This window comes from Tetrao urogallus, assembly GCF_951394365.1.
Source record: "Tetrao urogallus genome assembly, chromosome: Z".
In the NCBI taxonomy this organism is placed as follows: Eukaryota; Metazoa; Chordata; class Aves; order Galliformes; family Phasianidae; genus Tetrao; species Tetrao urogallus.
Genome location: NC_136816.1, coordinates 22,598,318 through 22,670,406, shown reverse-complemented (window position 1 = coordinate 22,670,406; position 72,089 = coordinate 22,598,318). Strand labels below are relative to the sequence as shown.

Genomic DNA, 72,089 nt, shown 5'->3' with positions numbered 1-72,089 from the left:
TTTGATTGAGTCAACAGTGTGCCCTGGTACCCAGGAAGGCCAACCACTTCCTATGGTACATCAAACATGGCATTGCTAGCAGGTCAAGGGAAAGTGACTGTCCTGCTCTACACTGCAGTGGTGCAGCCTCAGCTTGAGTACTGTGTGCAGTTTGAGCGTCGCAGTACAAAAAGAGCATAAACGTATTACAGACTGTCCAAAGGATGGCTATGAAGATGGCAAAGGGCCTGGAGGACAAGTGTGTGAGGAGTGGCTGAGGTCCTCTAGATTATTCATCCTGGAGCAGAGGATGCTGAGGAAGTGAAGGGGCAGCATTGAGCTCTGCTCTCTGGTAACAAGGACCAGAGGGATCCAAGGAAACTACATGGAGCTGCATCTGAGGACAGTCAGGGGGTGTTAGGGAAAGATCTTTTGCCAGAGGGCAGTGGGCATGGAACAGGCTCCCCAGGGCAGCGGACTTGGCCCCAGGCTGCCAGAGCTCAAGGAGCAACTGCACAACACTCTCAAGACATGTGTGTTCCTATGTGGAGCCAGGCATTGGATTCAGTGATCTTTATGTGTCCCTTCCAACTCTGGATACTCCATGATTCTATGATTCTATTATCTTTAGATTTATTCCTGTAAAGTTCATTTCTACAAGAAAGAAGTTATTCACTGTGCTCCATGCTCATATGTTGAAGGGAACAAGCTGCATGTAGGCCATAGCCCATGCAAACTTGAAAAATGTGTCTGGCAACTGCCAAGGGAAGCACTAGTTGGCAGGGGCTGGGTTTGCAGATGAGACTGTTTTAATAGTGTAAGGATACAGGTAGCTGTGTTCCAGTGTCCCGGAACATTCTTTGCACCCTTTAGCTTACAAACATAGATATAGCTAGCATGGATAGCCATGCACTGCCCCTCACCCCCACGTGAGCATGGCTTGACTGTGAGGGACAAACCTCAAGCACTGGGCATTGTGCAGGCCTCACAGATAAACCATGACCTTAAGTCTGGCTCAGTGATGGTGGACATCATAATGAGGTTCAACATGGCAAAGTGCAAGGTTTTGCATTTGGGCCGGAAGAACCCCAGGCACCTGTACAGGCTGGGAGGAGTGGTCCTTGAGAGCAGCTCGGCAGAGAAGGACCTGGGGGTCCTGATGGACGAGAGACTTAACATGAGCCAGCAGTGCACTCTGGCAGCTCGAAAGGCAAATGGGATCCTGGGCTCCATCAGAAGAGGGGTGGCCAGCAGGGACAGGGAGGTGATTGTCCCTCTCTACTCGGCTCTTGTGAGGCCCCATCTGGAGTACTGTGTCCAGGTGTGGAGCCCTCAGTACAAGAAAGACATGGAGATTTTGGAAAGGGTCCAGAGGAGGGCAACTAAGATGATCAGGGGGCTGGAGCACCTCCCCTATGAGGACAGGCTGAGGGAGTTGGGCTTGTTCAGCCTGGAGAAGAGAAGGCTGCGGGGCGACCTCATTGTAGCCTATCAATACCTGAAGGGAACCTACACCCAGGAGGGGAGTAAACTCTTCAAAAGGGCTGACAATAGCAGGACTAGGGGAAATGGATCCAAGTTGAAGGAGGGAAGATTTAGGTTGGACGTGAGGGGGAAGTTCTTTACAAGGAGAGTGGTTAGGCCCTGGAATGGGCTGCCCAGGGAGGTTGTGTATGCCCCGTCCTTGGACGTGTTCAAGGCCAGGTTGGACGGGGTCCTGGGCAACCTGATCTAAATGTGTATGTTTGGTGGCCCTGCTAGGCAGGGGGGTTGGAACTACATGATCCTTGAGGTCCCTTCCAACCCGGGTGATTCTGTGATTCTGTGATTCTGTGATTCTGTGACATGCTGGCTTCTCAAATGCCTGCTCTGAAACTAAAACTGCATTTTTCCCCTTATGTAAGAATGAGAAGAATAGTAAAAACTACAGATATCCTTCTGTGCTGCTTGGACAGAAAGTATGAACAGCCAGTGGGACATAGCCTAGTCATGCAATTAATATTATCCAGGTCTTTCTGGAACAGATGTTCAACCCTGTCAACAGTAAGTAAAGGCAGTTTAATTAAAAAACAAACAAACAACAACAAAAAGAACTAAAAAGAAAAATGTGTTCATTATATATGATCTACTGCATACCATAAGGAACACTACAAACAATACAGTAGTTACGCTAAATGCCATAAGAATCACATCAGTCATTTCCAAAAAAAGCAGGAAATAAAATACAACCACTAAAACTTTGATAACACTGAGTAGAGAAAGGTTTCTTTATGGTTGTACTATTTTTTTTACTTTCTGAAGCTTCCCCACTCCAGCCATTCTCCCATAACCTCAAGATTTCAAGAATTCAGTCTTTTACCGAATGGAGTTTTGTAAGCTGTTTTGACAGCTGGCTAGAGGAGCAACAGTACAGGGAAGGTAACGTTCCTCTTTCTTCTTCAGGGGGTTGCATGCAAGAGCAAGAGGACTCTCAGTTCCCTGCCCTGACTCTGGAAGACACCTTGTCTTTCTTCCTTCTGCAGGAAAGAGTGGAGAAGCAAGTTCAGAGCCCAGTCTGCACTGCAGCTGTCCCCCCAGGAAGCACAGCTCAGTTTCAAAACCTATCAGTCACACACATCAGAACAGAAAATGCAGGTCTACAGAAATTTAGAGATCGTATTTCACACTATCCCTTTAGAAAGAGAGACCTCTATCTCACTTTCAATCATAAAATAAAATGTCATATATTGAACCCTGTGTCAAAGATCCAAAAACAAAGGAAGTAGCAGGAAGCTATCCAGAATCGCTGCTAAAAAAAAAAATGTCAAAAGCACAGTTTACCTGGCACCACCATGGCCACCCATTTCCTACACCAATTGTTTCACCATCTTCATTACCACTACCCAGAGGACAGCAGGATTCAACAGATGGCTAAAAGCAAATGGATTATATTTCAGGTTAGAATAAAAATTTATATGTAACCTAGTGCAAATATTCCTTCTTAAGTACGTATGGTTGTATTTTAGAGAAAGCAAAAGGAAGTGAACATGTACCTTCAAGCAAAAGAAGAAGAAAGAGAATCTCAGATACATAATCTCCAAAGACAAGCCTCAACTATTCGGCTAGCCACAAAACTCACCAAAAATCTTTCAACTTTGAGGAAAGTTCTTGAAAAATTGTCTGAGTTGTATTGCAAGACTTGCCAACCAGTATGGAGCAATGAGCTGAGGTGTTTGTTCCATCACATCAGACTTTTCAAAAAGATTTCACTTTTCATACTGAAGGCAGTTTTCAGACATAATTTTACATGCTTGCATTAAAAAATAACAAATAAATGAAAGCATCCTCACCTATTACTTTTTCATTTTTCCATGTTACGGTCTTACCAGTAAGTATTCCCTAAGTACATAGCCAGTGCTGTGGTGAATACAAAGTTTTACGTATACCAAATGAATTTTTTTCTGGAACATAAAACATTATAGAGCAGGTGGGACAAATAACTCCAGCTGTCATTTAACCACTTAAGACTAATTAATTGCCTTTATCTGACAGCTGGATCCAGTAAAACTAGTAGCAATCTGGCAGCTGCTGTAGCTAGGAACTGACTAACTTCACTGTGATACAAGCTGATCTCCTCCTTTGAAGAGATGGAGGGTGAGGGGAATAAAGGCCAAGTCTACACCAAGCGTCAGAACTTCTGCCAGCAGCACTCTGACAGCAAGGGAAGTGATTTATTGTGACTTTCCTATAATAAGAGAAGACCTGGTTTCAACACAGTGAGATGCTGCCTGAAGAGTGGCTGGCTGTGGTAGTTTTTTTCCCCCTTTTAAACTATACGCACAATGTAGCTGTAAGCATATACCCCGTAAAAGTAGTCTGTGAATTCAGGCAAACCATTTCAAGTGCACACTGTAACAAAATAAAACAAACAGCATTTTCAGTCTGTGAATTCACTGAATGAGTTTTAATTCAGATCTTCGGTTCAGATTAATTCAGGCCTTCGGTAAACGTAAGCCAACATCACTACAGTGATCTTTATGCAATTGCAATTTAAACTGCAGAAATGACAGAAAAAGTAAAATAGCCTAAAACTATTTGTTAGGCTCCAAGTGAAGCACCACTTTTAAGTAGGCATTTCTTCCCAGAAAATATTTGCTTTCCTTTCCTGACACTGCAAATTAAGCATCTTTACAGTATGATTTGCAAGGCATTTAAAAACTGCTCTTTCGTGCCGTGAAAGTCTCAGTCCAATTCCCTCTTCTGATTCAGAAGAACTGTCAGTCAGAATGGAGGTGGTCACATTAGCAAGGAAGGTGTTGACAAAAAATGGACTGAAGCACTGTAGTGCTGAGAAGTCCTCAGTCCAAATGCTTGGATCATAATAGCTAACCTTTAAAAGGTCTCTTCTCCCTGCAGTCAGAGAGTTTCCATCTCTTTCCAGATTTGAATCCCTCAAACGGGAAGAAAAGGTGCAGGGGGAGAGTGAAGAAGAAAAATGCTGCTCTGTTGATTTGCAGAGTGCAGCAGGTTATATGGAAAAGAAACATATTTGAGAAAAACAAATGCAACTCTCCCTTGGTTTTGTGAAGTATGAGAACTATGTGAGTAATGAAGAAAATGTAAAAATAACAGTGTACTAAAACTATTTATTTTTTTGTTTCCATAATCTCAGTTTTTCACTGGGGAATTTGATCTTGCTTGGTCAGCTAATAAAAACACCTGTTTTTTCTGCTCTTCCAACAAGACCTTGAGCTTTACAGCATTTCTGTTTGAATACAACAGGGAAAGTGCTGTTTGATTTAACTGATGAACATCTCTCCCCAGCTGTGATTAGAATGTGAATGTTTGGTATATCCTCCACCCAGTGTTTGTCTGGGATAGACAATAATGCAGGCAAACAATTTAGTAGACAATCTGTTTACTTAACAATTTGTTTCCCTTTACTCTTTGGGGTTGTCTGAAAACAAGTTAGTTGAGCTCAAACTACCAATCTATATTTTAAGGGTCTGCAGAAGTTTTATGCAGAAAATACATCTGGTTTGGATTCTCAGTCTCTGTGCCCCAAAAAAACATTTCTGAAAGCTCTGCTCCAATATCTGAGCTACTTTACTCAGATGCTTCTTCAGCTGACTTTTGCTGAACAACTTTGGGTGAATAGCAGTGTTATGTAAGAAAAAAGCAAGATGTGTTACCAATAACTTTTATTCAGGGACTGTGCAATGTCCCATGTTACAGGTTTTTAAAACTGCATGTTAGCAAAGCAAGGCCTATACCATAAGACTGTTGACCTGAACCTGCAGACCTACTTGTGTATACTCTGAGAACAGTGGGTCTGTGTAGGAAAGCCACTTCTGGAACACTTGCACCTTTACTCTTTTCTGCTCTCTTCCACAGCATTCACATTCCGTGAACACTGCTTTGAATGTTTGTGTCCTGTCCTGCTGGTTTATTTGGCCAAACCACTAAATACTTGACAAGAAGTGCCTTCTCAACAGCTGCCATCGCTTGAGCCAAGGAAATTGATTGTTAGAGATCAGTGAAATCTGAGAAAGTCTATGCAGGTCTAATATAGACACAGCAATTTTCATCTATTAAAAAAAAAAAAAAAAAGAAGAAGAAAAAAAAAAGAAAGAAGGGAAAAAAGAAAAAAAAGGAAGAGGAAGAAAAAAAAAAAAAGAAATCCCTTGGCAAAGACAGCAAGAGAGCAGGGAGATGTGCTGCTCCTACTTTCAACATGGCACACTGCAGTACTGCTGCCAGCAACTGGACAGGAAACCCCCCCAGAATTTAATGCATTTCTTCCTTTCACATTCAGTTATAGGCAGCACAATTCTTTTCATAGATGGAATCTCCCAGGCCCATAGATAGGGAAAGAAGAGCACACAGGACTTCAGAGATGAGTCTGGCATAGGGATGTCTCTGAGATTCAGTTCCACTTGACAAAACAGTAAAACCAGTGCACACCTGCATCTGCTTATCTCAAGTGCATTTTGTCTCTGATGTTATCTTTCATTAGGTTTCTTGCAATGGTACTTCCTGCTCTTCCTCAGCAATCACAGAACCACAGAATCACAGAACATCAGGAATTGGAAGGGCCTTTGAAGATCATCTAGTTCGATCCCCCTGCTGGAGCAGAAACACCTAGATCAGGTCACACAGGAACATGCCCAGGTGGGTTTTGAATGTCTTCAGAGAAGGATGAAAGGTGAGATGGGCACCATAAGTGAAAGTAGAGAGAGACCCCACAGCCTCTCTGGGCAGCCTGTTCAGTGTTCTGTCACCCTCACTGTAAAGAAGTTTTTTTTCATATTTATGTGGAACCTCCTGTGTTCCAGCTTGCATCCATTGCCCCTTGTCCTATCACTGGATGTTGTCATGGTTTTGTGAGTTTTGGTTTTCAGTATATCACATCATAACATCATGTAGTGCACTGGATTAAAGTGTTAATGCTCCAATTACAGGTACCTGTCCCTGTACACTGCAGAAGTCATGGGATCTAGCCCCTTCTAGTTGGGCGGTTTCTTACTGCTTTGCAGTGGGGGTTGGAGGGTGCTTTCCTAACCGTACTAAGCTTTTCAGGTTTGACTCAGTCTCAGGAACTCTCTTTCTCTTCTACTTATTAGTCTCAACTTCAATTAGGTTGTATTATATTTTGTTATCTTGCATTCCGATACCATAGTTAGTAAAATAAGTTTTCCTCCATAGATCATTGCTGCTGTTTTTTTTCCCTTCCCTGAGCCCATCTCCTATCTCCCCTTTCCCTTTTCTTGTCCATTTTGTGGGGCAGGGGGGAAGAGGGAGCAGGGGCCTACTGCCCACCTGTCACAGGCATGGATTGATCTAGTTAACTCCATGACAGTTTTTGGTGGAGGATGTGGGCATTAGCTGATTTTTAGCTTTTAGAATGAATCTCTCACTCTGCTCTCGGAGAGAGCTTCTTTAGGGAACTTTATCAGCAGTTCAGGTTTCTGTGCAGAGAAACTTCACCTTGAAAGCCCAGGCGTACAGCCAGTATTCTGAGGTATTTGTAAACTTTGAGCACTGCTTAGTCTGGATAGCACTTTTTCATTTTTTTTTCCTTCCTCCTCTCCTCAGCCTCCATACATTAACCCCTTAACCCCTTTGTGGCAGCTACTAGTGATGAACCTACTCTTTATCTTGGGGGCACTGTTTAAGGGATTAAAAGCCATTATGTTCCTCGCAACCTACTGGCCAATCATCAACATCATGATTTCTTGTTGTGGAATTCTGCTCATATATAACCAAACAAGGGCACTGATGGAGACACCTGTATGGTACTTAATGCAATGTGGTATGATTTGAATTTTGACGCTTACATCCCAGATGGAATAGCTAATATTACAAACAATTGCATCCCAAATTGAATAGCTAATTTTACAAACAATACTGTGTTCAGACTGGTTTCCAGGCTTTCTGCTTGTTTGTCACACAGTTTTCGAATGCCAAATTAATGCTCATTTGTGGGCATACTTCTCTGCGTGCTATCAGTCTCCCTGAATGTATTCCTATCCATTCATGTTATGTGGAAGGAGTCTCCTTCAAAACCACAGAGTGCTGACTGGCAGGGAGAGGTTTAGGAAAAATCTTAGAAGCATGGGGATCCACAATGTCATGGGATTTCACTCTTGAACACCCATGGGATCCTGAGAAACTAAGCCAGTATTTGAGTCAAGGACAGTGCGGCTTACGTAGATCTAAGAACATACAACATATTTGGGGCTTGGCATGTGCTTACCGTGCCCTGTATAATACTATTCTGGAGAGAGAGAGTTTCCATGTTGAGGTTCAAGCCAAAGGGGAAAATCTCCAAGTCAAATTTGATCACAGGAGACACCTGTAACAATGTCAGTTGCCCCAGTGGAAGGCAAGAAATGGAAATGAGTGTCCTCGCATCTAGAACAGAAAAAGGAAGAAGCGGAGGAGGAGGTAGAGGGAGATCTAGGCAAGGGGCCCTCGTTTCCTGGTTGCTTTGCTGTTGGGACAGCAGGGTCAGTAGCTTGTCTCTAGTTGGTGATGAAGCTTGCCAACAAGGAGGCATTGCCAGAGATCCAGCTATTGATAGTGGGATTAGCAGATGTTTGGATGGGGCTGCCATCCCTTGGGAACAAGTGTTAGTAGCCGTGAAGGAAAGGCATCCCTTCAAAGATGACTTGAAGCCTCCGATGAAAAAGTGGGATACAGTTGAAAAGGGTATTCAGTATTTGAGAGAAATAGCTGTGGTGGAAATGTATGACCCTAATTTTGTTCCTAACCACCCCTGCCAAGACTGCGACCCTGCAAGAGTAAGGACAACACCTGATATATGGCAGAAACTCGCAACAACAGCACCAGAAAGATACAGTGGTACACTAGCAGCGATGTTTGACAGATATGAGGACAACAGAGAAAACCATTAGTTTTTGAATTGATTCTTACACTCCAAAACTATGAACAACAGCTGCCCCCAACTCACTCTTCCATGATTAATCGTGACAAACCTGTAGTAATATCAGACACGCTTGACAAAGATCAAGATAATCAAGAGTCTAATAAAGGAGCTGATCAAACTAATGCGAATCCAACTAATTAAAGATGATGAACCCTCCTTCTCACATGCACCATCAAAGATCTGTTATTAAAGGCAAATTCTTTCTGGCTCCATAAGGAATACTACATCACGAATTGCCTTGTGGCTTTGCCTACGTGACATGGAGAAGACACGAGGAAGTGGCATGACCAAGCTACTCCTGTACTATAAGCATGGGTGAGAGAATTACAAAACAGATTAATCACTACTGCAGTTGCTCCAGTTACCACAGGTAGTGAATACAGGGGCCCTGCCCTCAGCTGGGGGGGGAAAAGGATAATAGAGTTTATTGACTTTGTGGATTTGATGGCTTGGCACATCAGAACCACATATATGTGGCACTGATGGACACCAGTGCACAGTGCACTCTAACATCCATGAGTCACAAAGGGACAGAAGTAGTTTATATTTCTGCAGTGACTGGGGGTGCCCAAGAGTTCACTGTGTTGGAGGCCAAAATAAGCCTCACTGGTAAAGACTGGCAAAAGCATTCTATTGGGACTGGTGCAGGGGATCCTTGGATACTTGGTATTGGTTACCTCAGAAGCGGGTATTTTACGTTCTTGTAAGAAAGATACATGATCTTTTTGGGGCATAGTGTGCTTTTGGAGAATGTTCTGAACTACAGCCTCATTGTAAGACCTCTTCATCAGGTGATGCAGAAGAATAATAACTTTATGTGGGGTCCTGAGCAGCAGCAGGCTCTGGAGCAAATTAAACAGGAGGTAGGCGGAGCCGTGCCCTGGGGCCACTAAGGATGGCACATGATGTAAAAAGCATTCTCTAGATTGCTGCTGGAGAGAGTCACCAGGAGATACCTGAGGCCGACATCTTGTATTCTGGAGTCAAGCACATAGATGGTCTGAAGTGTATTATACTATGACTGGAGGGGGTTTGAGCTCCCAAAGTAACCAGTAGGTACTGAGACACAGCTCCTTTTAGCACACTGGCTGCCGATGCTAAAATCGTCACTAAAATCATCATTAAATCATCATCAGTGACATCATGCCACCGATGCCACTTGGAGTAAGTGGCTTGCATTGATTACACAGTACTTTGTGGAGTTAGCTACATGAGCGTGAAGGAGACACGAAGAAGTGACATTAAAAAACCATTTCTGCACCAGGAGCCCAGTTCCCTCAACCTTTCCTCATAGGAGAGGTGCTCCAGCCCTCTGATCATCTTAGTGGCCCTCCTCTGGACCCAATCCAAGAGCTCCACAATCCTTCCTGTACTGGGGGCCCTTCGTCTGGACACAGTGCTGCAGATGAAGCCTACAAGATCTGAGTAGAGGGGGACAATCACCTCCCTCTCCCTGCTGTCCGCCACTTTTTTAATGCAGCCCAGAACACAGCTGGCCTCCCAGGCTGCAAGTGCACACTGCTGGTTCATGTCCAGCTTCTCATCCACAGGACCCCCTGTTTTGATGGCAGATCACCATCTTTAGGAAGACATTGTTTTTAACACCTGGTCTTTGGACTGCTCTTGTCCAAAAGTTTTTGCTAGCAACCTTGTTGTGCTACTGACATTTGCTAATGAGGAAGAAAACTCAGAGTGCCGTTATGATAGGAATAGTCCTTCCAGACAGAATGGATCATTTCACAAAGTAATGCATGAAGAAAAAGTCAGGATGAGCAGTAAGAAAGTCAGTAGCACGAAGACACAGAGCGAGGATTACTGTTACAAAGTAGGTTATTGCCGTGAGAGCTCAGCAAGATTTTGTCTTTCAATTCAGTGCATGCTGTGTTTGCTTGTTTGGTACATCGTGCAGCTCCATGTATCTCTGGTGCCAGTCTTTGCTTAGGCAGTCACAGCCACAGCCTGCCAACCCCTTCCCTCTCTATGCTTTATAGCCAAGCAAACACCATCTATATACAAATGCCTGACCATTTGCCATGTAGGTGGCCCATAACACCATCCAAATTCCTTGCTCTCCTGTATCTCCTGCTATTTCTTTACCAGTGCTGTAGTGTTCCATCTCTCCTTCCTCTGTTCTTGTGCACAAGGGCCCTCCCACCAGAGTACCAATTCAGTCAATATGAGAAATTTCCTCAAGTGACTCTTCTCCCTATGCATTTATTCATTGTCCATTTTGTTGTTGCTGAGTTGATTTTATTAGTATTAGTAAAAATAATATTATTGTTATTTTAAGAGTTGTATGTCAGCAAAGAAGGTTTGCAGAATCATTCTTTCCCCGGTTTTGAAATGCAAACTGAAAACCAAAGATCTCTGAGTCCGGATTTCTGAGTCTCCAAGATATAAGAAAAGAAAAGATGTTTTTTTCCCCTTGAAATACAAACCCATTTGTCTTATTCCACATGATGCTCATACCCAGACACACAGCATTACTGAGGAAGCAGCACCTCAGTTTGCAAGAAGCCAAGAGAACCACTACTTTCCTACTTCGTATCTCTCACAGGCCCAGCTAAATGAGCAGGTATCTTGCTTAATGCTATGTACGTGTCTGCCATGAAGTTAGTCATATTTTGTACATGGAGGGGGTAGTGGTCTGTCAAGGCCTTGAAGAAAGGCCACGAGGTTCTTAGAAATGATGAATGCCGGTTTGGGTATTCTTTTATTTTCTTCAGTGGAACTGCATGCTGTTGCTGATTGTCCAGTTCTCCAAAGGATGTGATCCCCACCCGAGACCTCTTGTGCCCCTAGAGAGAATCAACAGCATTTCCCAGCTGAGTATTGTCAGGTGACGTGCTGAGGATGCACTCCTGCAGCCCACTGCTACAGAAACTTTGCAGGTAAGCTCAACACAGGAGGACACCAAGGGAACAGCTTTGCAATCCGAGTTTTAATTAGAGTCCTCTTTGTAAGGACAGATGCGACATACAGAATCAAACTCCAAAGGCATGTAAGGTTATAAAGTTGGTGTGTTTATTATGGTGCTGGGTGTGAGGATGATGACTAACTCATACAACAAAACACTTGTTGGTTGCTTATTTATCATACAAAATCATATATATAGATAAGATGACACAACAGGTGAGTCAAGCTTGCTTAAACCGTTCCAAGATCTCATCATAGTGTTCCAGTTAGGTAGGGGAAATCATTATGATATGCTCCACCTCTGCGTGCATGCATGCTGCTCTCTAGTGGTCACAGGCAGAAGTCTTCTCCAAGTCTTCTCGTAAAGGCTTTCTGGTGTACTTTTCACCTTAGTCAGTCACTAACGACAGACCCAGTCCTAACCAGCTAGGTTCCTGTTCTTTGTTTCGTGATGTCTGTGCTCCTGGCTTCCTTCCATTGTTAAAGGGGTCTGTCTTGCGTGTACAAGAATTACATTTCAGATGGCCATGCAGGGCCAGCAGCAAAGTGCTGCGAGCCTGCTCTGTGCTGATGCCACACGCTGCCTTTGATGTCTCAGCATCTGTATTGTCCCGGCTGCCAGGGAATGGACTGCCAGACAGACATAATCTTCCAAAGGCTGAAGGGCTGCAACAGAAGGAAACAGAGCAGAGATGAAACCCACCGACCTGCAGAGTGCACCAGCATCCCCTCCTGACCCAACCAGCTCCACTCATTGTTCTTCCAGGCCCAGAGAAGCACCTGAGACTGAGGGATCAGCTGGAAGCCACTGCTCAGGAGTGCCCCATCTGCCCCAGGAATGCTCCCTTGCCCCTGCAACATTTTCTTGCAGCAGGGCAAGGCATAACTGCACGCTGCCCGGGCTCTGCCCCCCTGCCCTCAGCCCCAGCACACGCAGCACTGCCCTCACTCACCACTGCAGATTTTATTCAGCATTTCCTCACTTTGTTTCTCAGATTGCTGCACAGCCAGCCCTATGGAAAGAGCTCCCGTCAGAACCCCCACTCCCCAACATGCTCCCCAGAGCACAGACTGCAGCCCAGCCAGTCCAGCTGCTTCCCCTCCTGTGCTGCAGGAAGGCACGGTGCCCAAGGGGGGACCTGAGCAAGACACCCATCAGGGCTACTGGCTACTGGTATGGGCAGGGTGTATCTAGGGGCTGCAGGGCTGTGCCTTGCTGCCAGGGCAGGGCCCAAAGAAGGACCCAGGATCTGGGCTTACAGATGAATGTGACAGCCTCGCATCACAAGGAGGCCTGAGAATCCTTCAGGTATGGCAGGCTCTGCTGCAGGTATCCCTTCCACTCTCGTCTTGTCCTGGTGCAGCTGGAGAAGAGCAGAAAAGCATGGGGCTTGCAGACCCTCCCCAGCTGGAGAGGTGCAACCCCTCCTGCCAGCATCCTTTTTCCCCCAGCAAAATGGTGTGGCCTGTGTGATTGTCCATTGTCCTTACCAAACACATCCTGATCTCCTCTATGTTCTCCTCCCAGGCCTGATGCTTGAGCTCCTTCCATTTCAGGAATTTTGCACAAGCCACAAGGGCTTCCCTAGATGCCTGGAGAACAACAGATGCAGGGAGATGGCACCACAGACACACTTCCCAGCGTTTGAGTTCTTGCTGAACTCACTCTCAATTCCCAGACCATTGCTGCCACCCCTGAGGTGTCGGCACACCCTTGCCTGTATGCTGTTCCGGTCTACAATTTGTACCTGTGCTAAGCTCGGGGTCTTGTCTCTCATCTGAAATAGCAGAGGGAGCAGGGCCCTGCACACAATCTTCTTCATGTTTCCTTTCTTATACCACAGCACAGTGTCCATCAAATCTTCGAAGAGGTGGATGGAGCCTTCTTGCACTTCACTTGACACCTGAGGGAGGAGAACAGGCGGACCTTAGCAACACACTCCCGCTGCCCATGGTGAGCACGAGTGTAGGCGTGTGGCTGATGTGAAGGGAGATGCTTTGGAGTCACATTCTGCACAAAGGCGCTGTACAGTCATGCAAAGCAGTGCAACAGGTTTCCAGAATGGGGTGTCTGTGCCTCAGAGTGCTCCCCCAGCCACCCACCAGGTCAAAGCAGAGCTCCCCAAGCACCAGGACAAGCAGGAGACAGGGCTGGCCCTCGGCAATGCCTTCGGGGCACCCACTGCCCACTCAGCTTCCAACTTCCTGCTATGGCACCTGGAGAGAGTGCCTGGTGCTGGTAGAAGAGGAAAAACTGGAGGTTCTGAAAATAAACCTTGGCACAGAAGATGCTTGGCACAGTGGTCAGGTTGGGACCCAGCACAGGGGCTTCACATCACCAAGAACAACTAAGCTGCGCTGCCAGGGATAAAGCCTGCTGGGCCACAGAGTCCAGAAGACATCTCATTCTCAAGAGCTGGAGAAGCAAAGAAAGGAGAAGGCCCTCCGGTCAAGCATCCACCCACAGAGCTCAGCCTCCCACAGCAGACTTACATGATTAAAAAGAGGCAGAATCTTCTCAGCCAGCTCCAGAGCAATGGGACTGGCATGCCTCTTCCCCAGATGGCACATTACATTTGTGAAGATATTCAGCACCTTCAGAGTAATGGGCGTTTTGGCAAACCGCAGGGTCTCCATGATGTCTGGAAGCACGGCCCGTATTTCTCTTGCCTGTACAAAACACACAATTTCCTTCTCATAAAGAGGACAGCGGCCACCCTGGCCTAAAAGCTCTGATTACAGAGCACCAGCCACACGCTTTGTTGGCAGCTGCCAGAGGAATGGCAGCTGCAGATTCCGGGCAGGCACGCACTTATAGTGATGGGGAAGGTAGGAGAAGAAGGGTAGGTGAGGAAGGACATCATGCCCCCTGCTCAGCCACCCCCTTTTCCAACAGGCCCCCAGGTAACCCATCTGGAAAACTCCTGGAAATCTGCCCGGGCAATCGCCAGGCCCCACCATGGCCATCACCCCAACTCCTGAGCCTCAGGCATGGCCAAGGCACAGTGTTGCCCACTGCCCCAGCACCAGGCTGCCCACAGGAGGGCTTCATTTGACTAGGTCCTGTTCACCGTCTCAGGTCTCTTGGACAGCAGGACCAGGCCTCTGAGCACCAGCAAGAGCAGTGACAGGCTTTCAACCTTCAGAAGACTCTGGAGGAGTGCTGGCTTACACAGCTCTTTCAGGATCTTCTCAGTAGGGTCCATCATCTGAAACAAAGGCAGCAATGAGAACCAGGCAGAGGCAGCAGGACTCCCTCCACCCTGCAGCTCTCAGCTCCTCTTGCAGCGCAGGGCTGGGCACTGGGGAGACACAGCCTGGCCTGGGGCAGCAGCGCCTTTGGAAGGACCCACCATCCCTCTGTGCCCCTGGCCTAGCACTATGCAGGATGACCTTCTGGCTTGCTCCACCTGCCCTCTGACCTTCAGAAGCCTTTGAGGAGCGCCTGACCAGCAGGAGCTGGCACAAAAGAGGCACCAGCCATGGGTGGCTACAGGCATTAAAATCTGCTCAGCCTGCATGGAGGCACTGGTTCTCCCCAGCCCCAGCCATGGCTCTGACTCTGCGACAGCCCTGTCTCAGGTTTCCAGTCTAGGGAGGAAGGCTGGGGGAGGCAGGGAGCTGGGCAAGGAAAGCCCCGAAGGAGAGCATTGATGCCTTGTCCAGTAACTCACAGTCAAGCGAAGGAAGCCCAACTCCGCTGTGGTGATGTTAAATATCTCACACAACTGTTGGTCCTGGAGAACACTGCTCAGTTCATCCAAGATCCTCTCTGAAGTTTCCATCATGGGAAGCACGCTGTTCAAAACGTCCAGGGTAGTGCTGCAAACAAAGAGCAATGCTGTGTCAGCAGGGCTGTCTCAGCCATCGTGCTGTGGCTCAGGCAGGCCCGGCAGGCCCCAGGCTGTGCTGCAGCCCTGGCCCTGCCACCCCGTGTGCTTGGGGAGGCCTGGGGCCCGGCCTGGGCAAGCAGGAGGGGCTGAGGTGGCCTTCCCCACGGAGCAGGGCAGGAGCCTGACGGGTGTGCCCTGATGGGCATGCTGCAGCCCTGAGCAGCCCACCGGCACTGGAAAGCACAGTGGCATGGAGGGCCTGCTCCTTGGGGGTGTCCTGCAGCTTTCCTTGGCTCTGGCAGCAGGAGCGTCTCTGAGCCCTTCTTGTGGAACAAACATATGGGGCTGTCAGGGCTGATACCTGTCACTGCGTGGTAGATAGGTAAACATGCTTGTTAACACTTCTGTGGGAAACTGGCATGCCAGCACGTCAACCACTGACAGGAAGATCACCCGAGCTGATGCGCTGCTGCTTTTCAGCTTTCTGCGGATGAACGCCAGAATCTCTGGCACCTGTTGGGAGGACAGAAGGAAAATCTGAGCATCTGAGTGCTTACTTCTATTAGCCAGGTGCCAGGGTCTTTCAAAACCAAATCCAGTATAATCCTTGCATACTCCTTGTCCTTAAAGCTGCAGTCAGCTATGGTCTTTACAAGGGTCCTGAGGATGATGCCTGTGGTCTGAGGAGCATTGAGGAATTTGCTAAGCAGCTGTGGTAGGAAGGAAAAAAGGGAGGGAAGACAAGTCAAACTGAGTGTGAGAACATGGTCTGGAGGGGGAAGACCAGAGGAAAAGGGCAAAAGAAGACACTTGCTTCAGGGCAGAAACATGCTGAGGGCTCCCACCTATGCCCAAGCTTGTCTCTCAGGTACCCCTGAGCCGTAGAGTCAGCTCTGGGATGCAAAAAGAAGAAGAGAGAGCAGGCTGGAACGTTCATGTCTTCTTACCTGCTGCCTGCAAGTGCTGGCCATGAAACCACAAAGCTTCCAGATCTGCTCCATGGCTCTCTCATGCACACTTTTGATCCCGGAGTAGGTGAAGGACAGCAGCAACTGTGAGGAGAGGAGCTGCTGGTCAGCCTGGGAGCTGCTGATGCCCACTCCAGCAGAAGCAAGTCTGCCGAGTTCCCGGCTGGAACCACAGCATCCATGAAGGCTTCCCCTGAGCTCAAGCCAAGCCGATCATGGGGCTATTGCTGCTGGGGTCCCTTGCCAGCTCCAGCTGCTGCCAGTGCCATTTCCAAGGAGAGGGCTCAAATTCTACTAAAGGGACCTCTGGGGTCCCTTCACAACAGACACACCTTAAAGATATTCTGCAGCCAATTATTGACAGTGGTGGTGGGATGGCTGTCTAGCATGATCTGCAGCATGTTGTCCATAACATTCAGGGTCTGTAAAGAGTACAGTGGGCTGTGAAAGTCTTTCAGAGGTTGCTCTCACCACCAGGAGACTGCTGTGAACTCCTCTGGCTGCCAAGGAAGGACACCCACACATCCACACACAGGGAGACCTGGGGCTGTAAAGCTGCTGTGCGCAGACCAGGCTGCAAGCACAGGGTGTTGCCAGGCCCAGGGCATGAAAGGGAAAGGGTGAGGGGCAGCGAGGCTGAGAGCCTGCGCCGCAAGGATCTTTCTTAAACTCTGGACACCAAGAATCCAGGGAGCAGCCCAGAGGCCTGAGGTTCAGTAGTTGCACCTGGTATGTACCTGGTTGTAGAGGCAAATCTTCACAACTCTCGTTGGGGGAAGGTAGAAGATGACATTGCAGGACACATTTAAGAGATGTAGTATTTCGTCCTCTGAAATTGCGCTCACTTCACTGCAAATAGAGAGACCTTGATGTTAGGAGCAGTGCCTCGGTGCTGAGGCAGGGGTGGAACAGGTCCTCCCCTGGGCAGGGCTCCCTGGGATGGATGGGGAGCCCTGTCAGGAAGCACCTCCTCCTCCACAAGTCTGGCCTTGGTCAGAGAATAGTCCTGATGCCACCAGCTTTGGGGCAAGACCAAGACCCCATGGGGAGCTGCATCAGGGCCACCAAGATTGTGCCCTGGGGATGTGCTGGCAAAACCAGGGGCTGGACAGGTACCTCAAGGCAGCAATAGCATTCATGCAGTGGTATGTCAGTGCTATGTTCAGCTGCTCCCTGGGCTCCTCTTTCAGTATAACCTGCAAAGCACAACCGGGATGGCACCTGGTAGCCACTAGCACCCAGCAAACTCTGGTAGGGTCTGAGTAGGCTCAGTGCTTCTTGACCAACACTGGCACACAGATGCTCTTGTCCACCTCCACTGCTGAGGTATCAGCAATGCCTGGAGTCCCATCAGGGCACCTTGGTGTCTGTGCACAATTTCCCTGCCTCCCTCTTCCCGTATCCTGTCCTCCTCAGGAGTGCAGGTACCCAGGTGCCATATCCCCTCACCTTGATGTTCTGTGGCAGATTGTTTAGGAAGCAGAAGACATCCAGGCCCTCTGTCAAGTCCTTCTTTCCAGCAGAGCTGCACAGTGAGCAAATACAGTTCAGGGACTCCATCTTCTGCACCAGATCCTGGCAGGCACAGAAGAGACCAAGGAGTGTGAGTGGGGAGAGCCATGGCCAGGGGGATGGAGTGTTGCAGGGTGTGGAGCAGTGTGGGAGGCCTGCAGAGCAGCAGCAGCTCTGCCCAGCCAGCAGCATTCCTGCAGCCTGAAGGCAGAGCCAGAGAGACCATCTGCAGATGCAGGCACATCCAAGACGGAGACGGCTGCTAGTACCTTCTCCTTGCTGATGACATAGGCTTCAATGCAATCAACAGCCTCCTTTTCCACTTCATACACAGGCAGCCAGTCAGCATCTAACCAAGGAACAGAGTGAGCAGCGCTGTAGAGGGGCCAAAGGCAGGCACAAGCAGAGGAAGGAGCTCTGCTCTCTCCAGCCCTGGTCCCGCTCCCCTGGCACAGTCTGCCCTGTCAGGCACAGTGCCTGTCAGGACAAGGGGCCCTGGTGTCGAGCAGGGGGCGCTCGCTGCCCCAGCCCTGCCCACCTCACTGAGGACCCTCACTCACCAGCACGCAATGGCTGCACCTCGGTTACCTGGTAGGGCTCCAGTGGAGCTCTCCTATTCTGGGGGGCCTCACTCTCTGCCCAGGCCACGTTGGGGTGTCTAGGAGGTTTCTTCTCCATCCCGTGGGATGAGGACTGAGGGTGGGGAGGGGGCAGCCGTGGGGCTGCCAAGGGTAGAGGGAAATGACATGGGCTGCGCTAGGGGGCTCCTCTCCAGACCTGCACACTCCTGCCCTGTCACCTCGCTGTCCTGCCGGACACTGAGAGACTGCAGTGTCAGTGCCAGCTATACCTGGGTGTCACAGGGACAGGTCACAAAGTGCCCCATACAGGTCCGTGCCCTTATTTCTGATTAGCTGACAATACACTGTCAAATAATTGGGAACACCGCACTTCAGTTTTCCTACACTCCATCAGATATTTTTTTTTCCTTTTTCTTTTGTTTTATAATCTCTAAACAATGCCCATCTGGGGAATGTGGTCTTTTAGAGATTTGGCCTTTTCTTGCTGCCACCTGGGCAGGACTTCCACACTGCAATTAAGTCGGCTTTGATACTTGTCTTCACCGTACCTCATACAGACATAGAAATCAAGTTAAACTGAACTGTTAATACTGATATCCATAAGAAGCTTTATAGAGCCACAAAATGAGCCGAAGAGAATAATGAAAGGTTTTAATTGAAGATCTGGTAACTTTGCAGAACATGCATAAACTCTGATTCTTTGGATTCTAGTTTGCCTGGGGTGGGACAATTTTTAATATTTTCAGATGGTCTGCTTGAAAACTAGATAACTATTATTTGTTGGCTTTTTGTTTTGTTTTGTTTTGCTTTTGTGAACAAGGATGCTATTGCAGGGTTCTGTATGTCCTGTGTGTCCAAACCATTTTTTATTCACCAAATTTGAGCTTGCTGACTTGTAAATCCTGCAGCCACAAAAAGTGAAGTCCTGTCACACAAAGACACTATCTCACAAGAAAATATTTTAAGTAGTGATGGCTCTACTAAGAAATTTTGATTGTGTAATTTTGATGATGCATGTCACTTTTTGGTTATACCTTTATGTGCAGGCCTGTGTTAAATAGCTGTTCCATTCAACTGCTTGTAGTCGAACTCAAAGCCAACAAAGTAGACACTGTTTACCCACTTTGTTGCATTTTTAGTTATTGTGAGTTTCCACCAAGTTGTATAATGGATTACTTCCCTTTACATTTTATTGGAATACCAAGGAAAAATAATGGAAAATTAAAATATGGAGAGATATGATTGGGGTGGAATACTTGATGTGGTGTGAAAGTAATTATCTTCTTCAGAAGTTTACGTGACAGTTGCTGGGCAATTGGCCAGGTTCCTTAGGACTGGTTTTCCTCAGAGAAAACTGGCCAAAGATATGTAACCAAAATCAGTCCAGGTTGGCTGTACTGTAGGCATCAACTGCTGGCATGTGCCTTGGTGATGCCATGGGCATGACATAGCATGTACAGTGTTGACAGTTGCCATTGTCACACAGGCACTGGTGTCTTGAAGATCGTAGAGAGAGGATAGAAAGAGCTGCAGCCCCGTGCCAAATGAGGCCAAGGTGACTGCGATGTTGTTTCAGTTGCTGCTGCTGGCAAAATAGGCTTTGAGGAAGGGAAAAGATGGGGTTTGCCATGGGCAGGGAAACACACCTGGCTTTCATTCTCTCTTTGCCTTTGAGTTCCTGAGGCATACAGGGGAAGCTGTCCAGTTGGTGGACCTTTCCTGTCCTCTGCTGTTCAGCTGGAGAGAAGTCCCACCTTCTCCAAAGACATCAGGACCGAGATATGTAACCAAAATCAGTCCAGGCTGGCTGTACTCTTAGGCATCAGCTGCTGGCATGTGCCTTGGTGATGCCATGGGCATGGCACAGCAGGTACAATGTTGACAGTTGCCATTGTCATACAGGCACTGGTGACTTGAAGGTCATAGATAGAGGACAGAAGGAGCTGCAGAGGAATTTCTACACTGCAGAGCTATTGAGTTTTCATCAGTATTTCCTCACCTTCCCACTCCTCTCCCCAGCCTCTCCTCTCCTATCTGTCAAAATAAGACAGAGGACCCATTTTAACTTTTCAAATTACTCTCACTATTTCAGAATATCAAATAAACTGGAAATCCTTATAGACTAACAGGGAGGCCATGGTTTGAGTCTTTCATATTTTCACTTCTACTTTTGTTGTCACTGCGACTACACACATCTCATGAATTACTGTTTTCCATGCTCTTGCTTGTCTCATGCTTCTTCTGAATTAAAATCTCCCTTATCTGTGCTGATTGTGCACTAACAGCATAAATTGAACACATGCTGTTACCCTGCATAAGCATGCTGGCGCTCAGAGCACCAGCCCATCTTTGAGTGCCAGAAGCATACAGGAGAACCTGTCCAAAGCTGTTAAGCTTTTAAATGTATGCTCTGCAATAACAATTCCATGTTTTTCATATGTTTCCTGGTGATTTCTTGGTGAATAGTGTTATCCACTTATAATAGAAGCAGAAACTGACATCTTAAATATTTCTTAATTGTGTTCTAGATGAGTAAATATTTCCCTAAAAAAAAAAAAACAAAGTGTAAGTAATGAATATGAGACAAAATAATATAAAATAAAGTTTTTGACATTCACTCATGCAGCATCACCCAGTCTCCTCATTACAAAATGGAAACAAAAAAAAAAAAACAAAAAAAAAAAAAAATCAAAAGTTCTCTCAAGCAGAACAAAATAATTTTTATTTTTATTTTTATTACTTTATTTTTTTTATCTTATTTTTATTTTATTTTTAAGTTGGACACAGACAAAACCAGGACTGTTTTAAATCCCTTTCCTGAGATTTTAGATAAGGGGAACAACGCAGAGTTGCTGTCCTTTCCAAAGGGCAGCAGTTTATGACCTTTCACTGTAATGATTAGCTTTTCCATTACTTAAGCAGTGACATTTTTAGCCACTTCTTACATGTACAAAGTTGGCTGCAAGAAGTCTGCTGGATGTGTCCTGCACCTGGCTGTTTGGAGTTCACCCCAGGGATTAGTAGTCAGCACCCTGTAGAAACAGCATGTGCCTTCATGGGCTCATCACTGACTACCAGTGAATCCATAAATCAACAAGAACTTTGCAGACAGATGATTCCTGCTGAGTGCTGGTGGAGAGAACTGCTAACACTGGAAAACAAAAGTAGAAATTTGTACTGATATTTTATGGCTATTCCTTATGGCATATTTTACAACACCTGTACGGCAAGATTGCAGCACTGTATAATTGTGCTGCTTCTACACCTGCTTGTGATTTGTCACCGTATAGATTATCAAGGAGTATAAAATTCTCACTGGTACCTCTGATTTCCCTCATCACAGTGCTGCATATGGGAAGACTAAGAGTGAGAATCTTAGCCTGCTTTTTTTGTCAGATTTTTCCAGGTGAAGTAAAGAGTACATCTTCAGTCTGTTATCCTTGACCAATACCTACTGTTTCATGTAAAACACCATCTTCTCTTTACCTAAGGAATGACATAGTTGTTAGAAAAGCATGAATACCACTAAGTCACTATCAAGGACTTTCACACACCGTCTATCTCCAAGTTTCCTTTCAGACAAGAATATGAAACAGTAGAGGGCAATGTGCCAGACAACCAACAAAATTTAGGTGGTGTATTTCAAAGAGGAGGAACTGAGTTTCCAAAACAAGCAGTATTCACCCTTTGCAAGATCTTTTTAAAACCAATGGTATTTTGGAATACACAGTTCCCAACTTTAACTGCAGATGCATCCCCCTGGAGATGTGTCATGTTGCTTACTCAGCTGAGATGAAATCTTTGTAGAACACTTGCTGGTATCTGACACACTCTGTGGTCAGAGGAGATGGGTTTCTTTTTATCAGGTTATGAGGAGCTAAGATACATGTTTCTTCATATATATGCCTATTATAAACACTTTTTCTGTAAATGAAGCTTTAGCTGGTATGCTCTAACCCAGACTGAAGGGTAGATAGATAATTGCAAGATCATCTCTTCTTTCGGATACTCATCCTTCTAAGAGTTTGAGAATCTGGGTTCAGATACATAAACCTAACCCTTAAAATTTAGGAGTGATATAGCAGCTTAAAAGAAGGGTCTTTTTATGAGGTCATGGCTTCTTTTTTTTGTATAGCGCTTTCACTTGGCTGTGAAGAACAATCACAGCTGTGAAAGTGTCCAACTATATTCACACACACAGTTCATTTTCTGCTAGCACTATGGAGCAGAGTGTCTCGTAACAACTTTTTATCACATGTGAAATCATGGCAGTCTTTGAAGCTAGGGGCCAAACTTCTGTAGTGAAAAAGAACTAACATTTTTACAGAAAGTCCTTATAGCAAGATTTAAGAATCATGTACTGCTCCCTAGTTAGTGCTCACTGATTCAGGAGGTGAGTTTATTAGGTAAATGAGGACTCTGGCGCATAGGCTGTTCTACAGGATTTAAGGCCCAATGTCTCATTTTTTGATTCTTGTGTGTTAAATATTCTCTGACAGTTACGCTTTATTTTACCTTAACTGCACGGTGTATGTCTCAAACAGTAATAGAGCAATATCCAAGTTTGAACTTAAAAGCTTGTCACAGTTTTCTAGCAAGATTAAATGACAATGGTCACATTATTTCTTGAGAATGAGGCAAAAATTAACATAAACAGTGTATGTTAATTTTAGGTCCTGTCCCATACATGAGCCTGTTTTTTTCTGAGTGCATAAGAACAGAAAGCTCTTTTATGTGAATCGACACCTTTGTTCAGATAATCATTTTGTATGAAGATAAATCATTACATGTTAAGTCAAGAAAATGTGAAATGTGAGGTTAGCTATTGTCCTTCTGTTTGAACTACTTGTCTAATTTTTTTAAGAATGCTAGCAAGAATGGAAGTCTTTGAAAGTAATGAGAAACTATTCACATCTGTAATAGACTTAACACATTCAAACTCTAAGTAAAACTTTAAACATTGGAGACAAAAATCTTTTTAATTCTTAGTTCATGGCTTTTTTTGGTGGAGAGACTACCTGCTCTGAATGCCAGAACTATTGTCATTGGGCTGAAAACCAGACAGACCTTAATCAAGATGTCTGATAAACAAATAGCAGGTAGTTACAGACAACAAAATGCACAGCCTCTGAAGTACTTGGAATCAGTCAGTAAAATGTCTTTATTGTGCTCAAGTAATTATGTTTCTAATTGTAAGAACATTGAAAAGGAACACACAAACGTACATTAGATGTTTGTACTAGAACAGAGTAAGGGAACAAGAAAAGAGAAAGCACAAAGGACTGTTAGAAATGAATAAATTAGAAATAAAAGCAGAGACTCCATTTAAAATACAGTATTTTAACATCACTCTACTGTTTTCTCTTGTTTATAACGAACTTTTTCATTTTCATTTCCCAGTAATAATGTTCATCATTTTAATGCTCATTTTGCCACTATATTTAATAATCAGAAAATAATTTAGAAGTTTTGCTTTCATTGATGTTATCACATAATATGTATTTTTCTTAAAACACCAAACATATCATTTAAGGTATCTTTGAGCCATCTAAAAAATTTCCATAGTTCTAACTAACTGCATTCCATTGTAACTGGGCACTTCACATGGTTTCTGATACTACTGGCCAATCCCATCTAGATCAGCTGTAGGACTTCATAACGTCTTACTATTTGAAATAATATTATGCTTTATTTTCCGTTATCAAAAAATAGGTTAGGCACATGTTCACTTTTGGATGCTGCAAGTTGTTCCAATGCAAAGAAATGGCAATCAAATCCATTACCTAAGAAATGAAGAATGCAGAACCAGTTTGGAGGTATTGAAATTTGAATTTCACCAATTACAATGAAGAGTCATTCAGGGATTTTGAAACTAGTTAGAAGTGAATGCTGAAACTTGAAATTGTATTTTTACTTTCTAGTATTTCCTCGCAGTACACAATATTTGTAAAATTCCTTAGTAATTTTGGACATCCTCATTACCTGTAACAGGTTAAACTGATGTTTGTAATCTTACATCCTTTAATTGAAGGAGCAAGAATTTTCCACTGACATCAACAGGATGGATGTTCTTGTTCAGTTTCAGAATTGTGTTGTTCATGTAGGTGCATAATTTAGATACCCAGGTCTGAGAGTCAAGGTTGTGTATGGGAACATACATTTCTGTAGTACCCTCCCTTGGCATTTTCCTAACATGAAATTCTTTTCTTCCTCTTCATATGAGGTTTACAAATTAAAACTATTTTTCTAGCCAAACATTCAAAAAGATAAATACCTTTTATTTTCTTCCATGTAGTCATTGGGCTAGGAGATCGAAATAAGACACTTTGCACTATATTTCTCTAGAGCTGATTAAGTATCACTTTGTAAAAGAGCAGATTTTTCCAAAGTAGATCACTATTTTAGTATTACTTTATTTTAGAACAGCACTTATCAGTAAGGCTACTAAAGAACTGTGGTTGTTTAATAGCCTGTGAATATCTACTGCAGTTAATTTCACAGTATGGGCAGCTTATCGCAGAAAGGAGGACAAGAAATGAAACTTCTGCCAGTTGCAATTACAAAAAGAACTGTGGTAATCTGGTTATTTATTTTGACACTTACAGCTAATGTTTTAAAGTTATAAAAGTAAACATTAGTTAGTGTGCTCCTGTACCACCCCACCATTAATATCCTAAGACAAAATGTCTTTATGAACTTGATTTAAATTCTCTATCAATACCTTATGCCAATTCTTTTAAACTTTTAAGTGGGCAGTTTTAAAATTACCTTGGTATCCTTTACTGTACTTCATTTAGTTGTTGGCTTTTTTTGGTCCTACACTGCTCTTTCTTCTCTGTGACAGCACCTTCTCATATTGTATGCAAGCAGAAGTAACATTAAAACTGAGTCTCATGTAGCATTGCAAAAAGAGACCATTAAGGGAGATCCATACAATAGGTGTGTTATTTATAGGTTATGTATCTCAAACTGTTGGAAATGAGTCCTGATTCTGCAGGCTTGTCCGAAGAATTTCTAATATGGATAACTAAAATTAAATCTTTTCAACAGAGTGCATGTGAAAACAGAAATGAGTCAGAGGCAAAGAATCAAAAGCTTGGCAAATAGAACAGCAGCAATTCTACATTAGCCTTTAAAGTCCTCCTTGCCTGATAATGATTAAAAATCAATATAGATGGCATTCTTCGGATTTATGAATGCTAGTTCCTAATGTTAATGTGTACATTCTATGCACATATACCCACAGCAGTAATATTTGCTAGGGAATAAGAGTGCTAATTCCCATGCTTTTTTTGCAAAATCTATATTTCAGAAAACACTGCTTCAAAACTTCCACAGACCATAAGGCAGCCAACAGGGAAACTCCAAACTTGGAGTTTTAAACCACCTACAATAATAAAAATAACAGATTATGAGTGAAGCTAGTAGATTTGATGAAGCTAGAAGATTTGTTGAAGCTAGTAACAGATATCATTCTTGCCGTTGCAAAAAGTATTATCTAGCTGGAGGCCAAAAAAAAAAAGAGCACTACAAATTTTTCCAAAGTTATCTGGATTATGTGCTTCAAAAAGATTTATCATGTCTGCAGTGGCCAGGTTGGACAGTGCAATGCAAATTCAGGTAAGTATCTGTTTTCTGTACCATGCAAACTATGCATCACAATTTGAGATGGATTGTAGAATCATAGAACCATAAAATGGGTTGTTTTGGAATGGGCCTTAAAAAACATCCAGTTCCAACCTCATTGCTGTGGGCAGGGCAGCCACCCACTAGTTGCAGAGTTTTATCAACAGAATTCAAAACATTAGAACCATAGAATGGTTTCTCATCATTATCGTGATGAGAGATGGTCATAAAACCATTTCTCATCATTAGCAAATGTCTTAAGTAGTCACGTGTAAACAGTTCATCTTTGTTTACATTAGAAATTCTGCAGCTTATTACAGAAGAGAAGTTTAAACTGTTAAATATTTATTCAATAGTTAATCATGATTTGTGCTCCATACTACAACACTGAGGTTGGAAGAACCATAGAATTATCTATAAACTTCTTCTCTTTCTGTGTAAAGTCTGTAAAGTCTGTAACAGGCTTTAACTACTAATTTTTTTTGAGAGTTCACAAATTATGTTGACATTATTATACATTTGTTGAGATTATTATAGATTTGTTGCTCTCACTGACTGATTCTTGCAGTCTTCTTCAGGAATTAAATTCATTTAAGGACTGGATTTTGAAACAGCAGGTTTTGTAACAGAAATATGTATTAAACTGTGAATATAGAAATACAAGGTTAGAACTAAATCAATTGGTTCACATCTAGAAATATGTTATATAATATTCTCTAACTCACTGCCGACAGTTCCATTTTAAATTACTATAAAGTTCTCACTAATAAGGAGAGGAGGAAACAAAATACATTAAAGGGTGAAGACTTTTTAGAAGTTCTATTCATATGTTTTCTTTTAATTTTTCATGTTTTCGCTTCTGGACTTCAGTGAGAGTTCTGTTTTGTTGTGACACGATGTTGTATATCATTTTGAATTCACTTAAAGCTTTTTACATAGCAGCTGCACACATCATTGCAAGCAGTTTTTATAGAGCACTGTCTTTCAAAGAGGGAAGACCAGAATATTCCATCCCAGCAGAATGCACTTCTGACAGCAGTAAACAAAAGGGAAAGAACAAAACTATTTTGTAAAAGAGTTGTTGAAAAAACGGATGACTGTAGGATACAAAGAAAAGACTATGAATATAGAATCTTATAGAAACCTAGTATTACTATTAAGAAGAAAACGATTGACTTCGTTCTTTTCTACTTGTTTTACACTTTCACCTTGCTCCCAAACACTGTGCTCTACTCAGACTTTTTCAATCATCGTATCCTTTATTTTCCTACTTTTGTTATATGGAAAAGCATTGTTAGGCAACGCTGGCAAGATTTCTGTAGATAATAATCTACAGTCAACACTGCAACTTAAGTTGCTGCCAAATACGCAATTGAAAATCACGATGTAATTTAAGTCTCTTCAGTGAAGAAAAGCAGTTGGAGCTTACTGATGATTCTAAGATAACAATCATCAACAAAACAAAAATCATCAGCAAGAACCACCAAACCTTTTCCTGTAGAAAGAGCTTGAATCTTCTTCTTCTTTTTTTTTTTTTTTTTTTGTAAACTTCTTTAGAGAAGGAGAAAAAAAATGTTAAACATGTACCACAAATGCTACTTTTAAGTAGTATTTACTGTCCACCCTTAGATTATAAGATATTAGAACATTTTTATTTGGAACATTATCCACTGGCAATATGGGAATATTAGATTCTTTGGTGCAGTTTAATTGATGCAGATGGAGTTGTTATCTACAATTGTAAGTGGAAAGGTGAGACTTACCCCTTGGAAACTGATGTCTGGGAGAGGTCCAGAACACAGTTTTCAGTTAATGGGCTACGAATATGATTTTTTAAAACAAATACCTTGTTTTTTTTTGTTTCGTGTTTTTGTTTGTTTGTTTGGTTGGTTGGTTGGTTGGTTTTGTTTGTTGTTGGGACTTTTTTGGTTTTTCGGTTTTTGGTTTTTGGTTTTTTTTTTTTTTTGCTTTTGGGGGTATTCAGTACAGAAAAGTTAATATTAAGAAAGGAGGAAAACCAATTTATGAAATTCTGAAAAAATAACAGCACTTCCAACTAACAGAACGTTGTTTTACTGCAGTATTTATAAAAGAGCAAATGGAAAATTATACTGTTTGTACTTACATCAGAAAAGTACCACATATGCAATTAATTAAAAAATAGAGATAGTGAATAATAAACAAGTTTAAACAAATCATTAATTCCAATATTAGGCATCTCTTAGAAGACATCAAGTGGAAAACAGTCTTGATATATAACTTGTGTGCTCTTTTCATCTAGATCAACCATCTTTTGCTATCACTTAACCGTTCCTTTTTCAAACTTTCCATTAGCTGTTTTATTTTTTCTGCACTATAATGAGCAGCATATTATTACAACATATGAAAACTCCTCTTATTTCTTTTTTCTGTAAAAATTTTTTTCCTTCATTATGAAAACTTTTGGACTTTAAAGCTAGTCTATTTTGATTGTTTCTTTCATGCTGATCAGTCTGGCATTTGTCTTTTGTCTTTCTTGCAACGGCAATACAATTAATAAAGCAATGAACACTGAAACTAATTATCACAAAACATCAGCTTCTAATCAGGCACTTTTTATCTATGCAATCTCTAGACTAACAATAAATACAAGGTAATCTGTAGTTTTATTTGCTCCAAATTACAGAAAGTAAATCATAACATTGCAATGCTAATTTATGGATTCAGTCAAAGGCAAAGTATTTAGTTAGTTATGTACTTCAAATAACAAGAATAAAAAAAACCACTATTCCAAGAAGAAGTATTCCAAGAAAATATTGTGAAAGTAAAAAGTCTGACACGATGCTGGGAATTCGCTCTTCACTACTTCTCAGAGAGAGCAATTGCAAGTTTCATTTCCATCTGAAGTAAATCTCAGAGAGTAACAAGATCCATGTCTGTACAAATGTCAGCCTTTAGCAATAAACTTTGACTATATCAGCTGATAAAAGAAAAGGCCCTGAAGATACTACATTCCTATTAGTTTTCTAAAAAATAAACCATTCAGTACAGAGAGAAATTTATGCTCCTATGGAGACAGAATTGACTGGCTTCTGCTCATCAAGATGATTGCAACTGTAAGGACATTTTCATTTATGCTCTTTTATGAGGTGCCAATTCTCACATCACATGTACAGTTCATCATCCAACAAAGTTCCTCAGCAGACAGATACTTTCCAAGCGTGTGCTCCAGTCTTGTCATCTGGAGAAACCAAAGCAAAATTTTTAAGCATGGAATGATCATACGAAGACTAGTTTAAAGATGTCATCTAATTAACAGTGTGTTGTGTTTTTTTAATTTTGAGGAAGTGCTGTTGTATAGTAAGAATTGGAAGTTAACTTTAAAGGGAAAGCCTACTGCTGAAGAGATTTTGCTTATGACTCTTTATGAATTTTGACACCATTATGTGCATTAACAATGTTGCTGCACACATATTTATCTGTGGATATTTATATAGATAGGCATTATCTTTTTTTCCTTAATTTTCTCATCTTAAAATGCACATTATCTCACATGCTTAACAGGTATTTATCAGATCATCTTCATTTACCCAATGTGATGAATATTATCTAAAAGACCACTGTAAGGTCTTCTTAGCAACAAAACCTAAAAACTTTACACACTGATGAACAAAACTGTGGGTTAGCAAAGAGCACTTTAAGCGATTTTGAAGCACATTCCCCTGTGGAATTCACACACTGGGCCACTCAGACCTAAGTGCTTTTCCAAAGGATCATAAGGTGAATTACAATAGCCCAGAACTTCCAAAATGTGCCAGGGTATGACATCTCCACCCTGCCTCAGCTACAGCAACATCTTGTGACAGGGCAGTCCTGTGCCTCTCTGGGTGTCCTTGGAAGGGGCATCTATCAGTGGAGTTTGGAAGAAGGGTAGTGAGTATGTGGATAAAGGGGGTTGTGTGAGTACAATAATCCTCCTGCATTTTCAGAAAGCCTTTGAGAAGCTTTTTGTAAAGCTCATTAAACTTTGTAAAGAAAATAAGTTGCCACGAGATAGATCAAGAGATCTGGTTTTGATTGAAAGCTGTTGTAAAATGAGGAAGTGAAGAACAGGGCTTAGTGGTCAGCCCTCGGAAGGAGATATGCAGAGTCAGAAAATAGTTCAGGTCGGAAGTGACCTTCTGGAGTCATCTAACCTTAATCAGACCTACTCTGAGCAGGTCTGGTTGCAATAAATTGTTCAAGGATGTGTCTTATATGGAAGCCTTGAATGCTTCCAAGGACGGGGATTCCCTGATCCGATACATAAGCCTCCAATTTCTCTTGATATCCTCACTTGCGACTTGTGGAAGGAAGTCAACAGTGAAATCTTCAAGTCTGCAGATGATAGTGAAGTTCTTATCAGGTGGTCAGATGCCAAGTGCTCAGAAAGAGAAGTACCTCACAGAACTGGGAAGTGGGAGAAGATCTCTGATGTAGATAACCATGAGATTGAGTGACAAGGAGGATGTAGCAGCTGCCTTCATTTGACCTGTAGTTTGGAGAGGGGAAAGCTGAGTGGGTTATGATAGAGGTTTACATGAGTGTAAAAGTAGCAAGTGTGGAGGTAATGATCACCTTTGAAAAAGCAGATTTTTTTTACTTTATTTATTTAATTTATTAAATTGATTATTAATTAAAAAAAAAAATTTAAGAGCTTTTACTGGTCCACAGTGTTGCCATATTTGTGCTAATGGATTTGATGCAGTTTTCTGAGGTTTGGGACAGTGGTTTTGTCACCTCTGAAATCAGCTCTGCTGTGCAAGTGTTTGGGCACTGCCAAATCAGATCGGCTTGGCAGAATTTTTTTCTGGTGTGGTTTTGCTGAAAAATGTTTGTAGTCATAGAATCACAGACCCATAAGATGGCATCGTTTGGAAGAGATCTTAAAGCCCATGCAGTCCCATCACCCTGCAATAGACAGGGCTGCCCACCCTCCCAGCTGAGGGCCCCATCCAACCTGGTCTTGAGTGCCTCCATGGATGGGGCGCCACAGCTTCTCTGGGCAATGCCTCCTTTTGAGCAAAGAATTTGTTCTTAACATCTAACCTCACTCTGTCTTCTTATAGTTTAAAACTGTTTCCATTTGTCCTATCACTATCAGACCATTTAGAAAGTCATAAGCTCCCTTAAAGTGCTGGAAGGCCACAGTGAGGTCTCCCAGAACCTTCTCTTCTCCAGACAGAACAAGCCCAGCTCCCTCAGCCTTTCTTCACAGAAGAGGTGCTCCAGCCCTCTGATCATCTTGATGGCCTGCTGTGGACCTGCTCCAAAAGCTCCACATCCTCCTTGTGCTGGAAGCCCCAAGCTTGGGTCCAGTATTACAGGGCAGAGCAGAGGGAAATAACCCACTCCCTCTCCCTGCTATCACACTTTTTCTGATGCAGTGCAGGATATAGCCTCTCCTGGGCTACAAGCACACACTTCTGCCTCACACTGAGTTTTCCATCCATCAGGACCCCTAAGTTTGTCTCTGCAGGGTTGTTCTCAATTACTTCTCTCAATCTGTAGTCATACCTGGGATTGCCCTGACCCAAGAGTAATACCTTTGCACTCATCCTTTTGATCCTCATTTGGTCCACACACTTCTCAAGTCTGTCCAGGTCCCTCTGAATGTCATCCCTTCCTTCTGCTGTGTCAAGCACTCAGCTTGGTGTCATCAGCAAACTTGCAGAGTGCACATCAAATCCCACAGTCTATGCCACTGATAAAGATATTGAAGAGCACCAGTCTAAAGATAGACCTATGGGAAATAATACTCATCTCTGTAGTACTTCCACCAATAGTCCTTAACACTATTTATTCCTTGCTTTCTCACATACAGTCTGCTTTTGTTGGCTTCAATTTTGTAAATGGTTGCAACAACAGAAAAGCTCCTTTTGTCAGTTTATGCTCTGTTTATGCAAGAGTCTGGGCTGTCTGATCTTGTAACAGCAATCCCTGTAGTTCTGTACAGATATCAATGCAAATTAAGGCATTAGGAGAACACACTTTTATTCACACACACACACAAATCTTTTGTTATGTGGAGACTCTTTCTATAATCTTAATTTTTTTTAAAGATAAATAAATAATGTAAACTTATTTCTCTCTGGGAACAACATAGTTTGTCACATAGTAAAACCTATTAACAACTGAGCAGAAGCTCCATGTATTGTGCAGAATGAGCGAATGGCCAGGATCTTAACGAGGTTGAATCCAAATGCATCAAATCATTTCACTGTCGTAAAAATACGGAGCAGTCTGTCGTACCTGAATCCATGAAAGTAAGACTGCAGCATTTACAAAGAAAAAGTCTTTATCCTTGGATTGGCTGCAGCTATCTATCTCCTTACAATGGAAAATATCATTTCAATTTTGTCAGGAAAGATTGTGCATTTGATTTCTTCTGTTTTGTGTGCAGAACCCACCAGGACCCAACCAGGACACACCAGGATCTACCAGAACCCACCAGACCCTCCCGGCTCCCCACCAGAACTCATCAGACCCCACTCAACGCCCCCAACTGGCAGTGCTGGTGAGCCTCTGTGTGATTTGAGGAATGAATGAAAAGACAGTGTTTTCTGCATCCCTCCAGCTCTGTTGAGAACTCAGGTCCCCCTGGAACTAGATGCAGAGCAACCATTAAACTATGTTGGATGAAGTCTTGATTAATTGGGTTGCTTCTCATGAATCTGCCTTATTTACCATTTCCATTTTCTTACTGCTGTTATAATTGTGTATGTGTGTGTATGTCTGCATGTGTCTCCACACATACATATATACATGTAAGTGTGCATATATGTGCATACTTAGCTACAGTAGGTTATGTTCCCAAGTTTAGAAGAGTTTTCTATCAAATGTCCTCATTTTCAAAATCTAGACCAGTAGAAGATCAAATTTGAGGACTCTATGGAATTTTTTATGCCCTTTGAATAGTATACTAATGAGCATGACTGAAAGTGTGGATTGGTTCTGATGAAGTGAACTTTCAAATATCCAGTGTTTGGACACCATTAAAGATTTCGGTGTGGAAGACAGCACATCACAGTCTGGCAATCATCTGGGGAAAAAAAAAAAAACAACTTTTTTCTTTCATTGTCTAAGCTTTATTGCTCCTAAGAAAAAGAATCAGACTTTTTTTAAAACATAAAGAAAACTAGAAACAGAAAAACAAAGCCCCAGTTGTCATTTGTTTTCTAAACAAAGCTAGCTTGACTAATGGAAAAAAATGGAATAAAGTAAGAAGCAGGATATGAAAATGTTAGTAAATATTGTTTGTTTGCTTCTGTACCCATTTGTTCTTCAGAAGGTCCTGAAGAATTTATAATAAAAATACAAAAATTACTGCCTGTCTTCATTAGTATGTGTCAGATACCAGTGCTTGGTCCAGTCCATCAATACAAAATAAAAATGTCAGTGGACCATCACCACCTCCCACTTCTGGCACCAATGGAATAGTACTCTCTCAGATTGAGCACTGTTGCAAAGTAAAGTTCTCTTACTTATTCTACTCATACTCCTAACGAGGCCTGTTCTGAATGAGTCCTTGGCTGTGGGATTAACAGCAGGATTTGTTCACCCAACTGAAGGAGTTCATTTATCTTGTAAAGTGTCTCTGTTTTGTTTCTTACAGTAAAGCGTGCAGCAGCTTTGGGTAGAAAATATGTGATTTCAGGCTGAATTTGTTTTCAGGTGGGATTGCATTAGTATTTATTTTAGGAGGACTGCTCCAAAAATAGTGCCTCATATTTTATGATGCTGGCCCATGAGATCACAGATGGTTGTTGGTGGTATGGCAGTAGAGGTTTCATCTCTGCACCATTATCCCATTGCATGTTGTTGCTGTGTGACAGATTGCAGCAGAGGGGCAGTCTGACAGAACGGTGTCTGACAAAGAAGTGTATGAAGTTGTGTCACTGAATTCATGAAGAGACAGTGGCACCCCCTGACATTTGCTGATGCTTGCTGAATACTGATAGAGACCAAACAGTGGATGGAGCACAGTAAGGGGTGGGTAGTGCATTCCAGCAGCGGCACCTATGATGTGAAAGGCAAGCCACGTTCAGGATGGCCATGTACAGCTGTCACACCACAAAATGAAGGGTGGATTAATCAGCTCGTTCACGTGAATTGCCTAATGGTGGTGACTATGTTGAAAAATAGTTTTGTAGCAATGAGCTTTCCCTGTGAAGTTGTACTGTTTTACCCTGCGTTGTAGTTTCCATGGAAACAAATAGGAGGCATTATATTCGGAGCACCCTCGGCTCCAAAAAGAGCGTTGTAAACAGCACGGTAACGCTGGAAAATCTGCAAGTGCATTTAAGAAGCCACCAGCCCAATGATAATTGACTCCAACGAGCAGGGCGCGACCGGTCCTCCGCACTGCTCTGTCCCGCACACCCTCCGGCCCGACGCAGGAGGTCAGCGCCGGAGAGTGCCCCGCTGCAGCCCAATGCTGCTCTCGGTGCCCGCCGCGGCCGCACAGCTTTCCACCGGCCCGCACAACGTCAGCTCGCTCTCCCCACTGCGTCTGCCCTGCTCCAGCTGGCTGACGTCAGGATGCATGGCCGTGACCGAGCGGCCGGCGCTCGGCGTACGTGTGGGGTTCGGCTCCAGCCGCGGGTCGGTGCAGCAGGAGCTGCTGCTGCTTGTTCTGCTGCTGCAACCGCTGCAACAGCTGCTCCCACCGTGCGTCGCTGCATCCCGGCGGCTGGAGCGGCAGCAGGGAGCCGGGCATCCGCACGCAGCGGGGACACGTTGCGAGATTCCCGGACGTCGCATCCGTAATCTCTGGCATGAAGCAGCGGGCGGCCGAGCGGGCTGGAGGCTGGTAGCGCCAGAAGCAGCGCTCCTCTTCTCCGCTTCGCCCCGCTGTTGGATCCGAGATCATGTACGTGCTCCGCTGCTAGTTACCGGGGGTGCTAACGCCGAGCTAAGGAAGAGGATTCGAAAGGACTGACGTGTTGGTTTTGATTTTAATGATTTTAATGATGTCCTTGGTCTTTCATTGTTTTTGTTCCAGGTCAGTTAATATTGTAGCTTTCGGGAATGAGAGAGACGTGCTTTCTGAAGACAGCCAGCAGTCGAGTCTGATGTGGAGCTATCTCAGGAGGAGCGCTCTCATTTCCGAGATCGACAGCAGCCCGTCCGCCGAGCATGCCAGGAGCCCCGTCACCACCGAGTACCAAGCCTGCGTCTTCGGCAATGTCAGGCTGGTGGTGCACGACTGCCCGCTCTGGGTAAGAGATCCGCCGGGATCCATGCAGCTGCACCCAGCGGGGCAGGCTGCTTGGATCAAATGGAAAAATTTCGGTTTTCGGTTACCTCGCGATTTTAATCACGTTTTCATCTAAAATGTAACCAAAGCGTGTTGTAGTCTCAGGGAACCGTGGCAGAAAGTTTCTCATTGACGAGGTGGGAGATGGTATTTTCAAGCAGGCTGTTTGATGAAAGCTTCACTGGAAATAATCCACAGATAAACAAGAACACTGTTGGTGACACTGCATCATAAAATCTCTCTCAACATATTTATCACCAACAGTAAAATAAAACATATATTATTTTCCTGTAAAGTTGGAAAGGCATACGATTTTCCAGCTTTGAAAAGTGACATATTCTATTATTTGTCCTCTGGCAAAATACACTGTGTCGAGTCATTTTAATTCTATTATAATCATTATATATTTCTTACATTGGAAGGTAAATAAAAAGAGTTCTGGCACTGGACCGTGTTATTGGGACCCTTGTTAGTAAGTGACACAACTGCAAATATGAACAGACAATGATCACACAAGAAATGACACTGGCAATCTCTAATTAAACATTTAATGACTAGTTTGTTGCCTTTAAAAAAAAAAAAATAGCTTTAATGAATTAAAATTCTGAGACCATAATCAGACCTGTAATTATTCAGCCCAGCAAGGGAAATTTGTTTTGGAATCTACAGGAATCCAAAAGTTGCAGAAATTCATGTTTAGGAGGTTGTAATCTGAGAACTGAATTATTTGATTCAACCATCAACCTGCTGTATGATTCTTTTTTTAAAATCACTTATAGACACCGAATGGAACTGAGGACTCTGTTTTCAGTCTTTGAAGCTGCATGTTACATGTGTGTCACGTGTTGTTTGGTTGGTTCATTGGAGCATAGCAATGAATGAAAGTTGCTGGATATTATTCATTGCTGTGGGACTTCACAGGAGATGTCAAGGGAGATCAGTAAGCGAAGTTGGAGGGGACGGTGATAGCTGGAGAAAGGTAGGATAGGAAATACAGGTAGGCCTAGTTTTAAGATGCAGTTTTCATGTTTTTGTGTTGGTTTATATGCTTTCCAGAGAACAAGATTCTTCGTTTCTGGAAACATTATCACTTTGGGTACAGAAAAGCTATCTTGTTGTCTATGGCATCATATTTTTGAGGATTGGCCTCTTGTTTTTCCCTTTTTCAGCTGAAGGAGCCAGGTGAGGGAGCAGTGAGGAACAATAGGCATTCTTCACTTAGCCAAAGACATCTCAGATAGCTGGACTGCAATCCTTGGGAGGGCTTTGGTTTTGAGAGAAGCTGTTTGCTTGTTAGAGTTCAGCAGAACTGGATTGGTGTTCATAGTCTAGATTCTTGAGGTTTGTTGAAATCATTGTTGTCCTTGCAGGATTGTTCTTTTTGTAGACATATTGCATTACAGCTGAGAACAGTGACTGATGGTCCCACAAGAATAGTTGTTACTAACACTTCACATTCTTTGAGGAAAAGGATTCTTATTTCCTATGTGTTACTGATGCTTAAAGGTATTGGGATGGTGGGCTCTGTATTGTTTCCATCTCTGTCATTTGAAATTAACTTCCATTTTACCTCAATTTGTATCTTATCTAGATTAAATCCACATGGCTAAGGCAGGCTAGCACTAGACATAAACTCGGCAAACGAATACACTGATTTACTATGAGTCTACTAATTGAAGGGTGGCAAGCTGCCTTTGCCCTCCGCACTCCTTGGTTCAACTCGCTGTCTGAAAAAGCATCACGGGTTACAATTTACAAAGTTTTCTTATGGGTTCTTCTGTGAGACGGATCGTGGTATAATCATGGAGTCATAGAATGCATTGGGTTGGAATGGACCTTAAAGCCTACAAACCCAACCCCCAGCCATGGGCAGGGTTGCCACCTACCAGGTCAGGGTCCCATCCAACCTGGGCTTGACTGCCTGCAGGAGTGGGGCATCCACAGCTTCTCTGGGTAATGCCTTACCACTCTCTCAGTGAAGAATTTCTTCCTAACATCTAACCTCTATCTTCCCTCTTTTAGTTTAAAATAATCCCCCCTTGTCATATTAGATCATGTAAAAAGTGTATTTCCTTCCTGTTTGTAAGTTCCCCTGAAGTACTGGAAGGCTTCAGTGAGATCTCCCTGGAGCCTTCTCCACTCCAGGCTGAACAAGCCCAGCTCCCTCGGCCTTTCTTTAATAGGAGAGGTCATCCAGCCCTCTGTGGGCTCCTCTGAACCCTTTCCAGCATCTCTGTGTCTGTCCTGTTCTGGGAGCCCCCTTGTAGAAGGTCACTACATTAATCAGGCATGATTTGCCCTTAGAGAAGGCATGCTGGCTATCAGTAAACAGCTCTCTGTTCTCTGTATTCATTAGCATAGTTTTCAGGAGGATCTGCTCCATTGTCTTGCTGAACAGAGATGGAATTAACTGGTCTCTGTTCCCTGGGTCTTTCTTCTTCTCTTTTTAAAAATGGGAATTGTGTTTCCCTTTTCCCAATCAGTGGGAACTCCATCACAATTTCTCAAATATGATGGATAGTGGCTTAGCAACTTTACCTCCCAGTTCCCTCAGGGCCCACAGATGCATCTCATCACTCTGTGCGCCTTCAGATTCCTTAGATGGTTTTGAACCGAATCTTCTTGTACAGTGGATAGTATTTCATGCTCCCAGTCCCTTCCTTTGGAGGGGTAATGTCACTTGAACACTTGCTTGGGAAGATGGAAAAAAAATTGGCTGAGTACCTCAGCCTTTTCCATATTCCAAGTAACAAGGTCTCCTGTTTCCTTCAGGGCCCACATTTTCCCCAGTCTTGCTTTTATCACAGACATATTTACATAAGCCCTCCTTGTTGCTTTCTACATCCTTGCCCAGATTTAGCTTTTCATGCTTGATCCCTGGCTGCTATGGCAATGTCTTTGTATTCTTCCCATGCTACCCATCCTCTGTAGATCTTCCTTTTGTGTATGAGTTTGCCCAGGAGCTCCTTGTTGCAAGCCTACTGGCCTTTTTGCCATTCCTCTTTGTTGGGATGCATTGCTCTTGATATGGGAGGGGGTGATCCTTAGGTACGAACCACCTGTCTTGGAAATCTCTTTCCTGTAGGACTTTATCCCACTGTACCCCAATAAGCAGTTCCCTGAAGAGGCAAAAGCCTGCTTCCCTGAAGTGCAGAGCAGTGAGCTTGCTGTGTGCCTTCCTGATTGCCCGAAGGATCTCATGGTCACTACAACCAGGACTACATTCAGGATACACAATCCCCACAAGCTTTTCTTCTTGTTGATGAGAATGAAGTTCCTCACTGCACCTCTCCTCACTGAGCCCTCTATCACTTGCCTGGTGTATTGTCATCCAAGATTCCTGTCTGTCTACAGAGGGCTTCATTTGCTCAATCTTCCTCATGAGGTGGCCTGTAGTAGAACCCCCACTGTAAGGTGAATTATTCCTGCTCTCCTCTTAATTCTAACCCATTAGCTACCGTCTGCTTCTCAGGCAGAGTTCCATATGATTCATCTGGTCAGTGACACAGAGAGTGGCAACACATTTTCTCCACTGTCTGTCCTTCCTGAAGATCCTGCATCCTTCCATTATAATGCTCCAGTTGTGGGACACATCCCACCACATCTCTGTGATGTCTGCAGGCATGTGCACGTCTCTAACTCCTTGGGTGTCAAAAGCCCAGGTGGGGTTGGTTGAACTCTTGGCATCTTGCTGCGTTCCATGAATCTCTTTGAATGGGTTGGGTTGTGTCAGGGTCTTTCAGGAGCTACTGAAGTCCTGCTGGCCTGGAGAAACATGAGAGATCTGGACTGTGCAATGAGCATCACCTCTGTGGTGGCATTGTTATCCTTGTCTGCTGTTGAGCAACAGCTCAGTGGTGAGGGTGTGGTATTAGATGACAGGAGGTGGCTACCAAACTGTCCAACAAGGAAGTAAAGCTTCTTGGGCATGGTTATCTATAGGTAATTTCTGTCACAGGCAGAAATTCTACCGGCTCTGTGGAGTAGTATTCCTAGTCTAATATGAGGCTAGAGCTGCTTTTTTTCACACAGCATTTCTGTTTTGACCCTGCAGGAACTTTTAGTATGTTCACTGCCTGTGCTGGGTGCTGCAATCTTTGATATCACTATTCTTAGAAAATTACAAGAACAAAATCATGTTTACAAATGTGCAAAGCAGCAGCAGTGTGTTGTGAGGAGACTTGTACCCTGGTGGCAGCTGCAGGGTGCAGGAGAGTACTGAGGGCTTTGGGGAGGGTGCTCACCATCCCCCCTCAGTCATGCAGGAGACCTGGGGCTTTAGAGATAGCAATGGAGCATACTTTTCAAAATCTGTTTCTGTGAATGTAAAATGTCACTGCTTCCAAAACGGCACTGATGTCCATCTGTCAGGTGCTGGGTATATCTCTGTGTCCTGCTGTGTCCACTGTGTTTGCAAAGTTGCATGCTGATACCTTCTATGTGCAAGGGACAGATACACCGGATGACCATTACTTAGAGATTGATATGGCTGGAACACATTTGGACAAAAAATATGGACCTGGTATGAGAGGGGAGATGAAGAACTAGAGAAAATGTGTGTGCTGTCACCCTTGCTGCATATTTTATTTGTAGTGACCAATAAGTTGCTACTGCATTTCCAAGCTGGGATCTCATAAAGCACACTGAACTAGTATATCATACCTTTTCTAATTTATTTATGTTTTTATAAACCTGATTAACGGGAGTTAGAAATTTGCAAGGAATAATTTGAAAGGTAAATTCTAAGGTTCGCTTTAGAAAAGGTTGCTTTATTTAGGAAGCTGTGGTTGTATTAGATTTTACAGTCTTTGGAAGTGAGTTGACTTGTCTGTGGTTTGAATCTTCTGTCACTTTATATTGAGTTCAGTTATACTGCTGCATGTATACAGGTAAAAACTGCAGGAAAAGCATGGACATCCACAATCTGCAGTATCAAATGGCAAGTATCTCTTTATCAGCTTCGGAGCGAAGTATAGCACGGAAACTATAATTTATATTTTGATTTACTGAATTGGGGTGTTGGAAAATATGAATGTATGAATGACATTTTGAGTCCACCCCTTGCCTGCATTACCTTTTCTTTCCTCCATTGTTTGGAGCAGTACCATAAGGACACTGGAGCATTTCAGTTCCAGGTAGGGGTTGTACTCTCCTTTTCATATTTTTTTCCTCTCTGAGTGACTTGTTATTCTTCCTCAGGGAGCAATATGTCCAGAAGCTTGCTTCCTCTAGTTCATAAAAGATGCTTGATTTCTGGAATCTATATCTCTGACATCACTGTGTTCCCTGGGGCATGTAGGTTCTGAAAGGAGAGAGGAGAGCAGCTGCAGTTTGAGGAGTGCTTTGTGCTTGACCATGCAGCTGCAATGGGATGTGCTGCGCTTACACCTGCTCCCAAGTACAGGCCGTGCTACCCACAGGGCTGCAGACCTCCATTGCACTCACTGTTGTACAGATATGCTAACTGCCATTTTAAAAAGCTCTCCTTTGATTTTTTTTCAGAAAACTGCTTTTCCACTATGTCTTTCCATGAGTTTTACCACATTTTTTCTTCTTTCATTTTTTTTTCTTCCTTTTGTTTTTTTTCTTTGAATTGTTTGAGGTTTCTTATCTCCATGGTGTTATCCATGGTGCAGTTATCTGGCTTTTCCTTTGCAGCAATATCCTTTTGCTCAGCCTTCTGGCTAGGCTGGGTGGCCCTCTGTATTTCTGAAGCCAAAGGAGCCTCATCTGCCTTTTAATTTTATTCATTGTTTTTAAAAATACAGTCATATTACTGCTTTGGGACAAAACCATAATTTGCAATTTTTTGTTTTTTGGTATGTTGACTTTTCTCAATTAAAAATTTTCTGTCTGATGTTGGCAGATTACAGTGAGTGTTCAAAACATGGTAAATTATTTTTCCCTAATTTTACTTTTTACAAATATTTTTACATCATTTTACGAGAAAACAATGCAAAGAAGGCTCAGTTAATGTTGAGTGAATCCATGATCCTAGACAGAGGTGAGCTTCCCAACAGCCATGGCACAACCATCTTGGACCCCAGGAAAACTCAAGGGGAATGAGACTCAGCCATGGTCAGGCTCCCTTGCCCTGCTGCTGCTGCTGTGATGCATTATCCAGGGCTAAATGGACAGTGAGATCCTCATGGACTTGTGGAAAGAGAGTGGGCACTGCAAGGGCACAGTGGATTTCACTGCAATTCCATACAGGCATTCATAAATTATTTATGACAAAGCTACTATTGTCCTCTAGAGGAGCCATGTGATTTTGCAGGAAAACCACGTCTTCATTGCCTCTGAAGGCTTTGTTTTCAGTGTAACTTCTTGAGAAGCATGATTCACCAGTGGAGAGAATACCTTGTGAGAGAGGTACGTAGAGGAGGCATGTAAGGGAGGAGTGCACCTTGTTTTCTAGTAGGTCCCAAAAGGAATAGCAGCAGAACTCTGGCCATAACTAATAAGGTCACATTATTGGAGCAATAACTTTGACTATGCATTTATTCTTTTTGTGAGTGTCTGTCTTGGGAAGTAGACTGTGCCAAGAGCAGGAAGTGTGATGAGAAGTAGCTGCTACGTGAGTGTCATAGACAGAACCTGGTTATTGTTATTCCTGAACTTATCATCTAAAGAAATTCCTTTGCAATTTTCATATTAAAACTTTCCTAAAACTGATAACTAAGAAGTACTTAGTATGGCTAAAGCTCCAGATGCTCTGTCCTAGTGCCATCTTGAGCAAAAATCCCTTTGTTTTGTCAGAGACATTTTTGAAGCATTTTCCCTGCCATGAAAGCAGTAATCTAAAAGAAATACTCCACATTTGAAGCAAAATGCAAATAATTGCAACAAGACCTCTGGGGATGTGTCTTACTCTGCTACGTTTGTACAGGTAACATCTATTTTCAAGAGTGGGCATGTGTGAGAGTTTAGGGAAAATGCACAACACAGTTCAAATTGGGTGTCATGAAGCTTTGATCTGGTGCATCCAGCATTGTTCTACCTTCTTTCATATGCTCAGGACTGGCTCTTTTCCTGGGAAAGAGGATTCCATCCCCACCAGAACTTTGTCAGTGTTGCTAAAAATGCTTCTTTTTAGGATTAGCAGAGACACATAGTGGTGACACAGGGTAGTGGACAAAAGTACAGACCTCCACAAAACTGCTGCAGTATGCAGCCACATGCAACTAAGAACTTGCTACAGCCTGTGCTAAGTGTCCGTAAGACCTTTTTTCCTAGAAATTCAACAACAAAGGGCTATATTCATGCATCTGCACAGTTGCTTCTGTTAAGGATACTGCCACAGCTGCAAAGACGGAGACACAAAAGTACAAAAGGATTTTTAGCCCATTACATACAAAGTAATGGCCAGGTCTTCTTGTCCTTGTGCTTTTGTCATCCAAACTAAATGTTTTTCTTATTAACATTGCCTTCAAAAGGAAGAGTGTATGTATTCCTTTGCTGTATGTTGAGTTCTTAAGCTGCTGTAATGTTAATGGCACAATGCAGTCAAACACAAGTCAAGTACAAAATACGCTGTTGAGATTCTCGCAAGAAGAAGAGGCTTAGAGCTGTCATTAGTAGGATTTAGGGCATGGATGGTGTTCCACGACAATCTTTTCTTGGACTATGGTCTCTTTGGAGATCTGGGCTAAGGGCTGAGGCCAGAGCAGAGTGTGTGTATTAGAGAGTTCATGTCATGTCCAGAGTTGACAGGGCTGGTGTCAGGTTGGAGACACAGGGTGCTTTGCTAGAGAAAGAATACCCACTATTCTTATTACAGACGTACTTAAGTTAATGTGTCAATATTTACTTTGAAGCACGTGTGTTCTGGGTAGCAATCCAGATCTTTTTGGTTTGGATGAGATGGGGTCTGAAGGTCTTTCTGGACACAGATGTTCCTCTGCTGCAACTCAGGTCTAGGCTTAGGCTGAAGCTAAGTCTTATGATCAGAGCTGGTTCTTTTTTGGAAGGATTTCTGAGTTCGTATTCACAAAACCTCATAAATCTTTCTAAAGTCTTTCTTTGTGATATGAAATGATACTATAGTATATCAGAAGTTTATCTCTGTTGAAAAATGGAAAGACCTACATTTGCAGACATGTAACACGTAAAAATTACTTATTACATTTAGCAGGAAGTTTCCATAAATGTTATATTATTGATGCTTAAGCTTAATGGGAATTCTTGTGTATTTGTGCAGTGGTGCTTGAAGTTGTCAGTGGTGATATTACTGGTCATCCCAAATATCATAGGAACAAATGTGCAAATGTGCTGGGCTAGAACTCGAGCAGGTAGAAGGAAGTTGCTAAGCAACAGGCATACTATCTGTCTTTCAAATGTAATAGCTAAATATTCTCTACTGCTTTTTGGTTTGTGTTTTACTTTTCATTTATTAAAAAGTGAATATTCCTGTTCTTATTCCTGGCAATGTGATCAGTTTCTGTGAATGCTCATCTGGCTGATTTTCTCCAAGGATTGTACCCAGTATTCTTATTACAGAGGTACTTAAGTTAATGTGTCAATATTTACTTTGAAGCACATGTGTTCTGGGTAGAAATCTGGATCTTTCTGGTTTGGGTAAGATGGGGTTTGAAGGTCTTTCTAGGCAAATATTTGCTGATTTATAGACTTCCATCAAGTTTGTGCTATCTCTTCTTATTAAGTGTGGGGATAATATTAATTATTCAGGCAGATGTGAAACAGTGCCTCTTTTGAAGTGATCAAAAATACCTATATTGACTATGAAAGACCTATTGATATTAGTAATCTTCTATGAATGTCTTTGGTTCCTAACTGTAAAGTTTTTATGCCTCTGACCTATTCTTCGGAACTCATATGCATTTTCCCTCTCACCCAACCCTCAGTTTGAGGCCAGTTCTCCTGTCACTTCTTTCGTGCCCATTTCCTCCTCTCTTCCATGTCTTCCATATTTCATCATTGTTTGTTTCCATTCTTTTTCTCAAGATCATCTTTTCTTCTAAGTTGTCCTCATGCTGTGTAGAACTGTTCGGAAAGATGTTGCAATTTTTGGGTTTTGAATTGACTCTCAGCTCTCTGGATAATTTCCAGATTTCTTTTTGTCAAGAGTTTTCAGTATGTGCATATGAGGGCATCGAGTGCACCCTCAGTAAATTCGCAGATGACACCAAATTGGCTGGAAGCGTGGATCTGCCTGGGGGTAGCGAGGCCCTACAGAGGGATCTGGACAGGCTGGAGAGCTGGGCTGAAGCCAATGGGATGAGTTTCAACAAGGCCAAATGCCGGGTCCTGCACTTCGGCTACAACAACCCCAGGCGACGCTACAGGCTTGGGGCGGTGTGGCTGGAGGACTGCGTAGAGGAAACGGATTGATTGATGCTCGGCTGAACATGAGCCGACAGTGTGCCCAGGTGGCCAAGAAGGCCAATGGCATCCTGGCTTGCATCAGAAACAGCGTTGCAAGCAGGAGCAGAGAGGTGATTGTTCCCCTATATTCAGCACTAGTGAGGCCGCACCTCGAGTACTGTGTCCAGTTTTGGGCCCCTCACTGCAAGAAAGATATTGAGGCCCTGGAACGTGTTCAAAGGAGGGCAACAAAGCTGGTGAGGGGTCTGGAACACAGGCCATATGAGGAGAGGCTGAAGGAGCTGGGAATGTTCAGCCTGGAGAAGAGGAGGCTCAGGGGAGACCTCATTGCTCTCTATAACTTCCTGAAGGGAGGTTGTAGTGAGCTGGGGGTCGGCTTCTTCTCTCGTGTCATTAGTGATAGGACCAGAGGGAATGGCTTCAAGCTACGGCAGGGGAGATTCAGGCTGGACATGAGGAAGTATTACTTTTCAGAAAGGGTGGTCAGGCACTGGAATGGACTGCCCAGGGAGGTGGTGGAGTCACCGAGCCTGGGGGTGTTCAAGGAAAGGCTGGATGTTGTGCTGAGGGACATGGTTTAGTGGGAGCTATTGGGAATAGGTGAATGGTTGGACTGGATGATCTCTTAGGTCTTTTCCAACCTTGGTGATTCTATGATTCTATGATTCTATGATTCTATGTGAAAACCTGCTTGTATTTCTGAATTAGCCCTCGATAGAGCAGATATTTTGAAATTACAGTTGCCATGCAAATGATAAATACATAAATATTAATTGCATATTACGTGTATGTGTAATACATGGAAATTAATTGGAAACAAAGTACTTTAAGAGTGTGAATCTTAATCTAATAGCCCCGAATAATGGCAAATTGAATGGGAAGTCAAGGAAGGAAAGTTACTTATGTGACTAAGATCTTTTCAGTGAAAATATTGATGTTTGTTTCTACTTGGAACCACTTTTTGTGACTACTACTAGTAGTTTTGGAACTACTTTTTATGAAGTGGGTAATAATTACACTCCACTGATGAAATTCATATTGAAATGTTCCTATAGTATTGTGCTCTGTACACAGCTGTGTAAAATATTTTGATAATTAATGATTTTCTATGAAATTTAGAGTAACGGATTTCTACCACTGAAAGTTCTTTTATTTCCTTAGTACAAACATTTGCAAAAGCTAAGTAACTGTAACAACAGTATTTCTTCTTGTAAGTGTGTTCCTAGATAAACACAATTAGAATGACTTGTTTTCCAAACAACAGAATTACAGAGTATCAATTCTGGTCTTATTTGCATGTCTTCGAATAGGAAATTAAAATATTGCTGGCAAGTACTTCACTAAGATCTTGCATTAAAGAATGTTGAATAGTTCATCTTTCCATCTCTGGCCAGGAGGATTCTTGATCTTTTTTTTTCCGTTTAGGATATATTTGACAGTGACTGGTATACCTCTCGCAATCTCATCGGAGGAGCTGATATTATTGTGATTAAATACTCTGTCAATGACAAGACTTCATTTCAAGACTTAAAGGACAGTTATGTTCCAATGATAAAAAAGGCATTAAACCACTGTTCAGTTCCAGTGATAATTTCTGCTGTTGGTGCAAGAAAAAACGGTATGTATCTGATCTGCTGAAGTTATAGTTATACTTAGAAGTGAGATATGTAGTAATTTCACAAGAAGCTGATTGCTTTTCCAGGTCTCTAACACACACAATTAGTCTGTCAGAATGACAGTAATATGCTTATGTACTGTGGTTCTGTAGGCTGGCATGTGGGCGGGAACATTATGCTTAATTAACCCTGGTGACAAAAGGCTTCCTATCCTGCCCTGACCTCTGCAGCAACTCTTTTTGTGAAGTCATCATACATGGGGATTTAGTCTATCTCTTGGGCTTAGGAGGCATGAGTCTGAGCGTATGAGATGAGTTCTATAGCTACTGGTTCTTTCTGTCCACGCTGCAGGTATCATGTATCTCTAGCACATGGCATGAAACTCAGTGCATCAGCTTGCAGCCACCCGTGAGGGGTGAATGCCAAACGTCAGCCCGAGTTACTTTTACTTAACACGTTTGACTAAAACAAATGTTTCTGAGCATCCCACCTGCTAAGAGTGAAGGATGAGATTTATGAGCACATTTGTAAACAACATGAGGTTCATATTCTGTGGACATAACATTCAGTTTTGCCAGAACCAAATTGCATATCCTTGCACTCAGTGATGGAGAAAGGATTTTTAAGGAACTCGGTAACAGTTAAAACTGTATAATTGTTATTGCCTCAAGTAAACCACAAGCAGTAACAAGATGTTTTCATGCTCTGATTTATACCAGGGTAATAAATCTGCCGTTCAAGAGGTAAGGTCTTGATGAGGTGGTGCTGGGCTTCCCCAGCTCCTTCTCTTACCTGCTGTTGCTATTTGAAGCACAGGTCCTGCCAGCCTGGCAGACTGCTACTGGCATTTTCCCTGCCCAGTTTTTCCCTGCCTCTCTCCTTGAACAGCTCAGCGTGGGAGAGGTCTGGCTGCGACCCACTTGGGCTCACAGAGAGCCCTTTTGTTTCTGAGCAGTATGTGCGAGCGCAGCAGCTTGCTTGCACAATTACTAAGAGCTTAATCCTTTGTCGCAGCAAGTATTGCTGCCAAAAGAAATAAAAAAGGCAGTGTTAATGCATGCTATCCATGGGTCAGAGCAGTGGAAACTAGTCTAGAGCATGTGCATTGTATCTGAACACACATTTTTACAGGTAAGTTCTTACAGGCATTAAGCAGAGTTGCACTTGGGTGGCTAGTAGATTTTAATCTGGTCTTTCATAGTCTTCAAGAGCGCCTATCTTGGCATTAAGTAATATGCAAAATATATGTGAATGAGCCGTATTCTGCTGCACGTATGTGCTCACAGCAGCTGGGACAGCCAGTGGAAAATTTTCCATAGCTGAGAGCTGTGTGAACAGGTTGCACTGCAACAGGCTGGAGAGTGAGAATGCATGGCGGTGCCTGCAGGCCAGAACAATGCATGTGGACACAAGGACACACAGGACCCAACCCAAACCAGATTTCTGAAGGCACTGCTTGATTTCTGTGCAGATTTCAGAACATCCTACTCAAATTCTCTGCCTTGCACTGAATTTAAATTGAATGTTAATGGCATTTAAAACAATGTGAATGTAGAATAAACTGGGTTTTGTGTAGTATTTTGCATACTATTTTGAACCGATTACAAAGAAGTTGTTCTTTTAGCCATGATTATAGATTTCTTACTAGAAAATAACTGCTCCCACTTCCCACTTTGTTACTGTCTGAACAGAACATCTTTACAACTCTTTAGGAAGTATTCCAATTGCTGGAGCACAGTGGCTCACCCATGTCCCTGTTTCCCAGCAGTGCCCTGTACGTGCCCACTGTGCACTCTGGACAGGAGGAGCTGCGTCACTACTTCTGAAGGGGCCCAGCTGGCCAAGGAGTTTGGAGCCACCTACCTGGAGCTGCATGCTCTCAATGACTTCTACATACAAAAATACTTTGGAGGCGTGGTGAGTGTGACACAGTTCAGTCCAACACTGAGCTCAGACCTGGGTTGCAGCTGCAGCTGATTGGGTCACCTCCATACGTCCCTTCCAACTTGATAACTCTATGATGTCCTGATTATTATTTTTTTCAACTTTCATCTCTTGCTCCCTCACTGTTGTCCCACTTGTAAAACGAAAATGATGAGGTTGCTAAAGTGACTGATTTTTTAGCATATTGTTGTGGTCTCTCAGTCCTCATTCAAGCCTTATGGGGAGCGGCTGAAAGAACTGGGATTGTTCAATTTGGAGAAGAGAAGGCTTAAGGTGGGGGTGTATTGCTCAGTACAACTCACTGAAATGCAGTTGTAGAGAGGCGGGGGTCAAGCTCTTCCCTCAGGCATGAGCAATAGGACAAGTGGTAGTGGCAAACAACAATGGTTGTGCCAGGGGAGGTTCAGTTTGGATGTTAGGGAAAATTTCTTTTCGGAAAGAGTGGCAATACGCTGGCACAGACTGCCCAGGGAAGGGATGGGGTCAGGGTCCCTGGAGGTGTTTGATACATGTGTGGATGTGGCACAGAGAGACAGAGTTAGTGGGCACAGTAGGGATAGACTGATGGTTGGACTTAGTGATCTTAGTGGCCTTTTCCAGCTTTAATGATTCAGTGATTTTAATCCCAAGCAGAAGCCAGTGTCAGCTGCAGTAAACTCATATGAGACAGAAGCTGAAAAGCTTGTTAAATACACTTCACCTATAACCAGCATTTTCCTTTTTCATTCTTCTGGGTGCAAGGAGATCCACTAAGCAGTTTCAAACTTCCAGATTTATTTGTCTTTATGAAATTATTTCAGCTTAATGTTTAATTTTCAGTTTTATGAGATGTTTTAAACAGCATTTTAAAAATAAATGTATCCTTTATTTACTTCCCTGGTAGCATTTGGGTTTGGAGAAAAAAAATGCCGTAGTTTGGTACAGTGATTTCACATGATCTTTACGATAGCCCCTGAAGTAATAATGCAGTGTTTTTCCATGGGGCCTGATAGACATTTGACATATCTTACACATCAATTAGTCAATTTTTATTGGATGCATTTGTTTCTGATTAAAAACAAGGAATCCTCTCTACGTCTTGTCCAAGCAGGTCTGCTTGTTCTTATAAAGTACTGTGTGCACCTTGGATGCTAGAATTGTTTAACACCTCCTTTAACTAGAACAAAGCTACCCTTTACACCTCTTTTCTCTTGTATAATGGACAATTTCACCTGAAGTACAATTTTATTGCAGTGATCATGCTTGCTGTGTCTTGTAGTAAAACAAACCTTGCTCACACAGATCATATTGTAATGTGATTTTTCCAGAATGCACATTACAGCAAGGTGTCCAACCTCTTGGCTTGCCCGGGCCACACTGAGTAAAGAGGAATCATCTCAGACTGCATATAAAATATATGATGTAGTTAATGTCAATAAGTAACAAAGCTTCTTTTTTTATATATATTTTTCATTAAAAGTTAGAAAAAGAGGACAAAAAAAGTAAAACTAGTGGACTGGACACATATGCATTAGGCATTGTGTGGTGCTGGTTAGCTGCAAGCTGAAGAGCTCATGTATGGCTTTGTTGTTTCCATTACTTGCTCCTGATTCTTACTAAGTCTTATTATTCTCTGTAATTGTATAATTCGCAACCAGTGGAAGTGGATAGATTGAATATCTTCATGCCTGTCATCTTTGAGGAGATTAAATACGAGGGGGAAAAAAACACTGCCATTTGAATAAATAATCTTTTACATTATGTCAATTCCAATTAAGTTTGGTACATTATACTGTTAAAGAAGTGCTAGGACTCTGGCAACCTGGATAACCGTTTGTAATGGCTGCCAGTTCAGTCCTCCATATAGCATCCACTCATTGTCCTTAGTTTCATGTCTAGTTTGTTCTTAAATTAATAGGACTTCTTAAAAATATGCTTCATGTTCTAGCTGGAATATTTTATGATCCAAAGTTTGAATCAGAAGTCATCTGAAAAAATGAAGAAAAGAAAAAAGACCCAGAAGTGCCATCGAGTGCAGCCACCTCAGCTGGAACAGCCAGGTGCTGGCCGATGTCTGGTCTCTGCTGTGTGTGTGGTGTTCTTTATGCAGTTAACATTTTGTGGTAATTATTCTGAGCTGTGCACCTGTCATCAGCTATTCTGGTTATGTTGCTCTATTTGAGCAGTCTTTTAGTGCTGGTTTAATTAATTTGAAGAGAACTGTGCAATGTTGCAGTGGACTTCAATATATTTTAGACAAAAATAGGTGTCATTTTCTCATATACTTGACAAAAAAAACATGAATGTACATATTGATACAAGCTTTATGTAAAAGATTTACAGATACGTTTAAAAAGGCAGTAACTAGCTAATGCTTTGTTGTAGGATTTCAGCAAGTAACTTTTTTATTTGCTGAAAATAAAACAAGGGAAATGTATGTACAGCTACACTTGAGCTACTGCACCTAGTTTCCAAGCATCTGATGCACATATCCAGTGCAATAATTACTGACAAGTGTTTACCTTTCAGAATGATTTATCTTTTCTTCTGCCTACTAGAAAGCCACTCTGCTCATGACATTTGGCATTCGCTGCCAAGGTTTGTTTTGAACTTGAGTGCCTTAAGAGGTTTTCTAAGAGGGTGGACATCTTTTACTAAACATGTTCTACTAGATATTTCCACCGCTGTAGCAATTTACTAAGAGTATTGAAATTGCATGTAAGATATTTTCTTACCAATTTTGTTTTCAAAAATTGTCCTTGATTTGATCAGATTTCTGGGGAGAAAATATTCTGTAGGTAATAATTGCCACAATTTTACAGACTGCTTCTTAACTCTCACAGAAAAAATGCCCATTCTAAAAGGCGAAGCCTCGCACTACGACTCCGACCTGCACAACTTGCTATTCTGCTGCCAGTGTGCAGACGTGGCCTTTTATTCAGAAGACTCCAGCAAAGTGGTGAAAGCTCACAAGGTCATCTTGTGCTCGGTGAGCCACGTCTTCATGTTGCTCTTTGATGTGAAGAGTCCGGCGGACATCCACGACCCCTCCATCCTGCGCACAGCACAGAACCTGTTTGCAGTGGAGGCTGGGGCTGGGCTGCTCACTCCTCATGGTGTGCCACCGTGCAGTGTGCCTGTCAGGGTGGTCGTTAAGGACACTGACTTCTGTTCCTGTCTGTCGGACATCCTGCACTTCATCTACTCAGGTATCCTGTGAAAATGGGCCCATCTGCTCAGTTCTGCTGCTACAGCAAATGTCCTGCTCAGGAGCACATGCATTAACTGAAGAAGCATGCTTTAACTGTCATTGGGTCATGCTGCATTGCTGCACCTACCTTATCCCTTGTGATCACTAGCAACTGAACATGAAAGAAGCCCTTTACCCACGTGTAATATCAAAACTTAATTAGCTGTCATTCCTGATCTAGTGAACAAAGCTTAATACTTTACTTAACAATTTCTACAAGCCAAAGTCAATTATAAATTATATTCAAAGCTTTACTAATAAAATCTAGACCTTGTGACAGTTTCACATTCCAGGGTTTTTAAATATTTTTAGAAAACATTTTGATTGACTGCATTCTCTAAACATGTAGAAGAGAATGCAGGGTTACAGAGGTAAAACTGTCTTGTTTTCTCTTCTATATATGGTGGTACTCCAGAGAAAACAGTGATAACTGGTCTGAACGCAGAGCACTTCTATACATTCCAAGTATTTTGCTATCAATTAAATATAGGCAGTGGTCTCACCTAAATGAGATTAGCCATCCAGACAATTGAAAGATGCCAAAAAACTCCAACTGTCTTTGAAACTACCACAGGAAAATGTTCAAGGATAAAATTTGTGCTTCCATAATTTTTCCTTTGACCACTGCCACCTGAACTGCAGCTCAGGGTTAGCAATAATATTATTTACTGCAAATAATTTTTTGACAGTTTAGGCCTTCAGAGCCTTCACAGGCCATCAGAAGGCCATTTTAACTCTGACCAATTTTTGAAATATTTAGCTTAATTTTTGAAAGAAATCTATTGAGATACATAACAGAGTACCATCAGTTTGACTCTGAAAATCAGAAAGAAAGAAATCTGTTGTAAACCATGTGCTGTTTTAAGTTACCAGTATTCAGAACATGACTGCGCATGGAGCTTTTCTGGTTGAGGCACCTACAAAGCAATTCAGATACTATGGAAGTCTCATAGATAGTAAAGCATTCGGTACTGAATGCTTTCCTGCAATATGTGATGATTGAGATGGGACGAATCACAGAAATCCATTCTGAAAGCAAGAGAGATCACAGAATCACAGAACCATAGAGACCTCTGGAGATCATTTAGTCCAATCTTTCTGCTAAGCCAGTTTCCCCAGAGTAAGTTAAACAGGAAAGATTCCCGATGCCTTAACCACACTGTCCATACTTGGTAGCATCACTGTAAAAGTCATCTCTAAGTTATCATGAAAACTTGACTGGCAGAACTACATCTTCTATTTCTTAAGAGAAAATATCCAGCTGATCTATGTGCAAAAAATGTCATTTCTGCAGGATGTTTTTGACATTGATAGCAAATTTTCTCTGCCTGCTGAGTGCTGTGCCTTGTCTATTTATAAGTCAGCTTCACCTGGTTTTCTTACAGGTGCTTTCCACTGGGAGAGATTAGAGGAAAATATAAAAAAGAAGTTGAAAGATTCTGAAAAAACTGAACATGTGCTTGAGAAAGTTAAATGTATCCTGAAAACTCCGGAGAAGGTACATCTAACACACTTAGGGTAACATGTGTCACAGAATCACAGAATCACAGAATTGTAGGGATTGGAAGGGACCTCCAGAGATCATCGAGTCCAACCCCCTGCCAAAGCAGGTTCCCTACAGCAGGTTGCACAGGTAGGCATCCAGGCAGGTCTTGAACGTCTCCAGAGAAGGAGACTCCATGACCTCCCTGGGCAGCCTGTTCCAGTGCTCCGTCACCCTCACCATAAAGAAGTTCCTTCACACATTTGTGCAGAACTTCCTATGCTGCAGTTTCCAGCCGTTTCCCCTTGTCCTGTCTCCATTCACCACTGAAAAGAGTCCGGCCTCGCCATTCTGCCCCCCACACCTTAGATATTTATAGACCTGGATCAGGTCCCCTCTCAGTCTTCTTTTCTCAAGGCTGAACAGACCCAGTTCACTCAGCCTTTCTTCATTGGAGAGATGCTCCAGGCCCTTCACCATCTTCGTGGCCCTCCGCTGGACTCTTTCCAAGAGATCCCTGTCTTTTTGTACTGGGGAGCCCAGAACTGGACACAGTACTCCAGATGAGGTCTTACCAGGGCAGAGTAGAGGGGGAGGATCACCTCCCTCGACCTGCTGGCCACGCTCTTTTTAATGCACCCCAGGATGCCATTGGCCCTCTTGGCCACAAGGGCACACTGCTGGCTCATGGCCAACCTGTTGTCCACCAGGACACCCAGGTCCCTCTCTGCAGAGCTCCCCTCCAGCAGGTCATCCCCCAGCCTGTACTGGTGCATGGAATTATTCCTCCCCAGATGCAAGACTCTACACTTGCTTTTGTTAAACCTCATCCGTTTTTTTTCTGCCCAGAAAAATGTAGAAACAGTTACAGAAGTTCTCAGAAAATTCTTCCTCATCAATCTGTGTTTTACACTCAGTTTTGTTTACTTGGCCTTCTACTGCTTTGTAATGTAGGTTGTTATATGAATTTACAACACAGAAGCATAGAGATGCTGAGGTCATGTGCTGAATGAATGTAACCACTAAAAAGCACATAAGTAGATCTCCCTAAAGGATTACTTTATTTATAGCTTCATGCGCTGTCTAACAGTATGATGATGTGTTCCTAATTCTCATGTAGTAAGGGCTGTCCAGAGGAGCTTTACTTTCCTGAGTAGGTGCCAGAAATTTTGCTTCTGCAAGAGATTGGAAGACTTGATTTCCCTTATAAATGTGACGCAGAAATCTGCCTCTTGCTTAAGGTGTTTAATTCAGCTAATAACTTTGCAGTAAAATATTGTTTACATTTAGTTAATTGTGCCAATAGAAACTTGCAGTATAGAATTAGTTTTAACAGCCATTTATTTATAGCTTTTATATATTCCCCAACTTTAGCACTTGCACAGAGTGTTTCTGTCAGTGTAAATGGGAAGTCATCTTGTCTTGAAATCAAGATCAGCAATATAAAGATCAAACGTAACTGAGCTATTCCAAGCTTCTGATCTCTCAGAGGTAGTCTTGTCAGACTAAGCATCCAGAGACAAACTGTTCACAGGTGTGGGGAAAAAAAAAAAAAGCCCTGAAATCTTGTAAGATAATCAACCCAGCTTTTTTTTTTTTGGGGGGGGGGGGGGAGGGAGAGAGGGGGGGATGGGATTGGATTTTGTTTGTTGTTGTTTTCCTTAAGGCTTTTGTTATACTTTCAGAATACTTCTATTTCATGTTTAAATTTTTTTCTGCAAAACTTTGAGGACTAGAAATGGATTGGGCCTGGGGCTGAAATGGTAAGGAGGGTTGCAGAGTAGATGTGAAGGATGTTGTTGGGTAGAATTACATAAAACAGACAGTGAAAGACTGTTGCTTAATTTCCTCACATAAATGATATTTTGTAATCACTTTTTTTTTTTTTCTATGGGCAACTGTACATGCTGATTTTTTTGATAATTTAATTTGCAGGTAAACAGTTTGCGGGACTGCCAATCTCACCAGATAAAGCGGCTGTACAGTACCTCGCTCAGGCTGTTCTTTAACACGCCTGTCCTGGCAGATGTCATCTTCACAATACAAGGTACCTCTACTCTTCCATGTCACCAGCAATTCTCTCTGAAAGGAACTGGGAATGACAGAAACTGAATCAAAACTGAGAAAATGCGTGCACTTTCCTGCCACCGTTTTTTGCTTATCAGTAGCACTTGTCTGAATGGAAGCTCTGGGGCAGTGTCCACACTCAGCAGTTTGTTGAGCCTGGTGTTGTCTGCCTGTGTTGGTACAGATTGTACCACTCAGATTTATGCATATTTCTGGTAGCCTAGCAAAATGAGGAGACGCTTCTGTACAGCCCTCAGCTCTCCTTTAGTCTGTGAGGAGCGTACATCACAGCACTGTCTCATGGGTGACTTTTTTCAGAAATTAAAAATGCCTTCACTCTTAAATGCAAAAAAGATTATAAAAAGATTTTTTACATGCATGTTTTTTGAGAATAAGAATTAGGTTGTGTTTTAAATGCTAATGGTTTTCTCATGCCCACTCTTCATGCAGAAGTGGTCTTTTAGAGTTTAACGGTTGTTTAATTATTTTAGATTCAAATCTCAGAGCCAAATACGAAACATTAATCTCTCAAAAAATAAGCAGATTGGGACAGGCAGATTTGATTCCTTCTAAATGTTCTGTTTAATAATGTAGTAAAAGCTAAAAAAATAATCTTTGAAAATGAGAACAAAATCCTAATGTTGAATCTAATGACATGAGCAGTTCAGCTCAGTGACCCATTCCTGAAAGTCTCTGTGGGAATTCAATGAAACCGTATTACTATTGCATATTTTACAGAACAAAAATTACTGCCAATTGACTCAACTTGTACCTTTTTAAAAAAGCGCATTTGTCCAGTAATGTAGGCTTATTTTTTTAATTTGATAAATCTTCCAGGATTTTTCACTAATTCAAAAATCGCAATTATTACACTAAAACTGAGTAATTGCCAAGTGATATTCCATTTAGTATACTCTGTAGTGCAGCTCAGGAGGAAAGGAAAAAGAAGCACAAGTGAAAAGAAAGAGAACAAAAATGAGGAAATAGCAGATGTTATGAAAATGTTGGGTAGGTGGCAAGGTTGTGGGTGAGGAGGAAATTAAAACTGATTTCTGTGTAGGCGCACGTGCTGTACTTATCTTAGCTGTCAGTTGGCATGTTTCTTACAATCTGATGAAATCACGTACCTCTGACTCAAGTCCTCATTCTTTTTGTGGTTGCTGTCCTGCCAATGTTTGTCTGTCAGGCAGGACTGCTGAGTTCAGCTGAACTCTGAGGAAGTCTGCGTGTTGGCACTGATGTCTTGGACGATAGGTGTGCTCGAGAGGAGGCTGAAAAACCCCGCTGTTTACTGTGTCTTCCAGTAGTGGAGGGCATGATTCACTTGTAAATATTATAAATGGAATAATGTCTGATCGCTGTTTTCAAGAGATAATGATTAAGAAACGACTTCTAAGTGAAAAAGTTGGTCTAGATAAATTTATGTTGATGTAAGGAATTAAACAGGATGTTATCTGTAATACCTTCCCCTGTTTTGTGCGGTTATGTGCAAGTTGGACTTTGTTACCAGTTGGGTTGCTGATGAGCATACAATGAACATCAGTGTTTCTGGTTGATAAAATGTTGACCTATTTGGAACACTTGTGAGGAGCAAATTGTAATAAGAAATTCGGTATTTCTCTTTAGGATCTTATCTGGTAGCGTGATGCCTGCATTTGCTAGTGGCTATTAGATAAATGTAAACATCTTGAATGGCACAAAATGAAAATGTTATTAATTATCTGTATGATATTGTTAATTTAAAAAAAAAAATTGCTCGTAATCATCATAGTTGATGTGTATACAGTCTGAAGACTTAGCATCAAGATCATACCATGTGTATGAACTTGTCATGGATTTTTCTCTTGCATCCTGCAGGTGCAACTGTACCAGCCCACAGAGCAGTTCTGGTAGCTCGCTGTGAGGTAATGGCAGCTATGTTTAATGGTAATTATCTCGAAGCAAATAGTATTCTGGTTCCAGTGTATGGGGTTTCCAAAGACACTTTCCTCTCCTTTCTAGAGTATCTCTATACCGACTCCTGCTGTCCAGGTAAGAAAATTTTAAAATATATACATTATTCCATGTTGAGTTATTAAAAATGAAGGGATAGAAAGTGATGCAGCATTTATTGCATTAAGAAATAGCAGTAGGTTGCTGGATAATGTCTCAATAAAAAACAAATATGTTGGTGATAAAAAATAAATCAGATTAATTCAAGTATTATTCAAGTATTCCTTGGAACAGATTGCCCAAGGAGGCTGTGGATGCCCCATTCCAGGAGGCATCCAAGCCCAGGCTGGATGTGGCTCTCAGCAGCCTGGTCTGGTGGTTGGCGACCCTGCACATAGGAGAGGGGTTGAAACTAGATGATCATTGTGGTCCTTTTCAATCCAGGCCATTCCATGATTCTTTGATTTTAAAACCAATATGCCAAGAGGGCAGTGCTGTAATCATTTTATGCTTACATAGCAAAACTGAATAAAAAGTGTGAAATTCTGTTTCTTGTACACTAAAACATTCTGAATTTTCTCTCTACACCAAAGTAGTATTACTTTCTAATCTGAATTCTGAGTTTCATTTCAAAATTTTCATTTTGGTTGGCATATATTTTGTGATGCTTTATATAAATAAAGTTAGTTTGTAAGAACACTTCATTGGTGTACATTAATATCTTACTTGCATATAAAGCACCTCTAATTATATTTAAACTGGAGTATTTGTCAAGAATAATGAACTAAATTTCTTTATTTCTTATCTTTTGTCTTCTTTAATGAGAAGAAAAGCCTTCTTAAATATGAAATGTGAATTAATTACAGATAATCTTCCTTTGATAAAATGAATGATGGCACTGTATGTAATTTTGTTTCTTTTTTTCTTCTTAAATAATTCTATTTTGCTGTTAGTCTTTTTTCGTGGTTCCCTTTTCAGTCCTCCTAACATTTCAGTATCCACTGAGTTAAATACGCAATCTCTACAGCATTTTTAAAATAATTTTGCTGCCTTTCCTCCTCAGTCTCTTTTTTGATTGTATTTTCTCTTATAAGTATTATGGATGTTTTCTTTTGAAAGTTACAAACTTTCATCATTCTAATTATCACTAGTTTTAAGGAGGTCAGCAGCATCTGGCTTAGCATTTCAAGACATATGAAATTGACTACAGTTTGTTATATTTGCCCTCTAAACATTTACCAACTAGCCTTTTTCCTGCTATTTAAATACCTTACCAGGAAAATAGTGACGAAACTAACCTATAATGATAGTAATGAAAAATAAAAGAACACAAGAGCATTTTGATTTCGCATCCGTCATTAAATGTTTAAAAGATCAGTCTATAAAAAGCAGCTTCAGTCATCTTCTCAGATAAGTAAAGTATGTGTAACTGATGTTCTGCTGTTTGTTTCAGCCAGTATTCTCCAAGCTATGTCCCTCTTGATCTGTGCAGAGATGTACCAAGTAATGAGGCTCCAGCATATCTGTGAGCTCTACATTATCACACAGCTCCAGAGCATGCCTAGCAGAGAACTGGCATCCACAAGTCTCAGCATTGTTAGCTTGCTCAAAAAAGCTAAGGTATTACTTTCTTATAATAAAGAAGAGTATATATATGTTCACCGTTATTAGCTGCGAGGGAGGGGAGAATTTTTTTTTAATGTAACTGTTAAAATATTGATTAACTTAACAATTTCACTTCTGAGGGCAAGTGTTGATTTATAATCTGGTGCACAGGAATTTCTGGTGGCACAAGGGTGGCAAAAAAAGAGTCTTCTTCAGCCTTTTATTGCAGAATGTGCAGTCATGCCGTATTCTGTGCAGTTTTCTTCACCAATGACACATTGCAGTGATTAAGCTTAATTTCTGCCAAAAGAGAATGTTAAAGGCAACTGAAGATGCACTACCTCCTCTTTTAGTTGAAAAAGGTAAACTGTATTATATCGAAATGCCACAGAAAATCTCACCTGATTAATAGATATTTAGTGAAAAGAAAAGGCTGGAAAAAAACAGATAGAGAAAGGGCTGATTTGGAAAGCAAAAGAGAAAAACAAAATGTTTACAAGTCTCAAGAAAGATATTCTCTTACAGAAATGGGATTTTGTGGAGAAGAAATAGCATCATGCCTCATTCATGTGAGAAAAAAGCAAATTTAAATGATCACATCTGGGAGATACCTATATAAGCAACCTGCTTTTTAAACTGTAGTTTCTAAAAAGCAGTCTTTAAAAAATGTTTTCCTTTTGTGCCTATGTTTGAGTAAATGTGTAGAGATTCCCAGAAATTAAAATGTCTCATCAACTTTTAACTGTGTGTGTTGTGGCACTGGGCTTTTTTGCTGCTTCTAAATTGGTCCAAATAATCTGAGTGCACCCAGCACATTCACACAGGAGGAAACACCCAGATTCAGTTCTGCTCCTGATGGATTAAAGCTGCAGGAGCTACCTAGCACACTGAGGCAAAGTGGAGGCAGAGGATCTTCCTCACACTCCTTTCTCTGAAGCTCTTCTACTGCACAGAAGCCAAACATTTCAAGATTCATCACCAAAAGGAGACCCAGGGGTTAGTTCAGACAGCTGGAGGAAGCAGTTTTATTGTTCATTCATGGATCTATGCCCATTTACATATCTCTGTCAATGTCCCTTCCAACTCCTCCTCTTAAAACTTTATTTAATAGAATGCTATGATAATAGTGGTAATCTGAAATATTTTGTCGTGGGAAATGTGGTTGTTTTTCTCTTTTCTTTTAGACTCGATAGTATTAAATTATTGTTTGTATTTTCTTCTTGCAGTTTCACAATTCTGATTGCCTTTCCACTTGGCTTCTTCATTTTATTGCCACTAACTACCTCATCTTCAGTCAAAAGCCTGAATTTCAAGATCTTTCAGGTAGCTGTTTCCAGATTATTTCTTAAAAATACAAATTTTAAAATTCTGCTAAGACCAAAAGTGAGATACTGAATAATAATATTTCTGCATTATGAGTAGGACTTTTCTCGATATACTGTGTAGAACAATCCACAATCTGTTGGAACCAGATGATCCACCACCTCATTGTGAGTCTCACAATGAGACACATAAAGAGCAGCACAGTAAGCACTTCATACATTTGTCTTTTGATTCCTGTTGTGATGACCAGCATAGCCAATCCCTCCTGTCTCTGAATCAGCTTGGGCACTTTGATCATCACATGACATCCCTTTCACACTCATGCATATAAGCTTGTTTAGCCTGTACCCATTATTGAAACTATTGAGTCACTCCCAATACATGCTGTTTGAAGATATGGAATTTTTTGTAGGTAGACAACAGGATTCTCGTGGTACTATCCAGCAGATGTTTTGAAATCTAACTAACCTTTAATTAATGAATACTGAAGTAAATAAACCTAAACTCTTCCAGGGATTTGGTACTTGTTTTCCAATACAGAGTTTGTATCCTGACATGTAATTTCAGATTTGTCCATTTTTTTTAATTTATTTTGTCGCTCCGATGTGTGTTCTTGACAGGTGCAACTCTTTCCATTTCAACAAAAATTGATTAAAAGTTTTCTTTCCTCGTTTGCAAAATCTACATATTGCAAGTCTTAAATATGTAAGACTTTCGGACTCACATATATGTGTGATGACCGATGGCTTCTGATTGTTACAAACAGAGAAAGGAGAGCTGGGTCCTCCCTGCTTCATTTGGACCTGAGTTTCATCTTCCAGTGGGCCATCTGCCCCCTTTCTGAAACACCCATTTTGTACAGTCAGAATTGGATGATGAGTGAGAGAAGAGCAGCTGTGCTGGTGAATAATTCACATGGAGGCTCATGGTTTGATCCTCTGCCTCCTGATTCAGGTGTCAGAGTATGTTTGAACTGCATTTGCTACAATCTCAGCTACTCTAAGGTTCTCGTGAATGTGTAGAAATGAGGTTTTTCCCTCAGTTTGGTGGAGTTGGGAGCTGCCTCTGGCTTTCTGTTGCTGATGTACAAGAGAACAAAGACCCAGGCGCTTATGGGTCACTGCAGGGATTCACCTAGGCAGAGCTACCTTCCCACTTTACAGTGGGATAAAAATTATATGGGGCTGTTGTTACTAGAATCATAAAATCACGGAATTATTAATGTTGGAAAAGACCTCTAAGACTATTTAGTCCAACTGTCAGCCCACTCCCACCATGTCCACTAACCATGTACCTTTGTGACACATCTATGTGTTTCTTGAACATCTCTAGGGATGTCTAGGGATCTCTAGGGATGAACATCTCTAGGGACTCCACAACCTCTGTGGACAGCCTGTTAAGCAGCCTGTTACTTCATTTGTTTTCCCCCATTGTATTCTGACTCAGAAAACTGAAAACTCTAACCCTCTTATCGTATTTACAAAGGTGCTACTACCTCATTCACAGCTGCATCTGATACTCAGACCTACACAGGCAATCCCTAGCGTAGTCCACATTCACTGAACATTCACTGACTTTTCACACTCAAATTACTTCTTAGTGCTACCAGAGCATTGTCAGACAGGACACTGATCTATGGAAAGTTTTTTCTAAAGGTTTTAGGGCTGATGCTGTTTCTCATCGTCAGTATCAGCAGTAAAATCTTTATTAGAAGATTGTTTTCTGCTGTGGAAAGTTGTAAAGGTGCTTCTGCTTGCATATGCAGTTACAGAGGTGTGTATCAGTCTGTACAAGCCTGCTATGACACTGTAGAAGTGTCTACAGTCAGGACATGCTCTGACAATGCCCAAATAACTTGGGAATGAGCTGTAGAGTATCACCATGCCATATGTTTGCTGAGCCATTGCCTGGAGTTTCCTGCCTCCACCATGCATAAAGCACCCAGAGCTGGTGTAGCTGTTGGTTTGTGGAGGTTTCTGAAATTGCTGGTTGTGACTGGTACCGAGTTGGCTCCGCCTCTGGGAAAGCAGCCATGGATCTACTTGTGGGAAAAGGGCATCCAGAGAGTTGGCTGGTAGTCCTTGAAGTTTGCTATCAGCATGTATGTAGTCTTCCCTTCGCTTTTCTCTTTCCTATGAGCCACTTCCATACAACTCATTGAGAGATCAGCATGTCCTGCTCCATCAAACTTGCACTGAGAAACCTGGAAGCAAGAAATGAGGGTGCAAATGTAAAAACATATGCACCAGGTTAAAACATTCTGTTCTAGCTTGCAGGACACCAGTACCTAACAGGCATAGCCCTGATGGAAACTCACTGGTAGCTGGCAGCAGTTACTGGGAGGTGACCTGTGTTATCCAGAACATCATCACATAACATCATCACCAGTTTCAAGGAGAACAGTGGATCATGAGGGAGTTGATTACTAGTACCTTCTCTGTAGGTGAAATATTGAAATCTTCAAAGGCACCTCTGCATTCTGCAGAAGATAAATGAAAGATATTGCCTATTGCCTATTACTAATATACCTTCCTATTGCTTGTTACTGATGTAACTTCCCTGCCTCACTACTCTTCAAGATCTCTTCCATACTTTGATCTCTGTCTCACTTGGTCTGAGACTGGTGCCAGATGATTTGGGTATGGCTGGAGTGTAGGGATGAAAATGAATACTTGTGCAAAGGCAAGGAGATTTTACCTAAGTACTGTGACTAATGACTCTGTTATGTGATTTTATGGTGTCAGTGACAGAAAATGTGGAATGAAAGACAAAAATCTTGCTAACTTGTTAACTGACCTCTTTACCTTGTTTTCTGTAGTCTCAAGACAAACTATTGGCATAGAAATTGAAATACCCTCCTTCATGGTGTTTCAGCATGAAAAGCTCCTGTGGTTGATTCCCATGTTTAGTTATCTTCTGAGGATAAAGAATATTCTTCTTTAGGATGATCTTCCTTCTCTCTTTAATAAGTGTTACATCTGTTTTATTATGAAACATATTTATTACTGGCAGTAGCAAGAGGACAACATCTAAAACCTTACACTATGTATACTACAGTAAGATCTAGACAAAAGGGACAACAGTAATTTCAACTTTACTATTTTATTTGCATTTCTATCCGTGATGTTTTTAAACAAATTTGTGAAAATTTTTGCAGCCTGTGTATATATTATGGTTAATTCATTTATTGCTTTGTTTAGTGGAGGAGCGCAGTTTCGTAGAGATGCACAGATGGCCATCCAGTATGTACCTGAAGCAACTTGCTGAATACAGGAATTACATCCACTCTCAGAAATGCCACTGCACAGTAATGTAAGGAGACTGAACGTTCTGGAAGTACATCTCAGCTAGGAAATGTCTAAATGGGGATCATATGAAGTACAATAAATGTATCAGCAGAAAAAATGAAAACACTGATGTGCCCTTGAACACTGTATGCAACACTGTAGCACACTTACTGTATGCTTCAATTTGGTAATAAACGACTCTGCTTTTTTTTCCTTAAAGCCGTAAGAAATGTGTCATGAGGAATTTTTGAGGGATGACGATATCACATTTACAGGGTTTAAACTGGGTCATGTCATGACTGACATCTTTTTAATTGGATTCCACTTTTTAATTGGATGTCATGGTCATTTTCAGCTGTTAAGGTGTTGAAAATGTATTTTTTTCTAAATCTGTGTATAGTAGGAATAAGATCATCATTGCTTGGATGCTGAGAGGCCAACTCATAATATCTCAGAATACTAAAATTTACTGCAATTTATTGGTTTGCAAAATAAAGAGTAAGATTAATATATGCTTCAGTAAGCTTTAATTTGCTATTCCAAGTTAAATTTTTCCCTTCTTTCAGTAGGAATCTTATAGTCATATAATCAGACATTTTAATCCTGGGGAATGCTATGCGTCAGTATATTCTTTAGTGCCTGCCAAATGTCTAGAAATAAAAATACTTTTTCCTCCCAGTAAGTAAGATAAGACAGCCTGCTTTCATCTGTAGAGCACTTTTGTTAGAGAGGTCATACTGTATGTCCATACTTTCTGAATGCGTGGTTACTTTCTCAGATATAAGAAGTGAATCTTGAATACTATGCAAAGGGTGACTCTTCAACAGCACACAGCCTTTAAGGATATGTTCTTTGGATCACAGATCTGAATTATTCATTTCTCTTACCATTAATATTGTAGTAGGTATTACTGTTATGAGAAATGAACCAACATTTACACTGAGAATATCTATCTGAGTGTAGCATTATTATCAGTCTTCTTGTACTTTTTTTTCCAATTCTACTTTGCCATTTACCCTTAGTTTTCTTATGTGTTATCTGAGCCTAGAAAGACAAAGGAAAGACAAAGAAAAAATACTGAGTGTTTCCCCAAATTTCAGAGCAGAGCATCTCAGATGTTCCAAGAAACTGTCTGTGAGATGAAGATGGCACTGCAAATTGCTGGAGCTGAATCCTTTCTGCTTACATGACCATTTTTTTCTAACATTTCTTTAAATTTTCATAGGCAAATTCTTCTTTTCAAATTCCACGCTAGAATCCAAGGAATGTTGTTTCTTTATGGCGATGTTTTGCATAAAGTGGAACAATGTCTTCTATTCTGGGAAAGAGAAAGTAAAATGTTTCTCTGTCTAGTGCAGGCTGGAAATTCTAAGATTAGTTTGTATAAGAATGACAAATCACTTTTATTTTTAGCTTGTCAGGAGACCTTAGAGTTCATTAAAAGACAAGATATCATTGCATCTTGCACGTATATAGAGCATTACATTGCTTTTTCAAGATCACTGAAAAAGAAATGAAAAGAAGATTAGGAAAGTAATACGTATTGCACTTGAATTAATAGAAAGGGTTTTTTTCCTAATTATGTCATTCACCTTAAAAGCATAAATTAACTGGCTAGGTAGGAGTAAGACTTGTACTTTCTCTGAGCACAAAGTCATGAACAAAAATGGGCAAACAGCTGAACTTTACCTTGCCTAGATGCCCGGCTGCATACTCACTCAATGCATGCTTCTGTATCAGCAGCCAGCTCGTTCACTGATGATATGGTTTTATGACTCATACTGAATTCTTGTGCAAAATTAGGCAAATTTATGTGAATGTTTGCCTGCATTGCATGCAGTCCTAAATTTTTAATGCTTTGAAAGCTTTCTCAGTCTTATTTTGCTAGAAGTTAGTATTTTGCCAGTAATTTAAGTTAAGATATGATGAAATACTATTTTTAACTTTATGCAGATGTTTTATAGACATTTAAGTAGGCTTAATGGGTATATGAACTTTGTATCCAACCAATATTTTGATATTGTGGTAATCACAGCTTTTATATGGAGAATCCAGGCAGCATAAAGATATTTATTATTTATTCACAGGTTTACCACATAATATTATTCAGGCATTAAGACAGCTTTCCACCTTACTGAGTATCCCCATAATGCCACCTGTATCATAATGCCACCTGTTAACCTTGCGAATATAGAACATGAGAGAAATTTAAATTCTTAGAGTAATTGTAATGAGTAATTCTCAATTTTATTCTGTGTGATGATTTTCTGTAGAAATGTGTTTATCCTAAAACTATTTTTAAAATCTTGACATTAGCTGAGAGTAGATCATGATGCTTGGTTATTTGCTAATAGTATTTTTTTAGTATTCTGACAGGCAGTACAGTACAGAGATCATGGATCAGAAATTACTGCCCTATCGAATTTGGTATTTGTGAATAACTTTGTATGAATAATATGTTAGGATCTTTGATATGGCATAAAGTAAAATTTAGGAAGCAGCTGGAAAGAGTTATTTGAACAAGTGAATTTGAAAAGGCAGAGGAAAGCTGATGTGTTATTACTGTAGGAGATTATTGCTCAAGATGTTTTACAGGTAATCCAGAGTTATCCTATTAGTAGTATCCTATTCACTTTAAAATAGACTTGCCAAGTTCTGATAAACAATGTATTATAAAGTGAAATAGTTTTTGATTTTATAACAGCCCCAGAGCTTTTTTCTCTGTGAGAACTAGGATTTGCATCTAGACAGAACCCACAGAACCAGCAGCTGCCTCAACATGATGGCATTCTAAGCTACATGTCTTACACTGCCCTGGGGGTGGCAGGCAGAGACCCAAATGTCTCGATGCCAACTCACGAGGGTTGCACAGGTCCTAGTGTCTCCTGACTCCAAGAGCATTGGGAATGTTGGGCTCAGAGAAAGGCAGGTGGTGAATGTGGGTAACCTTAGGCAGTAGCTGAGCAGGTTTCAGAGGGCTTGAGATTACAGTGTTGGACTGTAGGTGGAAATTTGACTTCTGAATCCTTCATTGGAGATAGATCTTGAAATTCTCTTCTAGAAGTGGAGTTGTACAAGTAATAGATTACACCGTATAATTTTCGCCATGTATATGTGTACGCTTGTCCCAACCCAGCACTAAGACCTACACAGCCTGATAAAAAGCATTTCTGCGCTAATAGTGTTTTCCACAGTATAATTAAAGAGTTTCTGCTGTAGTCCATTAGGTGTTGGTGTATTTGATTTGGGAAAACAGAAAAAAACATTACTCTGTTATGCATATGCTTGTTCTTTCAATATGCCATGACTAAATGTACATGCTATTAGATTTAATATTTAAAATTTTGCTACAAAATAAAAAATTTTCGCTAGCTCTCATGATTGTTGTCTCATTTGTGTTACATTTGTGATTACTGTTGGAAATATTTTGATAACTTATTAACTTACCATTTATGCATGATGTGATAAGTGAGGGAAAAAATAACTTTGTACTGCAATATTTCCCTACACCCTAAACTAAGGCCCTCTCCATTCAGTGACATTTTCTCCCTCTTCATGTCAGTCTGAGATGAAGTTTTGTTGAATAGTTCTGTATTAGACCAAAAGGATTTAGCTACTTATTCATTTCTGAACTTACAGTCATATAAGGAGAACAAGAAATGTGTAAAGTATTTTGCATAGTTTTTCTTGCTAGTGATGCGGCAAAGAGCAAGTGATCAGTCTCATCAGCTCCCAACAATGCTTATTGTTTGCAGAAAATGAGATGAGACAAAGCTGAATAATTACAAAAAGCAGCTCCACTATTCCTCTGAGTAAGAGGCAGGAAGGTCTCAATATTGCAGCTCTATTTGAAAAGCCAATCCATTTATTGCTTGCTAATTGAAGGACGCTCGTAACACACTGGAAATAACTCAAAATGAATTCCAAATACTTGGATGCTTGTTGCAGAATATTTCCCCAGAGAGGGCAGCTGCCCAAGCACCTCTGCAACAAATGCAGCCTCTACATGGCTTCTTTACCATGGAAAACAAGAACTGCTGCTGTATTTTGCTGAGGCTCAGGAGGTCTTTTACAGAACCACAGAATTACAGAATGGTCAAGGTTGGAATGGACATCTGCAGATCATCTGGTCCAAGCTTCCTGCTCAAGTAAGGACCCCCACAGCACATTACCCAAGATTATGTCCATATGGCTTTTTGTCTCCATGGAAGGAGACACAACAACATCTCTGGGCAGCTTGTCCCATTGGTCAGTTACCCTTACAATAAAGAAGTACTTTCTGGTATTCAGGCAAACAGGGTAGCTCTAGCTCACAGCTGTGCAGCAGGGCCAGGGCATTACTGGTGCTGGGACTTGGCAGGTGCAGAGGATGTGGAGGAGATGGGAAAAGACACGAAAGTACAACAGAATGTGAATTGGAGCTATTTATTGAATTTCAGTTTCAGCTGTTTGAAGAAGGGTTAGAAAGAAAACAGGAAATTGTTTTGGCTCACCAGAAGCAAGAGGCAACATGACAGAGGAATGCAAAAGCAAAAATTGGGTAAGCGCAAAGACGGGATGAGTGCAATACCCTGTGAGCTACACGGCAGTGAGGAAGGAACACAGCACAGTGGCTGTGACATGGTAGGCCCCACCACAGGCTGCATTTGTGCCTGAAGCTCGGAATGACTCCAGGAGAAAGAGAGCAGGATGCGGCCCTCAGTGCCTGCAGGGTGGGCAGAACTGTGGGACATCTGGGGAGAGCAGGCCTCTTGCAGATTTCTCCAAGCTGAGGTTAAGAACAACCCCATCGATGAGTTTACACTGATACTTAATCTTGCCCTCGTATTCAGTTTTAAAATGTGAGGTGGGGAAGCCACTGCTTATGAGGAAAAGAATGGTGTGGGCAAGCCTCTGGCCACTGAATGCTCTGAGTGGCGAGGCCTGATGGGAGAAGAGGGGAAAAAATTCTCTGATCTTTGTACAACATATAGAAGGACTTAACTGACTGAAATATTTCATGCTTTTATGGTCAGCTTGTAAGACTGGCATTGTCAGTGCATTGTATTCTCTCCCCATGAAGTGTAGCAAGACACTGCAAAAGAAATAAAATATCACTGGAGTGTTGCACTGCTGGTAAGGTTGTGCTGCATCCAGCATTGGCTCTTCAGTTGTGTTCTGGACATCTTACTGACGGGATACAGGCTGCTCATCAGCACTCATGGGAAGCACTCAAGTCCCCTGCTGCACTATATGCAATGTGCTAGCAAACTGCAGCACACCTCAAAGAGCAGTTCTGCTCCAGCAGCTTCAGAGATATTGCTTGTTTGCTTGTTTGTTTGTTTTTATTTTGACCCTTAAAATGCCATCTAATTCATTTTGTAGAATTTGTTTTGAAGTGGAAATAGTTCAGCCAAGAAAATGGGAGAGACTGAACAGCAGCAGTTCTGAATACACCTGCTCAATAGGGTTGGCATGAAGTTATCCACATTTCTGCAGATCATGTCATGACAGTCTTCTTTCATGGCTAACGTTCCTTACATATATTTATCATTTAAAGTGCCATATCAGCTTCATGTGTGAACTTCTGAGAATTTTAACATTTCTTTAAAAATCAATATTCCCCTTTCCTCATCAACTTTATTTGTCATGTTATGAGTTTTGCCTATAAGCTATAGCAACATATTCCTGTTCTCATATTCACCACTGTGATTATATGAAAAAACACTGAGATTTTTTTGGGGGTTTTTTTGGTTTTTTTTTTTTTTCCCAGCTGTGAGGAATTCTGGTTATTCCATCTATGGTAAAAGCTGTAGAAACTAATTGATCTGTAGAAATTAACTGAATACCCAGGAAATGCAACCAGATTTTCTGGTAGTTACAACTTAACAGCACTCTGTCTCTGTTTTTTGCACACTGAATAATTCCAAATCCTGTTAGAAAACCCAGCTGCTGATGTAAATCCTATCAATGTTTTTTTATTTCATACCTGTGGAAATGGGGAAAACCAGAACCATGTCCAAGTTGAACTCTGTGGTTCTCAGACTGTGGACGATGTCTTAGCCAGAGAATGTTAATATCCAGCTGGTTTTTGAAATGGTTTATGCTACTTGCTTCACACTGTTTCTCTGTGTTCACTGTGTGAACATAATTTTCTTGGAAATAAGGGATGGGTGGTGAATAGGGTGATGTTCAGAGACAGTGCTGTGGGTACTTCACATTGCAGCATAGATTCTGAGGTGCTGCTGGCCCACTGCTGGGGAGCAAAATTACTGAGGCAGATTGTACCAGCATGGTCATCTGCTCTAAATTTGAACTGCATTTCATAAACAGCATTGTAATAATGCTTTATAGGTGGTAAAATTGCTCATAAATTGCTGAAATTAGCTATTTTTGCTTTCCTCTCATATTTCGGCTTGCAAAAAGTGATACAGTTACACAGCTAAATAGGTAAGCTTTTTACTTGTTACGAAACACATAGAAGATGTTGTTATAAGCCGAATATTTCAGCCCTTGCTGAGATCTATGTGGCAGTATTTGATTTATGACAGATGTGTCCCAAAATAGCTTTCTTCAGAAGTGTTAAGCTGAAAAGGGAGTCAGTGTGACTTTTTGAAGCACTAAAAATAGAGAATCGTGGCTGTAGACTTAACACTGACTGAACAGTTGCTCTCATCATTGTCAGCAGCCATCAGTACTGCCCACCATCTGAAATCCTGTACAATCACACCTGCACACCTGCGTAAGCACAGGAAGAAAATTTCCACAGCAGATTAAACTTAATGTTTTTTTCTGAGTCAGTGGATGGTAATACATTTGGACTTTGTTACTAGGTGTTAAACTTTTCACCCAGCGAAAATTCTAGCTATGTAAAAGGACTGGAAACAGTAAATTTTGCCTGAGCACTGTTTTAAAAGACCCTACCATGCAATATAGGAAATGTCCACCCTGACCTTCTCATGTTTACAGACCGCTCTTTTCCTGGAATAGTGTTAAGATACACTGAACAAATGTAAATACATACAAATTCTCATGAGTCATTTTAAACTAAGACTGATTGAAATGTGATAATTGCTGATCTGCCGAGAGGAAAAGGACTTTAAACTTGTTAATAACTAAGTTTTTGTGATTGTCACTGCTTTCCAGGCACGTCCACAGCATTTTTATCTTTTAAGGAGTTTTACAAAGACAAGCAACCAGAGTTGACTCACATGTGGAATTTAAAGTGAGAATGGGTTTCATGGCTTCTCATTGAGCTGATGGCTCATGCTGTCTCATGTGACATACCATGAGACAAAGGCAGTGCTCAGGGGCCACGTCAAGGCCATGTGACCCCAAAATTGGTCTGTATTCTTCCACTTAGACCTTTGTTTGATCAGCAAATCCTAAAGGCTAACATGTTTATCAAAACAAAAATAAGCTTCAGGTACTGAGTTAATTCCACAGAATTTCTATTCTATTTCTATTCTATGCTGTGTACAGGAAGGAAGGAAGGAAGGAAGGAAGGAAGGAAGGAAGGAAGGAAGGAAGGAAGGAAGGAAGGAAGGAAGGAAGGAAGGAAGGGAGGGAGGGAGGAAGGGAGGGAGGGAGGAAGCTTTTTTTTTTTAAGGAGGAGGGAAATAATAATAATGAAAAGAATTGAGAAGGGTTTTATGGTGCTTTTGGTTGTTGTTGCTTGCTTGTTTTTTCCTCATAATCAACTAAAAAATTCCTTAAACTTTCAATTTTTGACACAGCATTATTTGAATGCTAAGTTTTTACAGCAGCTCTTCACCCCGTTTGATCTGGTAGTAGTTGTACTGTCCATTTCCCACAAACGCTTTCTTGCACAACACTATTGACTTAGGTTTGCCTTTGGCCAGTGCTGTAGAGTCAAAGCTCAACCAGCAGCTTTCTGAATCAGCTGCACAGCCCCAGGCATATTGTCAGGTAACTCTTAGATTGCAGTCAGAAATACGGAAGCTCATACTACTTCCAGCAGCAGTTGTGTTGTAACAAAATATTTACCAAAAAAGGGCTGCACTGACCTTCACGACTGCATCGTGAGATCTTAGTCAAAAGGTATTAAGGATTGGGGTAACCTTAGCAAGCTGCAGCATTTGTTTCAGGTTGTGTTACAGCATGACAGCAGTGTGTGCTCTAGCTATTTTAATGATATTTTTTAAAGGACATGGAAAACACTGAGAGTTTCCATAAAGCCTTCTGGGAAAGATATGTGGAAGAAAGACTGTAGAAAGAAAACAGACATTTAGAATGAGAGTGTGAGTTGGCCTGCACAGTAGAAGAAACACAGTGGTGAGCTCAGCCACTTTGTTCAAGTATATTTTATTGAGCTAAATCGTTTAACAGTCTGAACTTCTTTTCAGAACCACAGAAAGTATGAAGAGATGTGACATATTGAAGTACACATGAATGAAATGAGAAGTTGCATTTCCCAAAAAGATGTGTATGATCCCACAAAAAGCAGCCGGGAGGAATCTGTTCCAAGATGCATGCATGTTGAGAGGGCAAGGTCAGAGTTTGTGGTTGTCTCTCCTGAAAGCAGAAGCATTAGAAGGAAGAGTAGAGATCACTGCTGTAACTTCACTGATACAACAGCATGACAGAACAGAATTCGGAGACCTTTTAAACACTGCTTCTGTGTGTGTGTGCATATGTACATATATAACACATATATAGATAAATAATGACTGAATATATACACTGTTTTGAGTCCAATATAGACATTATATGTATTTTGTATAACTATATATAAGCTAAGTCTAATAAAAATCATCATACCAAAACAGTTCATTAAGGAAAATGAGTACCTCTGACTTTGTAAAGCAAGGAATTCAGCCAGATGACTGCTTTCATGCTTAATTCAAGGAGCAGCAATTATAGTGAGCTCCTTATTGTATAGAGCTCACAATTTTATAATTCTGCTCATCCATTCCCACAAATACACCCTTGTCTCTTTCTACAATTAGTTGCATCTTAACTTGTGGATAAGCAGAATATGTGTTGAAAAAACATTTGAGTGCATGCTACAACAGATTGTTGATGGCATACTTGATGATCATGAGTAACAGACCAAGCCAGTAACCATCTCATCAGCATGCTCTAATGCTAGATACAGATAGCTCTTTTTACACTGTGCCTGGCACACGCAGCATGTTT

General features: G+C 41.7%; 1 protein-coding gene across 1 annotated transcript; it reads left to right on the top strand.

Annotated features, from left to right (window-relative positions):
• Positions 1-34,833: 34,833 nt before the first annotated feature.
• RHOBTB3 (Rho related BTB domain containing 3) lies at positions 34,834-62,980 on the top strand (the record flags this gene model as incomplete). The annotated part of the gene is made up of 11 exons (XM_079548243.1): positions 34,834-35,082; positions 45,891-46,083; positions 47,847-47,998; positions 49,953-50,064; positions 50,848-51,213; positions 52,640-52,752; positions 54,673-54,784; positions 56,662-56,835; positions 58,190-58,356; positions 59,568-59,664; positions 62,865-62,980. The coding sequence occupies 11 exons, from the start codon at positions 34,834-34,836 to the stop codon at positions 62,978-62,980; spliced, it is 1,851 nt and encodes a 616-aa protein (XP_079404369.1).
• Between the last annotated feature and the right edge of the window lie 9,109 nt (positions 62,981-72,089).